We start from the raw sequence: 72,089 nt of genomic DNA, 5'->3' as shown, positions 1-72,089 counted from the left end.
AAATAATGAATACAGATTTATATGAATATTCAAGGTAAAAGGTAATATTCGAGGTAATATAAAAGGTAATATTCAAAAATAATCAAGGTAAAAAGAAAACTGTCTATTGCAGAATAATGAAAAATATGATACTTTTCCATTAGGTGGCAGCAAAACCCTGTCATACTGTTAAAGTTACAGTCTGTCTTTAGTACTTTCATGACAGGTTTGACAGGTTATAATACACACAGAGAAATAAAACTGTTCAATTGTTACCTCTCAGAGAAAGGGGATCCATAAACATCAAGATACATGGTATATCAAATTTAAATCCCTACTGGTTAGAATAAATTATCTTCAAATTTTAAAAAAAGCAAATAATTATTTTATTTTAGACTTCAAAGAATTAGTGTCAAATATATATGCCAATAATACTCTAGGAGTTGTTGGGTTTTTGGTTTTTTGCTTTTTTAATTTCTATGAAGTTGGCTCCAATGAATAGAGCTCGACATGGAATAAACACAAGCAACATCAAAAATATCCGGTTGTGACCTTCACCTCCTCCCTCACTGGTCTCCTGCCACCTGGGCAAAACTCCCCCGTTTGAAAAAGTTCCTTCTTGGGGTGCCTTTGCAACCGTCACAGATTAAGGTTGTGGTAACTTGTTTTTCTTTCCTCTATTTTCTAGAATTTATGTAATCACATAAATATTATTCATCCAACAAATATTAACACTTAGAATGCACCAGGTGCTTTCTGAGCCTTGGTTGCTCAGTCAGTATCCAACTCTTTTTTTTATATATATATATTTTACTTATTTATTTGACAGAGAGAGAGAGAGAGACCATAAGGAGGGGAGAGTGAGAGAGAAAGAAGCAGATTGCCCACGGAGCAAGAACAGCCCGATGCAGGGCTTGATCCCAGGACCCTGGGCTCATGACCTGAGCCGAAGACAGTCATTTAACTGACTGAGCCACCCAGGCACCCCGAAGCATCCAACTCTTGATTTCAGCTCAGGTCATGATCTCAGGGTGGTTAGACTGAGCCCCACCTTGGGCTCCATACTCAGCTGGGCATAGAGCCTGCCTAAGATTCTCTCTCTCTCTCTTAAGAAAAAAAAAAAAAAAGTTACTTCTTGATTAGAAATTCATACATCATCAAAACTACCCTAGTTGTCTAAAATTTCTTAAACAAAGCAAGAATACTGACTTCCTTAATCCCCAAATTCAGCTGTCCTCTCTAGGATAGGTCTCACGCCTATCCCCAAAGTTCAACTTGCCCCTGCCTTCATCAATATCCTGGACTGTAACAGCAAAAGGTTCAAACTGGGGCAGAATTATACCAAGTACAAGGATTCAAAGTACCTATGGGATGATTGTTGCCTATGCAGTGGGAGAGATCCTCAAGCACAGGCAGGGTGATGGTCTTCCTCCCACAGTGGCTGGACTCAATGTATAAAGCAGATAAGAACTGTTGACCAGAGAAGGAGGCTGCCCCATTCTGCACTGACTGAGGTAGGTCATGAACAAAGACAGCTCCTGCCGCTTAAATGGTGTCCTTCCCCAGAACTCTTCCATTTCAACAGCAAGAGCCTTGGATGACACTCAGGCATCTAAATTCTGTATCCAAGCCCTTCCTCCTCACTACCCCACTCCCACCCTGATTCCCTCTCTTGGCTTTAAAACACCAAAACAAAACAAAACAAACAAACAAACAAAAAAACTCTGATATTTGCACACAGAAATAGAATAACTTAGTATATAAAGTGAAATTCAATTGTTTCCCACCCAACACTGCTTCCCAAATCTCACTCATCAGAGGTAGCATGTTTTCGTATCTCTGGGTTTTATTTTTCCTGGTGTCACCATAATAATGCATTGCGTGCTTATTTTATTTCTTTTAATTTTATCAAAGTTACTGAATTATAATTTTCATCTAATAAAGTGGACCAATTATAAGCATACAGCTTGATGAATTTTTGACAAATGTGTACATCCATGTATCCATTATCTTATTCAAGATATGACATTCTATCGCCTAAAAAGTTTTCTCATGCTATATCCAATCAAACTCCTACCTCCCAGCCAACCACTGGTAGGAATTCTACCACCACAGAGACCACATTTAGTGCAAAGTGATCAGAACAGGTAATGAATTTGTCCTTGGAGAAATAACTTTTGTTATCGTGAAATATCAGGCAAAATGGATTAAATGTTCCTATGGAATTGTCTGATGAAATGTAGTGTCCTGAGCTTGAAGAAAACTGCCTAAAGCCTGTCTCAAGTGTTTCTTTGATTCATTTTTGTTTTCTCAGTAATTTATTATAGTGAAATTCACATAACATAAAATTAACTGTTTGAAGGGACAACTTGGTGGTATTTAGTTCATTCACATTGTTGGGCAACCACCATTTCATCAAGTTCCAAACATTTCCATCACTTTAAAATAAAACCGCATACCCATTAAGCAATTTCTCCCTGTTTCCCTCTCTTACCAGCCTCTGGAAATCTGCATTCTGTCTCTATAGATTTATCTATTCTGGATATTTCATATAAATGGAATCACATAATATGTGACTTTTGGTATCTAGTTTCTTTCACTCAGCATAATGTTATCAAGTTTAATCGAGGTTGTAGCGTGTATCAGTATTTCCTTCCTTTTTATGGTTGAACAACATTCCAGTGTGTGTGTGTATGTGAGAGAGAGAGAGAGAGAGATTTATTTATCCATTTAGCTGCTGATGATGGACATTTGTACTGTTTCCACCTTTTGGTTACTTATAGATAATACTGCTGTGAACATGACTGTGCAAGAGTATATTTGGCTACCTGTTTCCTGCTTTGAGGGCCTCTTCTTGGGCCCTTAATTAACCAGGGTTTTTTTGCAAGAGAGCGTAGAAAAATCTGCAACTCTAAGAGAGAAATATTAGTCAAAAGGATTAATTTGGATTTTTTAAAAATAAAGTCCCATTTATTTTCTACTTTGATGGTGAGGATCTTTTTGTTCCAGTTATGAAAAGTGAAAAGCACCCCAACTCCCTTACCGCCCCTTAGGAGAGGCAGTGGAGTGACAGAGGTTCATCCATTATATCAGAGCAGCAAGCTAGAATCATTACTACCACATAAAACATTCAAAGACCAAATAAGGCATCCCTCAATTTTGTCTCCATCTTTTATTGGAGCATAAATAAGTTATTCGGGGGGCACCTGGGTGACTCAGTGGTTAAGCCTCTGCCTTCGGCGTAAGTCATGATCTCAGGTTCCTGGGATCAAGTCCCACATCGGGCTCTCTGCTTGGCAGGGAGCCTGCTTCCTCCTCTCTCTCTGCCTGCCTCTCTGCCTACTTGTGAGCTCTCTCTGTCAAATAGATAAATAAAATCTTTTTTTAAAAAATAAATAAATTATTTTTGGTGGCTCAAATTGTCCAAGTACTGCAGATCTATATTTAGGAAAACTATCAATATTGGGATTTTTTTTTTCCTTCTGGGAGTACCTGAACCCCCTGGAATGTGTGTAGGTCTGAGTCATTTTGTCTTACATCTTCTTTTGAACTCTATGTATTCTTTCTATCTTAAATCTTGTGTCTCTCCTAATTTGAAATGTTTTCTTCTATTATGTCTGATAGTTTTCTTCCTGATATAATTTTTTGGCTATTTTAGGACTTATATCCTGCTGGATTTACCCTTCCTATCTCGGTTTTTTTCTCTGATTTTTTACATAAATGTCTATCTATAGAGTTCACCCATATCTCTTCAATAGTTAGTGGCACTGTTTCCCCTGCACACTTCTCTAAGGCCCTGGAAAGTCTCACTGCCAGCTGTCCCGTGGACACTCACCCGTGGACACTCTTGGACTAGTGCCGTCTGGGTTCCTGAAGTCTTTGTCCCAGTAGGCTAACACTATTTCTACCTTGGATCCTCAGAGAGCATTCCCTTTGTCTTCCAGAAGAATACACACCACTCCAGCTAAACATCAATGTTTTTCTTTGTCTCACAGCAGTCTCACAAACAAATTAGGTTTAAATTATGCAGCTTCCCTTGAATGCCACAAAGGAAGGAATTCAAAGAAATCAGTCCATATAAGGAAGGGACTCCTGTGGGTACCCCACCTCCAACCCCTAACCAAGGTTACCTGCTTTCCTTTTGATATTTGTTGGGGGTGGGGGGGAAATGCATTAGAAAACATGCTCCAAAAAATAGACAGTTCTGTGTTATGATGATAGAAATATAAGGGATTTTGTTTACTTTTTCCTGTTTTCCAGTATTTAAGTAATGTATTCATCAATTTTAAAATAAATAAAAAATTCAAAGTAAATTTTAAAACAAAATTTTAAAGAATATTAGTGTTCATGGCTCAATAGCCAAATATTCAAGACTGTGGATGTCCTTATTTTTTAAAGGATCAACTTCTCTGATCTTTTGTGTCATATTCCCTATTTTAAATGAGAGTCATCATTGCAAAGCACCCCAAACATGTAGGATATTAATGTTTTATGACATTCTTCAGCACCTGTGGCTTTTCAGCTCTTGACCCAGGATCTTATGAGGCCCAACAGCACCTTTTTACTGAGGGGTCCATGATATCCCCTGTAATCTTAACAGTTTCTCATGTTCAGAGCAAAATACCTTCTAGGTTTCAGTTGTTTGGAATAAAAAAGTCCCTGAGAAAGATGTAGAAAAATCTCTAGTGGTAACAAACCATCAAATTGCTAACATAAAGGCTTTAAAAGACATAGCAGAGACTTGCCATGTCCTAAAGAGGTAGCAAAAGGGGCAGTTTTCTGCTACCAAAAGCCACTGCATCTGCCCTTGGTTTGTGTTATAGGAAGAGAAATCACATTGCAGCAATTCTAGTTGTGAAGACAGCTAACTCTAGAAGTCTGTTACCAAGAACTTCACACTCCTTTCCCCCATAAATAGCACTTTCCTTTAAGGGAAAACACATGCCTTCAAGGTCAGAATGGTAAGTGGTACTTTTCAAGTATAGCCATTAGTCAAAAACAGTTCAGACCTCGAATACTTGTATTTTTCAAATAGACATTATTATTTTTATTTTACAGGTGAGGAAACTGGAGCTTAGAGAGTTATCTATTTTGCTTGAGACCTCAAACCTAATAACTGTGCAGTAAGTTACCAATAAAACCCTAAGCTAACAATAAAACCCTGGGCTTTTGATTCTAAGTTTAGTGGTTTTCCCATCTTTCCAAAACCCCCATTTTTAAGATAAGACTACACAGCACATTGCTCTCCGTGGAGACCAGCCTTAGGAACAGAAGCAGCTAAAGAATGTATTGAAAAGCTCTAGGCAAAATCCCCTTTTCCAAAACATTTCCCCCACTACCTAACATATTTCTTCATCCTTGTACTCAGGTGGGAGGGGTTTAACTGAGATGAAAGGAATCACAAATTCTGCCCTCATCAGTTAGCAGGGGATATCATAGTAATATTGGAAGTTTTTCACTGTACTTATGCCTGGATCACTCCATCCCCCTTCTCCCAAATCCAGACTTGGTGTTGAGAGGAAATAGCACATGTACATATTGGAAAAGTTCCCCAGGAGATTCTGGGGTACTTCTCTAATTCAGGAACAACTACCTTGTGAAGATTTAATGATTAATGGCTAAGTGCAAATTGTATTTTTCCCAAAAATACGTTTATTGTCAATTATGTATCAGGCACTCTACCAGCCACTGCCTTCATGGAGCTTACACCTTATTTTACAAAAGGAGAACAATTCTGTTCTATCCATGGGAGACTAAAGAATTAAAAGGTAATAGGTAGATTACAGATAGAACAACCAAAATAAATTGCCACCCATGCCTTCTCACGATCCTGAGATCACTACCTTTACCAACTGAGCCACCCAGGAGTTCCAAATTCCACATATTGTTAAAACATAAACCCTGGAGAGAATAAATCATTGAATCTTGGAATGAAGGGGTAGAGGGAAAAATACTGATATAAAATTCAGTAAAGAAGTATTTAGGTTGTTTGGGGGGATAAAAATCTTGTGAGAGAAAAGGATCAATGTAGTTCTTAAAATAGTTCTCTATCCAGTGGACCTCATGAAATAATAGTTATTAACATGGAAAACTGGATTAGACAGAGCCCTAAGAGTTGTACACCAATGATTAACTTTGATTTGGGGGGAGGTAACTACAATATAAGGTCTCTTTTAATACTACTTCCCTTAATTCCATAATGTCTTCATTCCAATTTCCACTACTTAATTTGGCACACAAGCTCTTCTCATAAACTGGCCTCTTCCTGTCTTTCTAACCTTACTCCTCAAAATTCCCCAGGTCTCTTCCCCACAGCATGACCAGTAATCTGGTCCTACTGAACTACTTACAGCTTCCCAACTAAGCTATGATCTTTCTTTATTAGTTGTTCTGCACATTTTCTTCCCTCTACTTAGAAAGGTCTTAGCTTTATCCTGAAAAAGAAATCAGAATACATGTTTGTTAGGGCTGCTGTAATGACGTAATACAGATTGGGTAGATTAGACAACACCAATTTATGGCCCTACCGTTCTGGAGGCTAGAAATCCGTGATCCAGGTACCAACAGGGTTGATGGCTTGTGGAGTGCTATCTTCTCCCATGTCTTCACATCATCTTCCCTCTGTGTCCATCTGTGTCCAAATTTCCTCTTCTTACAAGGACACCAGACATATTGGATAAGGGCTGACTCAAATGACCACATCTCAATTAGGTTTTTAAAGACCATCTCCAAATACAGTCACATTCTGAAGTACTGGTTGGATTTCAACTTATGCATGTTGGTGGGACACAATTCAGCTCATAACACAGACAAATTCTTCGTGTTTATAATGCATAGCTTGGCAGGAATTTCTTCTATAAATCCTTAATCTTGAATCCTTCCCACTCAGGCTGGGTTAAATCTCCTTCTCAAAACTCCCAAAACAGATTATACATTCCTCTCACATTAAAGGGCCTATTTGGGGGCACCTGGGTGGTTCAGTCTGTTAAGTGTCTGCCTTAGGCTCAGGGACCTGGGAAGGAGCCCCAAGTGGAGACCGGCAGATGGAGCCTTGCACGTGGAACCTTGCACGTGGAGCAGAGCAGTCGGGCTCCCTGCTCTACCGGCAGTCTGCTTCTCCCTCTCCCTCTGCTCCTCCCCCCACTCATGCTCTTTCTCTCTCAAATAAATAAATAAAATCTTAAAAAAAAAATAAAGGATCTATTTACTCACTCTACTCGAAGATGTGTTTTTATTTTCCTTGTGCCAGCACTAGCCCTGTTCCGGGTACATGCTAAGTGTGCAAGACTCTTTGTACCTTTAAACTTTATTGAAGTATATGTCCTTTGGCTTGGCTGTATTGTGACACCACTTCCTAAGAAGTACCGGATTAACAGATTTTGAAAATAATTCTTTCCACATGTTGAGTTTAAGAGCCATCTCAATAGAAATGGCTAGCAGGGAGTTAGAAATATGAGCATGGACTCCATAGAAAAAAAACATGTCAAATGTGTGATTTGATGAATGGATGGGGTCATTTAAGGAGAACATGTAAGTGAAAAGATAGCATGGAAAATCCTTTAAGGAATGACAATGTTTTTAAAGACCGGGAAAAAGAAAAATTAAGTAGAAAGGTCAGAGAAATAAAAGGGACTCAGAGAGGATGGCTTTCATTTCTTTTTGGTTGTTGTTGCTAAGTTATCACTCCAGTTAGTTTACATACAGTGCTGTATTAGTTTCAGGTATATGACATCATGATTCAGCACAAGTGCCCTCCTTAATCCCTATCACCTGTTTAACTCATTCCCTCCCCTCCCCCCCACCACCTCCTCTCTGGTAACCATCAGTTTGTTCTCTATAATTAAGAGTCTGTTTCTTGATTTCTCTCTCCCCTGCCGCTCTCTCTCTCTCATTTTTTTCCCTTAATTTCATTTCTTAAATTCCACATATGAGTGAAATTATATGGTATTTATCTCTCTCTGACTTATTTAGTTTAGCATCATACTCTCTAGCTCCATCTGCGCTGCTGTAAATGGCAAGATTTCATTCTTTTTTATGGCTGTTTCCATTTACTCTGTTTTACACACTAGGAAGACTGGGAATTTGTGGTGAGCTGTTTTTCATTTATGTTGCCACCAGGGGTCTCCAATATCTTCTGCAAGGTCCATCAGGCAATGCCTTCAACGATTATCTTGCAGCTGCCATTTTAAGAGTTTTTCCAGCAGATAGAGATATCCAAGGAGCAAGAAGACCAGGTGTTCATGACAGCAGTGGTTTATTGGATGCCTGGCACTCTTGACTGTGCTGAAGTTCAGATTGGTCCTTCAAACAATTCCTGGTCTGCGACTTATTGACCTCTGTGTAGTCTCTTGTATTGGCAACACTATCACAAGAAACGTGAATGGCGCATATTCCCTATTTCAAGAACTGGGACTGGGTATCTGCCTAGGACACACTAAACCCCAATATACAGATAGTATAAAGTTCAGTAAGGCCCTCAGGCAGCCTGGAACGAGCTGAATATTCTTTCCATTTTTGAAGATTTTATTTATTTACTAGAGAGAGAGAGAGACCCAGAGCGAGAGTGAGAAGGGGAGAGAGAAAGAATGAATAGAGGGGAGCAGCACAGGGAGAAGGAGAAGCAGGCTCCTGACTGGTTAGGGAGCCGGATATGGGGCTGGAACCCAGGACCCCAGGATCATGATCTAAGCCAAAGGCAGATGCTTAACAGACTGAGCCACCCCTGTTGCCCCAAGAACTATTCTTTTAAAAAAATTCCATCATGTTGTTCTGACTCTAGAAACTATCTTTCTTCTAAAAAAAATAGAGAGAGAGAGAAAATAAGCCTGTTCCCTAGAATGAGAAAAGATGAAACTACATAAAGCTGGGGGGAAAAGGTCTGTTTCTTAAACTTTTGCATTTTTCTAATTATTTCTGCAGATTTTCTTTCTGTAACGACTCCATTATCTCCAACAGATTCTATTGCAATTAAGTTATGTGTATATATATATATATGATTTTATATTAGATTTTTAAACTTTTACTACCATGAAAATGTTCATAATACAGAAAAGTAGAGATAGCACAATATCACCCATAGACACTTCATAATTAATATTTTGCCATATTTGTTTCCTCAGCATGTTTTTCCTGATCCATTATAAAATAAATAATAAACATTATTTGCTTCAACCCAGCTACTTTAGCTTACATTTTCAGAAAATAAGAGCATCTCCCACCTGTTAACAGTACTGTCAACACGTCCAACAACTTTAGAAAACTTCTTAATGTTTTCTATTTCCCAATCTATATTTAAATATTGTTACTTGTCTTCAAAACATATTTTATAGCTGCTTATATATATACATATATAGAAGATTTTATTTATTTATTTGTGAGAGAGATCAACACCAGCAGGAATAGCAGCAGGAGGAGAGGCATGTTCCCCACAGAGCAAGCAGCCCAATACAGGACTTGATCCCAGGACCCTAAGATCATGATCTGAGCAGAAGGCAGACATTTAACTGACTGAGCCACCCTGGCATCCCTGTTTTTACATTTTCAAACCAAAGTCTAGTCAAGGACCATGCACTGTTTTTGGCTGTCATGTCTCCCTTAATCTGAAGCAATTCCCACTCCTTCATCTTTTTTCCTCTATGACGGAGATGTTGTCAAAGACACAACTTCGATGGAATGTAGTTAGAAAATAACAAAAACAGAAAGAAAGTTGGGAAACTTATAAATATGTAGAAATTAAAGAACACCCTCCTAAGTAATCAAAAATATACCTGGCTGGGCAGCTGGAATGAGCAGTGTTGGTCCTGCAGATGATTGTTAGTGAGGCGTCTCAAGGCTAGAGCCAATGTTTGGCAGGACCTAAAAAATGCTACTATGTTCAACTGTCAACTATTTCTTGGAGATGTCTTTGCATACAAACACACATTTGATGGCTTCTAAGATAAACTCCCAATCCCATTATAATCAAACTTTATGAACCTGTTGATCTATTGCTCATTAAGGCCCAATCCCACTCCCCAACTACGCTGATCGCTCAAGGTTGTGTAACACAAAATGTGCCCACTCTGCCTTGGCTATGCTATTTTCCTAATTTTGGATGCCTGCTCTCATCCCTCTCTGCCTATCCAGATTCAATATGACATTATGTATAGACAACATTTTGTAAGCTATAAAATAATACATCAATGTGAACTATATTTACTGGAATCCACACCCTCAAGAATCAGTTTAAGTCTCCCTCCTTCCCAGGAAGGTTTACCGAATTCCTTTAGCTTTCACTGATTTCTTTTTTTTCTTTTTTGCATTTCTGCCTGCTTGCCTCCCTCCCTCCCAACCTTCTACCCTCCCTTCCTTCCTTCTAAAGTTGCATCTACCTTGCTCTATACCTTGATTCCCCACTCCCAATACTGGTAATAACTATTCCGGCTTTTGTATTAATCATTTCCTGGTTTGTTTTACAGTATTTATCATCCATGTATATAACCTAAAATAATAAACTAATATATTTTGTCTCTTTCTAAACTTCACATAAAAGCAACCACACTGTATTTGTTCTTCTGTACTTTGTTCCTTCTTATTTTCATATGTCTGTTAGTTAATTTGAGTAGGTATTATGTACAAGTTCCAAAATCAAAACAATACAACAGTATAATACAATATACTGAAAAATCTTACTTCTTCCCCTGTTATAACTATCGTATGTCCCCCTCTACCTTCTTCCCATGGGAAATCACTCATTATTTTCTTTTGGATCTTTCCCATATAAGCAAACACAACTGTATTATATGTTCTTATTTTTCCCTTCCCACCTTTTCATTTAAAAAAATGCCTAATATCGTATATAGATCTTCCCGTATCTGTACAAGATAGCACATTCTTTTCTTTTTGAAAACTGCATAACATTCCATGGTGTGCATCTACCACAGTTTCTATAACCAGTACTCAATTAATGGACAATGAGTTATTCTCTTATCTTTTACAAATACGATGATGCAGATAATAAGACTCCATTTTTCTGCGTGCATGTATTCCTGCAGTATAAATTCCTGTGAGTGGCACTTCTGGGTTGAAGGGGAAATATGATTGTAATTTTGATGGGCATTACCAAATTGCCCTTCAGAAAGGATGCACTATTTTATATTCATACCAATGACATATAAATTCCTGTTTCCCCATCTCATTAAACTTAGATTCTTGCTAATCTAATTGGTGAAAAGTATACATCATGTAGTTTCATTTGAAACTGTCTCACTGAGTGAAGTTGTATGTTTTTCTTATGTTTAAGCTCTCTGTGACCTAGTTTTTCATGCCACAGCATATTTTTTTATTTAGATTATTGACATTTTAAAAAATCAATTCCTAGCATATTAATACTTACCATTACATGAGTAATAATTTTCCTCTCTTAGTTACATTTATCTTTTTGGCTTTGAGTATGGTAGTTTGGCCACACAGTGTTTTGTTTTAAATATATATATATATATATAATTAGTTTTATCTTTTTAAAAGTAGCTCCAGATTTTTAATCAAAGCTGTAAAAGTACTTTCTTAATCTATTTTTTGAAGATTTTATTTGTTTATTTGATAGAGAGAGATCACAAATAGGCAGAGAGGCAGATAGAGAGATGGGGGGAAGCAGGCTCCCTCTGGGCAGAGAGCCTAATGCGGGGCTTGATCCCAGGACCCTGAGACCATGACCCAAGCCAAAGGCAGAGGCTCAACCCACTGAGCCATCCAGGCACCCCTCCTAATCTAATTTTATAAAGAAATTCTTCTATGTCTTCTTCCAATACTCAAATGATTTCACTTGAATCTTTGAGTTTATAAAAGTATAGAGTATGACTAGACCAAACTGTATCTTTTTTTAAATGCAGCTACCTAATTGTTCCAACCCAACATTATATATAAGATCCATCAGTGTTGATGCATCTAGCTATACTCCATTCCTCTTAAAAATTGCATTCCATTGTATAACTATAAACAATTTACTTATCTTCTTCAATGAAAATGAGCATTTTGGTTATTTCTAGTTTTTTGCTATTATGAAAAGAACTAGTATAAACATGTTTATACACATCTTGCTTTTAAAGTCTATAGCACTTACTGTCTATCATTGGGAGTTCCCATTAATTGAGTAAGTAAATAGTTATTTAACTATTTCTTACTACTTACTCTTTTCACACTAGGACCTGAGAGAAAGAAAATAATTTTACATCTTTTGGGTATATACAATATTGATTAGGACAGACATGAGCTCTCAGTATGAAATAAATTAAATTGAGTTGAGTTAAATTGAATGGAGTTGGTAGTATGCTGTGGGCAGTGAAATGTAACATGAAATACATAGTTTATTTCCTGTTAATTCACCAAAGCAGAAGAAACAGGATAAAATAAAATTAACTGTATACATATTTTGGATATGTTTGGGTCTTTACTTTTTGAGGTTACACAGAAACTACATCTTAAGAAGTATACAAGTCAATTAATTCACTCACCTTTGATATTCTTGGAATTTCTCATATGCATATGAATACTGATCCAACTTCTGTGACCTAGCGGAAACAGATAAAATATGATGGAAATTTTATTGCACAATTTACTTTTCACGTATCCAAAAAAACATGTTGGCCTTATTTGGAGAATCTCTCACATCATTATTGTGACTAATCCATTTGTTTAAATGATAGGTGCCTAGAGTTATTACACCCTCTTATGGTAGAAGCAAATGTCTTTCAGACGAATTCCAGGCTAGGTTTTTATCCACAGATTAAAAGCCTGAGTTTTAAGTGAACAAAATCTACATCTCTTTCAAAACTATAATTGATTTTCCTCTTTACCCAGCTATTATAGTAAGCATGACACTAAAATAGTCACCAAAAGGCTGGTGCCATCCCTTTTTAGGACTGATTCAACTTATGAAAAATAAATTAGTAACTTCTGACCACACTGAGACTTACCAGAGACTCATATTTATATTACCGTTAAGAGGCAATCTTAAAAGTACAACATTTCCTTTAGCAGTAACATATTGGACTCTCAGGAAATGGTATACCCAAGAAAAATCAGTTTAAAAAAATGAGGCCTTGTTTAAATTGTTAAAGTAAGAAAGTTTATTAAATGACAATATGATGGATAGAGGAATGTTGTACTATAAAGTAAAATTACAGTTTCACTATTAAGTCGTAATTAAAGCAAGGTGTTCTGTTATAATTAATGTGGAATTAAAATATCTATGAGCTTTGAGTTTGTAGGAATTATACATAACACTATCTCACATACAAGTCAACTTCTCTTTTTCTATGCTATAGCACCGTACCAACTCTTTACTGGAAAACCATAATTACATTGTTTAGAAAACAAATTGTTACAATAGCTAAAAGAATATAAGACTGTTATATTTGCTTAAACTTTGCAAGATGCTAATCTTGGTCCTTTCTAGCTGCCATAACAAAAACAGCATAGACTAGGTGACTTAAACAATTTATTTCTCACAGTTCTGGATACTGGGAAGTCTAAGATCAAGGTATTGGCAGATTAGGTGTCTGGTGAGAACCTGCTTTCATGTTTATAGTTGACAGTTTTTTCCTGTGTCCTCCTCACACCAAGGGAACTCTCTGAGATCGCTTTTGTAAGAACACTAATCCCATCCATGAGGGTTCTGCCCTCAGGACCTCACCTCCCAAAGGCCCTACCCCCCAATACTATCACATGGGGTTTAGGTTTCAACATCGGAATTTTAGAGGGACACAAACATTCAGTCCATGACAGTGCCCATGGTTCTTTATCCACAGAATGTTTCCATAGCTGTCTTGATTACTGAGCAAAACCAAAAAAGCCCTAATTGCTTATTCCTAAAAGGTATCGTTCTACCCAGGGAACATGCTGCGTAGACAATAATTCCAGAAATATCATTCAGCACTCCCTTCATTTGCCCACAAGGAAATATTTGTTTTAGAAATGATGTGAAATTCTCCACTCCAAGACACACAGGGATTCCTAGCCAATTACCTCAATAAACTGCAATGCTATAATGTCTCGTACTTTTCTATTACAATCCTATCTTTTACATCACATTTTCCTTGTTTGCCTAGGAAAGTAGTGGGCATATATTTAGCATTATTGTTAACATTTCACAGTGACTTGTGCGGGAAACAGACAGTATCTTTCCTTTCTACTGTTTACATCATTTCTAAATTCATTCGGCAATTCAAAAGGGATTATTCAGTACTCTAGGTTTAGGTTAAAAATAAACCCAACTACATTTTGGTGCAATATTATGGAGTTTTCTCAATCAAAATAACAACAAAAAAAGTTTTGTTCCTAGAATATAAAAATGAGTATTTTGTGCCAGCATTTGCCTTAAGATTATGAGGGACAGATATAAATAAGGTTAGCTTATATCGCCTCATTTTAGTAGAAAGAGAAAATTAGATTGATTATAGATCACTCCCAGGGTTTTTCAATTTGAACTTGAAAAGAAGAACCTTCATTTATTTGGTTATGAAAGATGTGACCTGGAACTGTCTGTAGGCACATCCTCCGTATATGGAGAAACTGAGAGAATGAATCTGAAGTTACCAGAAAGAGAGAGAGAGAGAGAAAGGGGAAAGAAGAGGGGAAGAGAAAGAGAAAAGAGAATTTTAATAGCGTCAATAAACCCAACAGGTTTGAACTAATTCAGACTGTGTTTCTGTCATATGCAACTAGATAATGACAAGACACTGAGAAATTACTATCTTAAAGCATGTATTGCAAAGGAAACACCTTAAAATGTGATTCTGTTCGATGAGGGAGGCTATGAGGAGATAACAATCCTTTAAAAATGACCTCAGGAGACTTGGTGAAATTTCTTTCCAGTTTTCTTTTAGGACACAGGCCATGTACACCAAAATTGTAACATGGGAAAATTCCACAGCAAATGTCAGGGTATTGGAGGTGTTGATGACTTCTTACAGCCTCTAATAAACTATAAGACAGAAGCAAGTTAGGATCCAAGCAGGCTCATCTGAGAGGAAAAGGGCCCATTGGGATCAATCAACAGTTTTGTTAAGAGAAGTCCTTTCCGTTGGTAGCCAGAAATACAAAGCAGTAGAAAGTCTGCTGATTACCAAGACTGAACACTTTGTCTTTTACTAAATGTAATGTTGGCTTGGACTGGTGCTTTCAGAAGGAGTCAGAGAAATGGGGAAGGTATAATCTCCCGTGATTCACCAAATTATCTGTTGCGTACTCCCTGCCTGGCTGCCTCTTCAACCCCTCATTACAGAATACAGTAACCTGGGATCAGCCCAATGGCAGGGTGAAGGCTTTACCATCTCTGGCTATTGTCTGGCCGACAGCAGACAATTAAATTGAGAATGGATGAGGTAAAGACCCAGTTGGTTGCTATGGATTCAAATCTATGCCTATGGGGGTGCCTGGGTGGCTCAGTGGGTTAAAGCCTCTGCCTTCGGCTCGGGTCATGATCCCAGGGTCCTGCGATCGAGCCCCACGTCCGGCTCTCTGCTCAGTGGGGAGTCTGCTTCCTCTTTTCTCTCTGCCTGCCTCTGCCTACTTGTGATCTCTGTCAAATGAATATATAAAATCTTAAAAAAAAAAAGAAATACATGCCTATGGTAGGTTGTATTTTCCAAAGATGACCAAAAAATTATCTTCCATACCACATTCTTACTATGTGATATTGATGTTTTTCCTATTGCATAGTGAGGTCTATGTCCCCTTGGACCTCTGTGACTACCTTAACTGACAGAATTTAGTGATGCCATAAGACTTAGGAGGCTAGTTCAGAAAATGCCTTCACTTCCACCTTGCTTTCTTGGGATACTTATTCTTGAAACCCAGCTACCGAATGTGAAGCTGTTCAACCTAACCCATGCTGAAAGAACACATGGAGAAACCATTTGTAGATGTTCTTGCTGGTAGTCCTGGTTAACAGCCGTCAGCAACGAGACACATGAAGGTAACTTCAGATGATTTTAGCTCCCAAACATTGAGCCACCCCTAGGTTTCTGGTCTTCCAGCAAAAGCTCCAGACATAATGGAGTAGATTTATGAAGCATAATCTTGAGACATTAGGGGCCTTCTGTCTGTAAAAGCTTATACATGAGTCACTCCTCTAGATCTTTCTGAAGTCTTAAAAAAGGCTCCTATATACCACTCTAGATTTGGTCTTTTTCTAGAAGTCCACTTCAAATTTTTTTTATTAACATATACTATAGTATTTGTTTCAGGGATAGAGGTCTGTGATTCATCAGTTTTAACACAATTCACAGCACTCACCATAGCACATACCCTCCCCAATGTCCATCCCCCAGCCATCCCATCCCCCCACCCCAATTCCCCTCCAGCAACTCTCAGTCTGTTTCCCGAGATTAAGAGTCTCTTACGGTTTGTCTCCCTCTCTGGTTTCATCTTGTTTCATTTTTCTCTCCCTTCCCCTATGATCCTCTGTCTTATTTCTCAAATTCCTCATATCAGTGAGATCATATGATAGCTGTCTTTCTCTGATTGACTTACTTTGCTTAGCATAATACCTTCTAGTTCTATCCACGTTGCTGCATTGACAAGATTTCGTTTTTTGATGGTTGCATAGTATTCCATTGTGTATATATACCACATCTTAATTGTTAATTGAAAAGTCATTTGCTTTATGGGAATGCTGAGTATAAGAAACAGTTTTACTTTTCAAACCAGAAAGTACCAGTTCTTTCTAATGTAACAGTGCCAGAATTCTTTAGTTCATCTCTTCTCACATTTTATCATAAGCAGTAAAAAGAAGCCAGGTGGCATTTTTATATTCTGCAGTCATCAAGTTCTAGGGGTTTAGTATTTCTGCCTCACTTTAGACAATAGTCTTGGCAAACTATCTGCTACTGCTTAGCAGTTGCTACTTCTTCTCTCACTTCTAGTAACATGTGCCTATTTTTCTTTGAACCCTTGTTGATAGCCTCCTCAAAGTCCTTCAATTTCAGCTGTCTCCTAAAAGTCCCTTAGATTTTCAGCTAGCATCCTCAAATGCCTTTGAGTTTCTTCTCACCCCTGCCCAAAGCCAATGCCACATTTTAGATTTTTGTTGTTGTTTTTGTTTTGGTAAAACTCAAAATGTGTTGTAGCATTTATTGTTTTATAACAAACCACTGAAGTTAGTTGCATAGAACAGTCATTTTAGTAGGCTTAGAGATTGTGTGGACCAGAAATTTGGACAGATCATAGTGGGAAAGTTTCTGGGTTGAAAAGAACTCAGGAAAGTTTTCTTGAATTACAGTTTTTGGTATTTGTTCCTCTGATTTGATTTTCTTCGTCAAGGATACTCCCTTTCATATGTCCATCATTTTATCTTATTTTCAATATTTGTTACTGTTTCTAGAATATTTTCTCTTTTTCCCTTCATTTCTTTTTGATTTTTTAGAAAAAAACCTTCCTTTTTACCTATTTTTCTGAGGCATCATCAGTTTTGCCTTTGTATTCTTTTTCACTTAGTCTTCATTTTTGTAATTTTTTTCATTTCTAATTTCATTTCTGAATTCTATCACCTCTCTTCTGAGTTTTTCTAATTCTGCTTTGTGTGTTTTTTTTTTCCTGACATGTTAACTTTTTAATGTCTTTTAGCTTGTTTTGAAATAATTGTTTACAGTTTTGTTTTGTGAACACATCTTTCTGATGTTCTTTCATTATCTGTAGGGAAGTTATTCTGCTTTATTTTTTCTTTTTATGACTTTTTTCTTATGATAACTTTGTATTTAGTTTGAGCTTGATAATTTACTGTTGCTCATTTTTGTGATATTAATTTTCCTAAACTTTTATCAACAGGCAGTTTTCAGAAAATTGTGCCCCAATTCAGAGAACTCCATCTTTCCTTGTTTTTATGACATATTAAAAAATACTGCAGTGCCTTTGGGTCCCTGATTCTGTTTCCCTCTCTAGCTGTTGAGCACTTGAAATATGGCTAGTGTGACTGAGAAGCTGAATTTTAAATTTTCATTTATGTTAATTAAATTAATTAACATTAAATAACTGCATGTGGTTCCTGGTTCGCATGTTAAAGAGTGCTTCTGTAGCCTTTCACTTTTCAATATCTGTTCTGCCCCATCTTACTCAATTTTTATTTTCCTCAGGGCAGTTTCTTATTGTGGGTCCTTCTACAAGGGAATCCTTGAAGGCCAGTTTTGAAGTATCACGAGATTGCTTCACCCCCTTTAATCATTCTTACTGTGTCAATTGCTGTTATAAAATGCCCGCCACATTTTAAAATGAACTGGAAAAAATAAGATAAGTGGAGAACATCTTGAGTTCTTTTTTCCATCAGACACCACCCTATTCCTTCCCTCCTTCCTCCCACAAAATTGTTTATACATACATGTCTTGAGGCTCTTAGTGATTTGTCTTCACTGCTTGTATTTTGGGGTTTATGCAGATACCTTATCACCTAGTTTCATTGCAAAGGTTGCCCATGGGCTTTTGGTTTTGCTAACTAGTTGATTTGTTTTTTCATAGGGATTTACAGAGAGATTGAAAATTACGCTGTCACTGTCCCGTCTTCCTAAAATGCTCTGAATAACATTTTAAAGAAGGTTTTTCCATTAAGAAATATGTCATGCTCATCATGCAATATTTTTTAAAGGAAGGAAAAAATCCCCAGGGACCCACCAATCAAAGACAAACCACAACTGATATTTTAGTGTATTTTTCTCATGTTCCTTTTCTGTGCAAGGTATTTCTACATAGTTGTGAGCATAGTCTGTATATAATTCTATATTTTATTTTGTTCCCATAATGTAATTGTTCACTATTACAAAAATTCTTAAGCTACTATAATTTAGAACCTCTAATAAATCTATCATATGAATCATCCATTACTAACTTAGCCTACTGTTTGGTCAACTTAAAAAATTTTTTTATAGGTAATGGTTTGCTCTGAGATATGTTGGTACATCCCTACAGGACAATATGTAATCCTATACAGGCTGCTAAGGAGCAATAATAGCTCTACCAGTAGCACAGGAGTTCCTCTAACATGTGTTAATAAACATTTCTAAAGAGGACTTCTGGGACCACATTAACAATTGAGGAGAGAGGTATAATCATCTCTGTCTTGAAATCTTACCTCACTTGTGTAGAAAACTTTCCTTTTCCTAGTGATTATGGTATGTTTACTATGTGTGCTTCTTTATATGTGTATATGTATATGTGTATACATATATGTGTATGCCTTGTATTTATAATCAGCCATCTGAATCTCTAACCCACATCTTTCTTTGGATCACCAGACTCAATCCAACTGCTCTAAAAAAAAAAAAAAAAACAAAAAACCCATATACAAAATACCAATTATCTTTCTCAATATTCCTTCTCTTCTGTTTCTTACCTTATTGAGTTAGATCTATCAAACCATTCTCCCTAACAGATGCCTAAGAGTCATTCTAGACTCCTTATCTTCCCTCTTTTCAAACCAATCAATTCCAATATTCTCCACCTCCTTAATAACATTGATTACCCTTTCTAACTCTCCATATCCTTTGCAACTGTCCTACTTTGGCCCTCAACCTGTTTTAAGTGAGATATAGCTAACATTTCACAAGTTTGCTAATGATTTTCTTTTTAAAAAATCCAATGGGGATTCAACCCTCTTCTACAATTGACCTTGTTGACTAATTCCTTCTTGAATTTCCTCTCTTGGTTGCTGGAACTCTACTTGAATTTTTTTTCTTATATTCTAATTGGCTCTCATGTCCTTTCTGTGCTTCTCTTGTTCAGCTTTGCTCAATTGTAATACTCTCTTATTTTGCCATCTCCCATGCTGATCTTACTCTGTCCATGACTTTCAATGATTTAACTATGTAGGCTGTTGAGTCCTAAATCACCATTTCAGTCCAGCTCTCATCTCTAAGATTTGTATTTAGATACTTTTTCTCATATCCCAACCTCAAACCCAATATATTCAGAACTGAACATTTTCTCCACCATCCCCCAGAGAAAGCACGATGAAACAAAATTGTGCCCTTCATCATATATTCTATCTTTTCCTGAACCATCTACATAGGTGATCAAACCAGAAACATGTATGCTGTCTTCTATTTATTTTTCTGTCAATTATGTTTAGTCAAGAGTACAAGTTCTCTTTAATATCTCTTTAGCTTAACCCCTGAATTACTAAATGAAGACTCACAATTTAATCCTCCTAACTTAACATTTATCCACCTCCATTTTATTTTCTATAATATTGGCACAGTAGATTCCAGATAGAAATCAACTTCCATCCTTGCTAATGATACCAACACAAAATGAGGCTGGGAGAGCTGGGAAGAAAGAGAGGGAGAAGGCAGAATTTCATGGTTTAAGAAAAAAAAAAAGTCTCCAATTGTTTTCTTAGTGTCATCTCCAAAATCCCACCAAATAAGCCCAAAATTTATGTCATGACATTTTTCTGATGCCTTATTTAGACTGTTTTATTGGGCATTATCCATAAGCTCCCTGAAAGAGACCAAATTCCCTAGTCATAGCTAAGCCTCCTGTTCAGGGAGCTTATACCCAGTAAACATTGTAGGGGCCCAAATATTTCAAGATGGTTTGGGAAAATGGGAAAGGAAAGTTTTACTTCAACTGAGTTAGAATGAAAAATTCACAATCCATTTTGATCATTCCATTCTTAGTTTATTAATAGGATGAGGAAAACATGCACATTATAAATCAATGCTCTGTTGAACGGTGCTAGCAAACAGCCAAGTGAGCAAAACACTGAAAGTGTTGACTAATACGAGTTTTGGCTGCTTTCAGTTACTGAATTTTCAGAGGTAAAGGAAGAGACATCTGTACCCAGATATCTACATTTGTGGGGGGATTTCTTTTTAAAAATAGATGCCAGATTAGGTCACCCCTGGTCTGTGCATTGTAATTATTTGTCATTATCACAAACTGAAAAAGAAATGGGCTCTTCTCTCTCTTCTCTTAGTCAATACAGTGTCTATGTTCCCAAACATGCTGGAGGCACTGCCTCATGAGCTTTAGCTCTGCCCCCAAGTAAGAAACTGGACAGATCCCTACACCTCCGCGGTTCTCAGTTCCCAGAAATATGAGAAAGCTAGACTCAGTAATCCGTAGGATCCCTTCCAGACCCACCAATCTGACGGTATTCGCTGTAATGGCTGTAATGAATGAGGCCATAAATGGATCCTAGCTCTGGTGCACTAGTACTGCTTGTTATGACTATGAAATTTCATCAAGACAAGAGAACATGAGCAGGAGCCTCACACCATTTCATGTAGAAGGGACAAAGGACACGCCCCCTTCTTCCAAAGGAATGACACAACCTATCCGAAGCGATTCACATCATCGCCCTTTTTGAACAACTGAATGCTCAGAAAACATGTATAATCTTGTTTATGGACATTAAGTCTGTGAATGAGGTTCTTTGCCAGTGCTTGGGATTATGGAGAAAAGCATTTGGGAAATGGCCACCTCTACAACTCAGTAGTGAAACTGGGGTGCAATGACCATCATAGAAATCCCAAACAGTCTCCACAATCTCAAAGTCTTTCTCTTTGCTCTGAAAATAAACCAAGAAGCTAAGCAGTGAGATAAGTAGTCCCCAGGACACATATCTAAAGTCCCAGGCAAACACAGGTACGAGCTGCCAGAATGGAAAGGGGTCTTCCTCATCTTCAGGTGGAGGCTGGGTGGAACTCAATTTCTTCCGGAGAGGATCTGCAGACGCTCAGTGCATCGAAAGAGACCAGGTCAGGGCTACCGGAATGCGACTCCGCCCCTCACCTTGCCGGAGACCCGCTCGGGCCGCGAAGGTGCGTGCGGCGCTCGGTGATTGGCGGCTGGCCGGCGCTGCCCCGCTGCCATTGGCTGCCTGGGCCTCTTTGTTCCCGGGCCCCGCCGCAGGCTGGCTGCGGCGGACTGGGCGGCGGAAGTTTGACGGCGCCGGCTAGTGGCTCCGGCAGCGGCGCTGGAGTCCCCGCAGGTCCTCCACCAGTACCGCAGCGAAGCCGGAGGCCAGGCGATCCTGACCGTGAGATCCTGGACGGGAGGAGGAACTCCTTTGACACACAAACATGGACCTGGAGGCCAAAGTGAAAAAGGTAGGAGGGAGGCGGGCGGCGGGCAGCAGCCGCCTCACCTGCGCGGGACGCCGCCCCCTGGCTGCGGGCGGCGGGTGGGGCGCACGGGGACAGCCGGCGCGAGCCGGCCCCGGGTCTCCGGTAGCCCCGGGCCAGGTACCCGCCTCTCCCGGTAGCCGGGATGCCTGGCAGCCCGCCTAACTCCTGAGATCCGGGAGCGACGGAGAGTCGGGCGCGAGAGCGAGAACGGGCGCGGGGCATTGCTCCCCGTCTCCCCACGTCCAACGGTTGGAGGTGTCTGAAACTTTCCTCAGTATGTTTCAGCGGCGCCTGTGCCTCCCCAGAAGGAAAGGATGAGGGCAGGGCGAGTTCGGGCGAGATCGTGACACTTCTTCTTCCTGTCTCAGGAAGTTCAACTTTATTAAGCCTTTGTGGTTTAGGAGCAGTGAGGTGACTTTGACAGCTCCGACCTCCTCCCCTCCCACCCTGGCTGCTCTGCTCTGCCTCTCGAAAGCGAGCGCTGATTTAGTGCACTTCCTTCGCATTCGCGGCTGGTGATAACGTGAAAATGATCCCCCCCCCCATCTTTCTTTCTTTCTTTTTTTTTTTTTTTTTGCCATTCATTATTGACGTCCCACGCACTGTCTTCCTCTTAGTGCTTTATCTCTCAGAGAAAACGTTCTTCCTCTTCGGCAGCTAGCCCCAAAGGGGCAATAGTCACCAGTGGTTTAACGCCAGGGACGTTTCCCGCCTGGCTGTGCCCCCAGCCCCGGTGCTCCCTCTGCCTCCCTTTGGAGCTTCAGGACCCACAGCCCTACCTGAGTTGCTCCCTGACTACGGGAGCCTCAAGTCTCCTGGGAGAAAGGGGTGGGCACCAGACTGTGACTCAGAAGGAATACTGATGTCACATTCCAGTATAACATTCTTTGTGAAAGGTCTCATTCCGGGGAATTGCTCCTGTTTACTTTGCGGTAAATTTAAGCTAGCTGTCCCTTATCAAATAGAGAAGGGAGTTTTACAGAGAGAGAGAAAGGAGAAAAAAAAAAAATAGAACCTAATTTTCTTCTCTTGTCCACTATGGTTGCCAATGTTGCTATTATTTCATCTGCTAAAGACAGAGTTCTTGACTTTAGCATTAATTCTGTTTCATGCCCACAAATGGATTTTTGAAAATGTAGGCAAATGTAAAATATTAGGTTAGGAAGCTGCTGAAATATAAAAACTTGCAGTAGAAGAGTAGCTTATCACTTATGAGTAGAACTGATATTCAAAAGGGAATCTAAGGACAGGAAACATATGTAAATTATAAGAGTAATGTATTCTTTTCTATTCCCTTTTGGTTTCTTATTCTTGACCTTTTAAATGACACATTTGTTAACCTTGCCTGTCACTAGGAAAGCATTTTGTTTGCTGCCTAGTTATCCTTCTGTTGCTGAAAACTGCTAATTTTTTCAAGTGGGTAAGAGCCACTTAATACCTGTCTAAAATTTGGGAGGTCTTGACTGTGCTTATAAATATTGATGCAAAAACTACTTTTTAAGAGTCAGCACCCTTTGGGGGAGTAAAGGATGAATAGGTGAAGCACAGATGATTTTTTAGGGCAGTAAAAATATTCTGGATGCTACCTACAATGGCAGCTACATGTCAGTATATATTTGTAAAAATGCATAGAATGGACAATACCAAGAATGAGCCCTAAAGTAAACTCTGGACTTTGGGGGATAATGATGTGTCAGTGTGGTCTCATCAGTTGTAACAAAGGTACCACTTTGGTGTGGGATATTGATACTGTGGTAGGATAATGTGGGAGATAGGGAGGCAGGGAGTTATATGGGAACTCCATACCTTGTGCTTAATTTTGCTGTGAACATAAAACTGCTCTGAAAAAGGAAATGCACTTAAGCGCAAGGGGTCAACATTTAAAAGTGATTTTGAAATTATTTGAGACAAAAAAGGTAATTCTGAGGGAGAAAGTCCGAAGTTAAGAATTAATGTCCTTACAAGGGAAAAATTGAGACATTATATGTAAACAATTTCCTTAGTTTTCAAATGTGGATTATGATTTTTAAAATGCCCTTGATATATGATATAATTTTTCTCTTTCATCTCCCTTTTAGTTTAAAAGGTTATCTTTTCATCCAAGAATCTTACCCTTTTCTCTAACCCTCCTTCTGTCCTTCCTCTACCCCAGAGAAAAAGGATTCTATAAATTTAAAGCTCTTACAATCCCATGACAGTAACAAATGCTTGTTTCACTACCTTGTCATCATTGCTGATTCTCAGGGCAGAGTCCTCAACCAATAATTTGGAAACTACTAAAGGATCTCAAGAAAATGTCCAATTTGACTGCTAACCATAACCCTTTCTGTGCCTTTGTAGAATCCTCGACAGATTTGATGTTCTATGGGTTTGACAAAAAGTTTCCCTGTACAAAATGTTTGGAGATTCCAGGAATAGATTTTACAGTTTTAGCCGTGATCTGAAAAAGAAACTTGCATTCCTTTTGGAAAATGTTTTCCAACATATTGGAAGAAGGAAACATTATAAGATTTTTATCTCTGATCTATTATCAGAGCCTTCTCACCTTATTTTGGTAGGCTAATTTTCAAGTCTCCCTTCTTTTTGGCTTGGGTATACAAGAAAGTAATAGTTTGAATGTACCTTTAAAAAAGCCAGGTTGGAAGTTGGAACAGAGACACAACCATTTATATAAATCTGTTTTGACGTCAGTTTTAAGATATGTGGCATTTTTTTTTCTTCTGAAACCCTTATACTCTTGATTTCATGATGAGTTTTCCCCAGGCAAATGAAAAATGTTACTTTTTTTTCCCCATTAATATTTTGTGTAAAAAGAATTAAAGGTTGTCCTTATTCCATAACAACTTAAGCAGATGATACTATTATAGGATTCTTGGTTTATAAAAGGAGAACTTGGGTGTCTACATCATTTGCACAGATTTGGAGTAATTACCAGTTAAAACCCACCATCATAAAAACAAGAGATTTTTATAATTAAATTTTGCTATATTTTGTTTTGTTTGAAGCAAGTGAGCTGTTGCTAGGATGTGAAGCTAGTTTGGTTATACAGAGTTTTTGTTTTAATATTTTAGAGTGGAATGTGACTTTTATGTCTGTGCCCTGTCTTCGGAGTTATTTGTCTAGATCTCTTCCTTATGTTTTATGTCTCTTCATTGTAATTGACTTTGTATAATAGAGGCCATGTCTGCTTGGAAAAAACAATGGCCTTTCAAAAGCAGAAACAGAGTCTCATTTTGTGGTGAATGGTAAATCATGGCCCACAGCCAGCTGTTTTCCTCTTTCCCTTCTGTGTTACTCTCCCATGAGAATCACTTTTTTCCCTTTAAAAACATACCAGAGAGAAGGAGAAGTCCCATAATTTCCCTTAGGCTGCCTGGAATTGCTGCAGAGCTTTTAAGTTTACTTCTTATTCATTTCTTGCCTCCTTTCTAACCTTTGTCTTTTGATCCTTCCTAACGCCTTACATATTTTTCCCAGGACTCTCTTCCTTGTTTCTTTAATTTTATTTTAAAAAGATGAGATGCACTTTTACAATTACAGGTCACAAAAAAATCCCCTTTCTCAGCATCCAAACTTGTTTTAAAAGCTTCTGTCATTAGCCAGAGAAACATAGTGAAACCACGTGACTGCAGTTGGCAAGAGTACTGAACCACAAAGATTATTTCCATTAGGAATTACAACGAGACTTTTCTCTTAGGTGGCCCTTGATTGAAGCAGAAAAGGCAAGTAAATGGTGACCTGGATGTTCAAATCTACAGTTGGATTCTCGGCTTGAAGCCGTTCTTGCTGTGAGAATCATTGGCAAAGCTGGGGGTAATGGGAGGGCAAAGTACTGCCAGGTCTCTGCCTAAGAGGCAGTTACTCTGTCTCTCAGAACAAGTACAGAAGAAAGTGAAGTGGTCCTCAGCTGGGCTTTTATCTCTGCTAACCCATGGGGTGATTCATTACATTAATTGGATATGAAAAGTCACTTTCTCTAACTTGCCCTGAATATTGGTTTGAATAGAACTGTAGTAGGTTTTCTATTGATTTTGTTCCTTTATGCTCTCCTATGAAGTAGAATTGGGGTTTTATCTCTCTGCTGGCTATTACCACATACCATCACCTCACTCCTTGACTTCGCTTTCTCATCTACAATACTAAATATTACTCATCCTTCAAGACACTCCCCTCCTCCCCACCACGCCCTGTCCTCCAGGAAATCTTTCTTCTCATTCCTAGCTAGAAGCAATATCTCTTTCTTCTGAATTCGCAAAGTGTGTAATCTGTAACTCTTCGGACATTCATTCCTTTCTCCCTCTAGATTATGATTTCTTCTTACCTAGATTTCAAGCTTCTTGAACAGTGAATTCCTTTTCTATTTATACTTGCATAGTTTTGTTTGCTGTCCAAAGCAATCCTATGAAGTAGATCTTAGCCTCATTTTAAGACAAAAGAAGCAGGCTTAGATAGGTTCTGGCCGTTTCAGATTAAACTAACTTGAGCCATAGTCTTCAGAACCATTCTTCTCCATCCTGTCCTCTAGCCCCTGAGTCCTCTTATATCTTTCCCTTGTTTGCTAAATATATGTTAAATGAATTACCCTAATATAAAAAAAGAAATAAGCAAAAGAGCGCATTTCATATTTTTTGTTTTAAGGAATTATTTGAAAGAAGTGGTTTCTATTCCAATAAAATTACCACCCTACTGGTTTTCTGTATCTTATTTATATTTTATCCATGTTGTATATTTACCCTTTAGTGTAAGTTGCCACAGACGTTCTTTGGACAGTCACAAAGTCTAAATAAAATAAACATATTGTGAAAAAGTCCTTTTCAGAGACTTTTACAGGCAAAGAAATTTTATAAGCTCCAATAATATTCTGGACCATAGCCTTTAGGATTCTTCCAACGTTCCAGCTTTTGTTGGGAGCAACGGTAATGCTGCCTCCTGGCTACTAAATATGGTCCTTGAACAATAGCGACCCAGCATTTGGCTCTGTGCTTGGGGTTATCAGTGACAACTGGAACTGTATCGAGGTACTTATGGGTTGAGCTGTAGAAGAGTCCATCTACCTGCTGAAGCCGAGCTGATAGAAAGCTTTATCCATACATCGCTTGATAGGCTAAACCTTTCTTTCCCCCGGCAGCAAAGTGCTCAGTGTGCCACTGGACCAGCAGACCAGATAGCAAAGAATAGGGGAGTTAAAAAAAAAAAAAAATTAATCAGTGCTGGAAGGAGAACTGTGTTGTTGTTATCATTATTGTTTTAAATTTCCCATTCTTGATACAAGAACATCTATTAAAAAGCAATGGCAAACACCAAAATGATCAACTATTTCACGAGGCTCTCCCTGAGCTCTGGAATTATACCAGCATTGTGAACATGGAATTAACCTTAAGGGCCCTCAGAGAGCAACAAGGGTTACTCTGAAAGGCCTACTTAGTAGGAAGAACATGATAAATTGACAAAAGAGGACTACTTCCAATGTTCTTTGTTCTGAGAACTGTAAGTAGGAATACAGTTTGGCCTTATGCTAATTTGAATATAAGGTTTTTTTACAAACCATATTATCACAGTGTGCTCCAAAACCAGAAAATGTCAGTATATGTAAAGACCTGTCATGGTTGGAGAGATCTGTAGTATATCAGCTTTCTCACTTCCATTTATCAGTATGATGTCAGTGACATCATTTTGAGCTGAGTTAGTGGATCCTCGTCTACTCTAGTGTCTGTGATGTTGGCCACTTTGGTTCTGTTTCCATATCTATAAAAATCAACAGGGGAATCAAGTGATTTCTAAGATTTCTTCAGACCCTGTGACTCTTTTTGACTTTGATAAATTACCAAGTGTAATAATGTTCCACAGTGCTTAGAAATCACATAAGGCAAGAATATAGAAATATGTGTAATTTTAATAAAATAGTATAGTGTATAATGTTATGCAGTTCTGTGAATTTCATGAGGAAACCTATAAATTAAATAATTTTTAATAAATTTTAACTCTTTGCAACTTGTTTTTACTTAACTCACCTTTATAAGATTTGTAAAGTATTTGAAGACATTAAGTTTAATTATTTTATTTTAAATGTGTAGTATGAAGTTTCAAATGCATAATAAACTGCTTCATTGGGTCAGCTAATCCTAGGTGTGATATATCACTTTCCTCGGTATTTAATTACAAGAAAATGAAAAATAATGGATTTTTTATTGTCTTTAAAAGTTCTTTCCCAAATTAAGGTAATTTATTTAAAAATTATGAGTACTTCATGTGCCAAGCACTGTTCTAGACTTTTGCAAGTGTAGTATGAGCAGAAAAGGTGAGGTAGCTTGTGTCATAGAATTTACACTCTTGATAGACCAAAAAAGTAAATATCAAAATAAATTATCAAAAGCACAACTGGGATTATACCCATTAATATAATATAATATAATATAATATAATATAATATAATAAATATAATACTACTTACTGGTCAGCAATACACTAGAATTCTAACACAGAGAAGGGGCATTGTTTGGTAGTAATTCATAGTATTGGTTCCTGGTTTGGAAAACTTTGTAATTATGAATTCTTATTTATCTTATTGGCAAATGTAAAAAGAATGAGAAAGCAGCTTTTACATATTAGGATGTGAAAAAGCTCATAAATTGATAAGGCTGTAATTAGTTACATTATACCTGTAGAGTTACACAAACTAAGTCTTCTTCCTAGTTAGAAATGTCCTACAAGAGTCATTACTGGATTGTGGTTTTGGGTTTTTGGGTTTTTTTTTTAAGATTTTATTTATTTATTTGTCAGAGAGAGAGAAAGAGAGCAGAAGCAGGGGGAGCAGCAGGCAGAGGGAGAAGCAGGCTCCCAGCTGAGCAAGGAGACTGATGTGGAACTCCATCCCAGGACTCTGGGATTATGACCTAAACTGAAGGCCGCTGCTTCACCAATTGAGCCAGCCAGGCATCTCTGGATTATGTTTTCTGTTTACAGTCATTACTAGTCTTTGTTTGGTAACTACTGCCATGAAACTATGATTTTTTAAAATCTGCTCATTAGATCACTAATATATAGTACCTATAGGAAATTATTTTGCTCTTTACAAGGTGGTGAGTTTCAGGGAACATTATATAAACTATGAATTATGAAATCAACTTTTTCGAGGAGAGGAAAACAGACTAACCAAATTGAAAACAGGTATCAAAACTTCATAGATTTTCAGAATTTTTAAGGAAAAATAACTTGGTAACTGGTAAGTTCACACCTGCTCTTTGGGTAAATGTCCATGTATTAAAATTTGTATGCTTTTCAATTATCCAGCCCCAGTCTTTGACTTTCCTATAAAAGGGCTTCAGTCATATTTAGATTGTTTTACCTGTTTTTTTCCCCCAAGTATCCAATTTACTTAACTCCCTACATAAATAATAAGGAATTAGAGAGATAAGAGTATGCATGACTATAATTTTCTGATGTAAACTTGTGCTGTGCCCCTAAAATGACTTCTTAATTGCTTCTCTCTTCTTTCCTTCTCAATCAACTACTATAATCACTACCCACTGCCTATGACAAAAATATTAGGAAAGAACAGAAGGTGAATGAAAAAAGAACCACAAGAAATTCATGAGGTATATTTTGAGAACATGCTGTGGAAGTACTTTGTTTCTGCCACACTGAGAAGTACATAGCTATAAAAATTAGTTGATTCCAGGTATTGCTGCTTTTATTTTGGTTATATTCTAAAAAGCAGAAGATCATAGTTTAAGATTCCCAGTTTGTCTGGTCCTTGGGTAGTCTACTAAAAATGCAGGGCTTCTTGGGTTTGAGCAAGGCATGAAGGGAAGCTGAGGCACTGAGGACTGCTGACATCTCAGCTGCCACATGACAACACGTTTGCTGCTAACAAATATATCTAATCTCTGAAATGCTGGATCATTCTCAAATCACAAATGATTCAGCCTGTGTTTATTATTTGGACATTCTGACCACTGTACAAAACTGTAAAAGAAGTTTCAGGTGGTCTGTTGGATAGCTTCTTACCTAAGCAGCAAGCCTAGCAAAAAAAGAGGCTGAGAGCCCGCACAAATGCCTTGGTGCTGAGTCCATTAATAAGTCTGCAGCCACAGTGAACTTGCCCTTCCTTTGTTTGAAGATAAAGTAATAGCATGTTTTCATTGAAAAACGGTCTTGCATAAGTCAAGTGGATTTTTGTTTCTTTGAGTATAACCTCTGAAAGTCTTCATAGAGCGAGTCACAAAGTAAAGGTAAAGAATAGTTCTTCCTTCATGAGGTATAAGCCTACAATAAAAGTAATTGGGGGTTAAACAAAACAAAGTTACCCTCTGTTCTTCATAGAGAATATTAAAGGGCAGTTTAAAATGTAAGATTACAAAAACTTCATTGCTATCAATGTCACTTGTTAAGTGTGTATCCCCAAAACGCTATGATGTCAGCTTTGGTCGGTAAAAGAAGGCAGACAGACAAACTGAACAGACATGTAAGTTAACTGTAGTGCTGGATAGAATGAAGTAAGTGCTGTAACATAGGATTGCTCAAAATAGCTGTGGGGAGGAACCATTTTTTTTTAAACTTTGAATCTTTCATGGGCCAGTATTTAAAAAAAAAAAAAAAAAACTAAACTAAAAATGAATTGCTAAAAGAAAAAAGAAAGATGAGGCCAATTAAAAAATTATTAACTGCATCGCCATAAAATTACTGTCAAATTGCTAATAATCCCTCATAGCTTACTCTCAGTTTCTCTATATGTCTCACCACAGACTAATAACCAGTAGTTCACAGACTGCCGCATTTTTGAGTAGCACTGCAATCACAAGAATACCGACAACTATTATGAAGTCTCCAAAGCAGCAGTAATTAACTTGGATGGATTGGGGAGTGTTCTATGGAGGAAACAACATTCAAACTAACTCCTATTGGGCACCTGGGTGGCTCAGTGGGTTAAGCCACTGCCTTCGGCTCAGGTCATGATCTCAGGGTCCTGGGATCGAGTGCCACATCCGGCTTCCCTTGCTCTGCTTCTCCCCTTCCTCTGCCTCTCCCCCTGCTTGTGCGCTCGCTCGCCCTCTCTCTCTCTCTTTCCCCCTCTGTCTCAGTGTCAAATAAATAAATTAAATCTTAAAAAACAACAACAACAACTAACTCCTATTGGGTAAAGAGGGTTTCATTAGGCAAAGAAGGCATTGCAAGAAGAAAAAACAGCATGAACCAAGAGAAAAGTCAGTGAAAAGGGAAAAGTCAGTAAACCTTTGTTATTTACTCCATTAACATATTCAGTTTGACTCTTCTGAAATAAAGCAAAGGTAGGTGATCTGCAGTAATTTCTGATTTTCCTCAGTTACAGGCTCAAATTGTGGAAGTGTGTCACTGAGCTTGCTGTTAAGGATCTGTTTCTCCGTCCTAACCCTGATTCTTATTTATTACACTATATCATCTCTTGAAGGAGAGGTGGAAATATCACACTGGGGTCTAGTTTGTGTAGGCTGGTTTGGTTCCAGGTTGTGGGTTGGGACCACTTTGACTCCATATATCTTTAGATCATGGGATCCCTGAAGTAAAGGCTGGAGTGGCAGAGGGCATGCCCAACTGTAGGAACACATTTTAAGCCTTTGCTATTCCCCAATAGCCATGTATCCAAACTCAAGTCAAAGAGAGGAGCAGTCCATTCTAGTGACTATGCGGCTATGGCAAGGGTGTGAATTTTTTTTATAATTTTTTAAATTAACATATAATGTATTATTAGCCCCAGGGGTACGGGTGTGTGAATCGCCAGGTTTACACACTTCATAGCATGTACCTTCCCCAATGTCCATAACCCCACACAACCCTCTCTCTACCCGCCTCCCCGCTGGCAACCCTCAGTTTGTTCTGTGAGATTAAGAGTCTTTTATGGTTTGTCTCCCTCCCGATCCCATATTATTTCATTTATTCTTTTTCTACCCCAAACCCCCCACATTGCCTCTCAACTTCCTCATATCAGGGAGATCAAATAATTGTCTTTCTCTGATTGACTTATTTCACTAAGCATAATATGGGGTGTGAATGTTTAATACTGCTACCTGACAATGAAGAATTGGGATCATTACTTCAATCTAGCACACATGCCAGAGTGGGACTGTTGAATTTTGTGGGCTGAAGTATAATTTCCTGAAGATCTCTCATGTATCAGAGTCTATTCTGAGAAGATATTCTACACAATATCACAGACTACTGATATTTCAAAAGCTCTTGAAAAATTATAAAGGAAAATTAATCTTTCAGTATCCCTTGGTTGATTTTTAGAGGAGCCTTTTCTCATTCTAGGCATTCTTCTGTAAGCCTTTAGACTCAGACCTCTTCAAACTCACTCCACCTAAGTCATGTGATCTCCATGTAAATAAATGTAGGGCTCATTTTTCTGGGGGTTTTCTGGGGAATGGCAAGTTGTCAAAGATTTCTAAGAGGAGTTACAAATTCTGTTACTGCAACAAATTGAAAGTAGGTTTCACAAATATTCAAATGTTGCTATGTGTTAGACTATGCCATTGGTAGCAGAATAGAAAATTAACCCAAGAGAAATTGGGAGAAATTAAAGGTAAAGTCAGGCAAGACAGATTTTGATGGCTTAATATCCATATTGCTTTTAAGATGTCACAAGTGAAAACAATAGAGATGTTGGTACTTTCTCATGGACCAGATGAAGTCAACCCAGAGGACAGGATCCTCCAGTGGTCCACCATTGCCCACTCTGGTGGAGCACAGTTAGGGACTTTAGAGGCTGCAGAACAGACTTTGATGGCTCCAGACAGAGATTTGAATTCCAGTTTGATACACCCCTAGAAATTTGGACACGTTTCTTAGCTTCATTAGCTTCAGGGAGTTTATCTATAAAACATGGAAAATACTTCCTTATTGGGTAATTTTGTCATTAAACAAAGCAATGCATGTAAACAGCACAGTTAGCAAGTGCTTAATCAGTGTTAATTATTAAATGCTGTTAATGTTCCCTGATCAGTTTTGTTTAGGTAACTAGACTTTGACATCAATAAGTAAATGAATTGGAGCAGCTGAATTGCAGCAGTTATCAGCTTTAGAATCCTGAGTTCATTTCTTTGCCCTGACACTTACAAGCTGGGTGAATTTGGCAAAGTTACTTAACACTCTAAACCTTGGGATCTTGATCAGAAAATGGGTTACAGTTATTGATCTCTCAGGGGTATAAGGATAACTGAAATGGACATTTTAAAGCACGAAGTATGGTGCTTGCACATAGACAATAAACAGATGAATTGTGATCACTATCAATAAATTCAGCCTAGAAGGAAGAAAATTCTGCATAGAACTTAAAACCCTTTAACAGGCACCTGAATATATCATCAAGAATTTTGTGACAACATGCAGTTTCCAAGACCCCTGTCTGTGCTATTGGACTTTGGTTTTTTGTTTTTGTTTTTGTTTTTGTTTTTTCTAAATGCCCCTGAATGCCAATTCTGGGCTAAAGTAGAAAATGAGAAGACTGTCTTTTTGTGCTTTTTATCCTCCCCACCCCCTTCTTTTTCTATGCCTTCTCTCCATTGGGCTTGACTCTCCAGGTTCCTTTGGACCCTCTTGTTCCCTCAATGGCTCAGCCAGTGCCTCAAGCCTTTCCCTTCATTCTCTGCTCTGCAAAAGCATGCCTGTTCTGCTCTCTTCCTGTATGTGTTCTGATTAGATAAGCAGTTAAGGGCAATAAGTAAAACAAGTATATAGTTACCTTCCCCACACCCTCATTCATCTGTTATAACAAGTTACTCCTAAAGAAATAATATTATAGCCCTTAGGCCTGGCAAAAATGATGACAACACTCAAGTTTTAGGACATACAGAGTATTAATAAGAGCCTCTGAAGATACAGCCATGTGTGGGATACACTTTTTAGAGTCAGCTGTTGAGGTAGTGACACAAGACCAAATTAGGATTGCTTGTTATGATCTAAATTCTTTTAAGGGACTACTACAGATGCCTTTTGGAATCAGGTTTTAAAAATCCCTTTTATAGCTAATAATTGGGAGGTTTTGAGGGCTGCGTATAAAAGCACATGCCACTACAGTGTCCTTCCATAGAGCCAGAGCTCAGCCGATCCTAATTAAGAAATCATTTCAGTTACCTGTTATTGTGACATTGTTATAGCCTGGATTGTCCTTCTCAAATTAACAGATTGAGGATAATGCCTTCTTTGAATAGAGTCTGCGAGGAGGTATTCTATTGGTGAACATTTCAAGCAACTTCTCTTAAGCAATAGTATAAAAACATTTTGATAGTCAGTTTGAAAAATAAGGAACTAGTATAAACTGAACAAACAATACATTTTTAATCATTTGCTTACCTAAAATAAGTGTAGATTTTTCTAACTTATTTTTTCCCTCATGGTACTGTAAGGTTACATTAGACTTTGAATAGGTAAGCAGTACAGTTAGGAACTCCTGACTATAACTACTGCCTAATTGGAATCAAGTAATTTGCATTCTGACATCACAAAGAAGTGCTATAATTTTTTTCCTTAATTCTATCATCAAATAAATTTATGTAATAGAATAAAGTTTATATAAATCTTTTTTCTATTTTTAATGTACTTATTAAGGAGGACTATGGCATAGTATAAAAATAGTAAAACTTTTCTCTTAAATAGATTTCTGATTATTTCTTGCTATTCAAACTTGACATTTTATATTCCAATTTATGATTGTGTTCTAAAACACAAGCAGTATGTATATGTATATATATACTACCAAAAGTATGTATATGTGCTGAGATCAATGGAAAATAAGACTTAGAGACTAAAAATCATATTCTACCCTATCTTCTGGAAGATTGTTCCCTGCTCCTGACTGAGTGAACAGCTAACAAATCGATAGGAATAGAAGTATTTATAAGGAAGGGGCAAAGTTCTGTTCACTATGCCCATTTGGGTGAAGAGACACTTAAACATTTGAAATGGAAAAAAAATAAAGATGAGTGGTAGATAAGCACACCCTATATCCCCTCCCTTTGTAATATGTCTGTCTCCTCACAAATCACTTGTCTTTGGATTTAAAATCAAAACAGAAAAGAGGTTGTAGAAGACAGCTTTTTATTTTCTTTTTAACATTTGTTTAGCTGAGAGAGAGCAGGAGGAGGGACAGAAGAAGCAGGGGGATGGGGAGAGAGAGAACCTCAAGCAGACTCCACACTGAGCACAGAGCCCATTGTAGGGCTTAATCTCAGGACCCTGAGATCATGACCTGAGCCAAAACCAAGGGTCCGATGCTTAACTGACTCAACTGAGCCATCCAGGTGCCCCAAGGAAGCTTCTAAGATGGCCCCCATTTGATTCACAACCACATGAATTCATACTCTTGTGCATTTCCCTCCCCTGAGTGTCAGCTGAACCTGGTCAATTGCTACCAAAAAGTATAACATGGCAGAAATGATTATATGTCCCTTCCAGGATTAAAGGCCACAGCTTCTGTCTTGGGTGCTCTCATTCTTGGGTGCTTGAAAGTGGGTCTTGGCCCCATTTGGGCCTTGTGATGTGACTGCATCCCTAACTGACCCCTGATTGCAATGTGGCAAGAGGCCCTGAGCCAGTTCACCTCATTAAGCCACTCCCAGATGGCCTGACCCACAGAAACTGTGAGATCATAATGTTTATTTCGGGCCCTGAGTTTTGGGGGTAATTTGTAACCAGTACAGACATTTAACATTATAAATCTAGAAATTTAGTGATTTGAAAAAAATGAAAAGTATTATTTCAATTTTTACCTCATTATATTACCCTTGGCCACTATATGGTATCTTCTATGTAACGTGTATATAGGTTATAAATAAATAAATATATATATATCCTATATAATGTATATATAGATAATATATATATAGGTAATAGATATATAACATAGCAAATAATTTTCAGTATTAATGTTAAGTCTACTAGTTTGAATAAGCATCTTCCAGCTTTGAAATTTAATTTGTTCATCTGTATTTCATTGTTTTATTTATTTTATTTTTTCCAGGGCATGATATAAATATATTTTGGATTCATTGTTTCTCTTAAAACATTTTTCCTCTTGATATAACATTGGAAGAGACCTATTTTGTGTCCAGACCCTGGAGATTTTCCTTGACTTGCACCCCATTCTTCTGCAGGCCTTCCTGCATGTGTGAATAATCACCTCAGGGCCTTCAGTGTTAGTGCAGCTGGTGTGCAGACATTCAGGTTCCTTATGACCAGTCTCACATTTGTCTAGGAAGGAGGAGCTCCTGGCTAGTGAGGAATAGACAGTTTTTCAGATCAAAACCTAATGTTCCAGAGAAGTTACAGATGAGAAATATTACTTATTTAAATTATTATTTATCTTCAAACTCTCATTTTGGAGAAGAAAAAATGATGGCTTTGGAGTAAAGAGCTCAGGACTTGGAGTTATAACTGCTAAGATTCAAGTCTCAGTTCTACCACTTGCTAGTTGGTCAGTCTTGGACAAATTACTCAATATGTCCAAATCCTACTTCCCTTCTTTGTGAAACAGAGAAGAAAACACTTTGCCATAGCTTGTCTGGAGAAGTGAATGGGATGGTATATGTGCTGTGCCTGGCAGTGCTAACACCTTAACAAACGGTGGTGGAGGTACTTTTAGCTCCACCATCACAATCACCACTGCTCATGAAGAAAAAGCATAGTTAGAAATGTTTCAAGGTATCCTATCAGAACTAGAAAAATGTAGCAGGATCTACTTCTGATCTTTGTCAAAAAGTTATCATATTTATTGAAATTGTATAGATGTCTTAGGAGATCTGCTGTCACCTGATTACATCTCAGACTGAAGTAGACAAGTTGCCTTGGTGACAGTCCGTATGTCGCTTACCTGATTCTGGTACTGCCTTTAAAAATGTAGGGACAGATTGAGTGGGAGTTATCTACTTAATTTGTTAAAGTTCCAGGAAGAGTGACACAGTACCTCCAGAATATAATTTAGTATAAACTAGGTTGAAAGATCACTTGTTTCCTTTTCTTTCCTAACACAATAATCTATGTGATGGTATACTACTGTGTGTGAATAAAAATGTCGGTCCACTTGGCTCACAGTGAATTTTATGATACAGATTCATGTAGGGCTCTGGCTTTGCACTTATGGCACTGAAAAACTGAAGGAATATGGAAATAAATCCTAGAATCTACAGTGAAGAGTTTTATTCCCATTTGCTGCTGTATAAGAAGTATCTTATAACTAAAGACCCTTAATTGATTATTCTATTCTTGAGCTATAATCCGTGGTATCAAGTTAAATATTCTATTCTTTCTATCTTTAAAAAGTTAACTTACTAAGTAGTTAAAAAACTAACTTACTAAGTAGTACTAAGTTACTAAGTAGTTATCTCCAGGATCTTTCCATGTTCATGACCTACACTTAGGCACTAATGGTTAAGAATAGGCATTCTGCAATACAATTTAAAAATTAAGTTAATTAACCTGGGGCAAATTAAAAATTCTCTGCTTTGGTTTCTTCATCTGGATGAAAATGCAGATAATTAATAGTATCTCAGAGACTTTCATGGGGTAGTTGCGAGGATAAAATGAGATGATCCATCTTAGAACCATGCTGGGCAATAACTAGCCCTACCAGAGCTGCTTTTCTTTTTTTCTCTTTTTTGAAATCCAATGGGATTCCCTGGGGTAAAAGTACTATGTGAACTTGTGAGATAAAAGTACTATGTTAAAGGTCATTAGATAATTAAGGCAAATATTAAATAAAACTTTCTGGCATTTCTGTCAAGTTTGGGCCCTGTGGCAAGCATAAGGATTCAAATATGAACAAGAAACTTGTAATCTAATGGGGTAAACTGAGGTTAAACAGTCATAGCACAGTAAAAAAGGACTAAGTAATAGACTGATGGGGATATAGTACTTGGCTGAGAATAGTCCAAGAAGCGCGTCGCATAGTAACTGATGTTTGAATTGGGTATGTACAAAGAAGGATTTTGCCAGAGGGAGGAGAAGGAATGAGATCCAACAAAGGGGAGAAGCTCCTTTGGGAAGCCGAGCTTTGTGAGGAAGAGAGTAGAAGGAACAAGAGAGAGGTGTGGATTGAAAACAACCTTCTCTGCCATGTTAAGACTTGTGGAATTCATTGAACTAAGTAAAAGCATCTAACAAGGGGAATGTTGTGATCATCTTTAGATTTTATTAAAATAATTTTGAGAGTCGCAATAAGACACCATCAAAGGGAGCGATCATTGAGGAGAGTAGTCCCAGGTTGACATGATAGAAGTGTGAAACTGAGCAGTGGAGTGGAGGTGAGGGGAATAAACCATGGAGTCTTTAGAGGAGAGACCAGCAAGACTTGGAGCATAGTAAGCATGGCTTGACAGGGACAAGGAAGACTCTGGGCCCCAGCTTGTACAACCAAGTGAGTGGTGACAACTTTTTCTTCCTTCTTCCTTTTAAGTATGTCGAACTTAAATGAGAGATGGAAAGTTTTTGTTCTTGCAAGCAAAAAAAAAAAAAATATATAGCAATTTTGCTAGAAATTATTAATAGTAGCTCTTAATCATAAATTATTTCTTTGTATTCTCATCTAAGAAATTTACCAAACTATCCAAAAGTTGAAGGATGCCTCTGTTTTTATATTTAAGTCTGGTTTTCTAGGGGTTGGGGGTGGGTACTGCAAATCTTGGTAGAGACTGGGAAACAGCCAATGAACAAAAATTCTAAAACAATTTAAATTTTTGTGTCACCGATGAATCAAATAGATTCAGGTTGGGGGAACTTCCCAGATCATACCAAGTTTTTAAAAGAGCCATGTGCTGAGAGAAATTATTTTTTGGAAATGTTGTTCCTTTGTTCAGAATATTCATTTGTTTGAACGAGATCTAAAATGCTTCTTTAAGACTGTAATATGAATATATGTATGTCTGCATATGTGATAAGTAGGTAAATAACATGCACATGAACAGAAAGAGAAGATATGCATATTTCCTATAATCTACCTAGGTCTGCTTCATTCCAAAATGATTAAAGAAGTCTTAGTAACACTTGCTTGTTTAGTAACCACATATGATTCTTTGCTCCAGAGGGAAATTTGGTTATGAAAACAGCATGAATCAGATGATCTCACCCTGAATACTGCATAATATCTTCCAGACTGAAATTATCGCCAAATCAATTCAGACCATGTTTGAAATACCAGATGTTCTCTAACCTTTTTTCTTTTTTCTTTAAAGTATCTGACATACAATACTCTTTCCTGGGTCAGCAGGGTCACTTGAAATGTTGCCAACCTATCTGGTTACCTGAAATTATGAATATGGAGAAATTGATTCCATTCCCATTTTTTACCCTAGAATAAGCAGGGGACAAGGGATGTTTTGAGGCATAGATCATGGTAATATAAGTTCAGGATCTGGAACCTTTAGTTAAGGATATTTTAAAAATCTTATTTGTCTAAGACTAGTATTTCAGGGTAAATACTATAGAGTCATTTTTATTTTCTGAAAGAACTTTGATAGGTATTCCCAAAGCCTGACTGTAGTTTTTCCAAATATAGTCAACCCAAAGGATTTGCTCTTTTGGATGCTGAAGAGAAATTAATCTGTTATATCCTTGTATTGATATTGGCCAGAAAGTGTTACTAAAATTATATGAAGTACGTAGAGAGCTTTGGGACCTGTGTGCTTATGAAAAACATGTTTTTTTTAACGCATTAAGTGTTGACTCTGCAGGGAATACCATATCACATTTGCTGCTAAAATAATTACGTGCAACAGAACTGTGTCTTATACCTCAGAATTTAAACTTTTTGTTTCCTTTATAAACTACTCTTCCAAACTGAATTCGAAATGATTCTGACCTATAGGAGCCAATAATCTATTAGCTTTCTCAAATGACTATTGTCTATTTAGTGTTTAAATGTTGAGCAGAAAACCATGCTGAATAACAAATCCAGATCAGGTTACTCTGAAACCTGATTTGCAGTCATAATTTTAGAATTAAAAGATTGTTAGAATTGCTCTCAGTTCCTTCATTGTCTACACGAAGAAGCTCAGAGAAGAAAAATGACTTCTGAAATCATTGGACTTGTCAGGGACTCCCTGGAACCAGATCACAGTTTTCCTGACTCTTTCAGGAGCTCTTTTTGCATTTTCAGTTCTCTGGTTAGCCATGTAGATCTTGATCATTTCCTTAATACCAGGCATAGCTAATTCTCACAACATGTTATTACATGTGAGCACACATATCTTGGTGTTTGTATTAGTCCAAGGATCTGGATTTCATTTAGCTTCACTTGCCTTAGCTGAGGAGCCAGTACTTTCTGGGTGCCCCCTCCCCTTCACCACTCCTTCCCACATTCCCCTGCACCCATCCTGGGTATCATTAAATAATGCCTTCCCTGTCTTACCCCTCCCCAAGAATTCTCAAGCCCAGATGCCTGGGCAGAATCTAACCTACATGATCTGGATATCTAAGAGTCGCAGCCAGGGCCCTTGAAGACACAAGGATGCTAACCAGAAGGTGCAGCCTGTGTTGGGGATAAAGGAGATGGAAGAGATAGAGGGAGAAGAATCTGGGATCCTGCGCTTCCAGGAATCCTGAACACAAAAGTGAAGGAGGGAGAGAAACTGGCTGAGGATAATGGAGTTCCAGACCGTTGGACTAAGATTAGGAAGAGTTGGGGGAATCCGGCTCCTATGACCTCTGCCCAAAGAAGTCTGGGAACAGGACCCAAGAAACTGTGCCTGGGGCAGCTCTGGCTCGGAAACTCATTTTGTTATTGAGCAGAATGAGCACACTTTCCTTCATCTGAAATATGTTTGACTTGTGAAGGGAAGGATAGCAGATGCCTAAATGCCAAAGTTGTGGTAGAAACAGAAACAGAAGTTTGCCTCACACCAGTAGAGATATGTCCACTCTGGTGCAGTTTTCTCATATAAATTGGAATTAACAGGATTAGAGAACACATTGCATTCTAGGTGTGGACCTGGGCAAACACTAGGGAAAACACTAGAGTAGAACCGTGTATCTTTGTTATTAGTGGCATTGTGCCTCTTTATCCTAACAGAGGTTGATAGAGTCAGAATATGGAAGAAGGTCTCACCCAAGAAGTGGCATAGGTTAGAGATCTTTATTGCTGGGTTTTAAGGAAGTTAAAGTTTTATAGTTAAATACTTAACAGCTATAAAATAATTTAATGAAATTCCTCTAGGAAAACAACTTTCCAGTCTAAAACTCTCTCTAATCCCTTTAGCTATGAACAATGGTTTTGAAAGCTAGGTGTCTTTTTCATTTGTATGTTATTTTTAATTAGAAATTATCATATGTATCATATTGCCATGATCTCATTCCACTCTCTTTCATTTACTCGTTCCTTCTCTGTGATATTTTCAGATTCGCCTCCCTCCTTGTGTGTGAGCATTTGGGGAAAATGAAACTGTATGTGTTTGGAAAGGTGGGAGGGCCACTCTCTTCAGGTACTCATAACCTGTACTGGACCAAGGAACCTAGACAGAGATTTCATTGGCCTTTCAGGCTCAACCCGGGGTGTGTGTAGGGGGTGGCCTGCGGGACCCTGGAGCAGTGTTCCTGAGCTCTCTGGGGCAGGCTGCAGAGCCCTCTCCTCAAATGGCTGCTATGTTCAGAGCCAGGTTCCTGCTCTCCACAGAGGGGGCTCTGTGGCACAGCTAGCCAAGCTTGAGGGGTGCTCTTGCTCCCCCAGTCCCCACCCATCCCCTCCACTGCTTGCATGGCTTTCCTCCACTGCTTTTTCCTTACCAGTCTCATCCTCAGAAGATTATTTCTTCCTTGGGAGAAGGAAAAGAAAAGGAGAAAGGAAAAAAAAAAAAAAAAAAGCCCCCTCCAGCCTGCTGCAAGTCTGATTCTATCACCTTTCGAGTGCCTTAAGGTGTCCCAGCTCTAACAATGCCCTCTTCTGCCACAGACCTTGACATCAGGTGTCCCCTCTGCCCTAAATGTGCTTTTTCCTCTCTCTGCTGAGTCAGATGCTGCTCATCCTTTCAGCTCAGTTCAAGCATCATTTGTTCCAAAGAGCCTCCCCAGCCTTCCTGACACATTTGTACATTCCCATTCTAAAGCTCTCAGTTATCTGCATTTAGAGGCTTGTAGTCCTTTTCCTTGAAGCAGAAATGGGCCAGGGAATCTTTGGAGAACTGACGGGCTTGCACCCGATGCTCTGCGCAGGTCCATCTGCAGCGCAGTGGAGTACCTGCCTGACCAGGAGTGTTAGGTTAGCAAGCTGCTGACTGGCTGTGTCATCAACCGCCTTCCTCTTGATTTGAGTTTCCTGGCCTCTTACATCAGGGGGATGCCTAGACCTGTCCAGCAATAAGAATTTGTGGGCCACTTTAGAAGATGTATTCATGAAACATCACCAGTTTTAATAATTCTATAGGTAAACCGATCACTATTGTAAAAAGATAAAAAGCAGGTAGGAAAGAAACAATTTGCCCCTTTCCAATGCTGACTTTCTAAGTTGACAATTAATAGCACTGGGCCTTAGTGTAAAACCTCTGCTGACCAATTGGGGTTCTAGTTATATTAGCTAAGCTTCCAAGTTCCATTCAGAATTAGAGAATCAGGTGCTATTTTTCGAGTATGCTTGCAGGATTTTATCAAGGCTGGCGTTGCTCAGTCCAGGTGATTCAGATTTGAAAGCAGGTAGGAATTTGTGGACGTTTAATTTAATGTGTGTGTGCATATCTCAGTTATGAGATAAAATATATTTCTTACTGTGAATTATATACAGGAGAGTTTAGAAGCAGCTGATTTAAGCTAAACTATGTGATTAAGCCTTAATAATGTCATCTTAATTTTTATTTGGGATCAGAGTTTGGTAGGAATACATGAAACACCTTATGAAGGAAATCCATACACCTGGTGAATTCAGGATTGTTAACTTTCCTGTAATGGAAAATTAGAGCTTAAAAAAGAGTACCCTTTTTTAGATTTTCCATTCATTTTAGTCTGGATATCGTAATGGAGAAAACTCTTTAATCACATTCCTTACAAAGACCAGAAAACTCAGGGGTACCTGGGTGGCTCAGTCAGTTAAGTGTCTGCCTTCAGCTCAGGTCATGATGCCCAAGTGTGGGGATCAAGTCCGGCATCTGGCTACCACCACCTTCATGTTCTCTCTCTCTCTCAAATAAATAAATAGAATCTTAAAAAAGAAAAGAAAATTCAAATAATGGGTTTCTCTCTCTATTGCTTAAACCACTTTATTTCTGCACTGTGAGCTGTGATCATCAGTGACAAGGAAACAATTTGATTCCCTAAGAAAAGGCAAGAAAACAAGCAAGCAAGCAAGAGAAAGTGTCACCTAGTATTAAAGTATACAGCTTCAAAATCTTTTTAGATTTTGGTAATGGGGACATGGCAAAAGTGATGAAGTTTAGTTAGTACTGGACAGAGTTGTATCACCTTTAGAGAGTATGCTTGAGACGACCTGGCTTAAAAGTTAATGTTGTTTTCCCTGAGCAGCTGGGTTGACCTTAGTTATGGTAAGAGGATATGGTCATTTTCTTCAGAAAAAAAGGAAAGGCTTCATCTAAACTTGAGGGCATGGTGAGACTGATCTTTCAAGGAACAAGTAACAGTGTGGTTTGGATTGCATAGCAAAGACACAACTTGAACTCTTACTCCAGGCACTAGGTGGTAATGAATCTGTCAGCAGTCACTGATGTGATATTTAAAATACAGAGTGACCTGGTCACTGCTGATTTGCCGATGTGCTGATGTAAAGTGGGCTGGTCTTTTTTACTCTAATATCAATAGCTGAGTAAAAGAGCTTTCATGACCTTCTTGTGTCCTTCCCTCATCTGCACCTTCTTCTTTTCTGTGTATTAAGTCATGTCTCAGCAAGCTCCCAAGAATTATTGTTTAATATGATTAAAAAAATAGTTTGCCCTATTAAAAAAAAATATTGCCCTATATTAAGGGCAATAGTACATCCCTTCTATTTCCACCCTAGGCATAAAAGCACAGGCTTCAGAGTCAGAAAGACCTGGACCCAGATCACTTCTCTACCATTTATTTACACTTTGAGCTTAAACAAGTTCTGTAACCTCTCCGAATTTCAGTTGTCATCTCTAAAATAGAGAATAATATTGCCTACTTTGTAAGTGTCTTATGAGATTTTTTAAGATTTAGGTAAATGCTTACTTCTATTTCTGGCATTCAATATATGCTTGTTGCTATTATTATTATACTTATAATAAATAATATTTTGAATATAATAAATGTGATATAATAAATAAAATTGATCACATATTAATAAATTAATAGTAAATAATAAAATGAAATAATATTATTTTAATCATAATTCCTAAAATCTTTTTCATATTCCTTGTTTGCTGCAAAATATGTTAATTGGGGGCAGACTTGCTTTCCGAGCTCTGGCTCTTTGCTCCCTGTTCCTGTTGTATACAGGGAGCATGTAGTAGCCAGAGAGATAAATTTATGACTTTTTTGCAACTTTTTTGCAACTTGTAGTATTTATAGTCTTCTACACAGTTGTATTCTGGTGCTTTTCATGAAAAGGCCAATAAGAATTAAAGGTATGTTGTGTAGGTATTTCTAGTCCCCATATCCATATCTAGGTGTCATCATTAACCAAATAATGTGATACTCATAAAAGATTTGTTTGAAATTACAGCAATAGGAGTGGTAAGTGGAATTTATTGAATTCATAAGATTTTTAAAAACTATTATAATATACAGTGTTTTCTCCTTAACAGATGGGCTTAGGTCATGAGCAAGGATTTGGAGCCCCCTGTTTAAAATGCAAAGAAAAATGTGAAGGATTCGAACTACACTTCTGGAGGTAATGTTCTAAAAACTGTAAGCACATGAATAATTTCTGCTCTTTGACACTGCTTCCTCAGGCAGTGGAGATCTCTTGCAAATTCTCTAGCATGGCTGCTCAGAGGTAGATCTGTCATAGTCTAAGAAATAAACAAATAAATCTATTTTGTCTTCCTATCATTAAGTGTGACTGGGCTAATTAGATCATAGTAACTATATCTGGAATTGTTTATTTGCTGTCCTTCAGATTTCCTATGAGTTTAGATTACTGAATATGTCTCTTTTCTGAGTGGCAAATAAGTTTATGGTAATCTGTCACTGTTTATTTTAATTCTTTTCTTAAAAACTGATAACTTTGCACATCTTACCTGTATATTTGCAATAAACAATAAATATGGTTAATTAAGCATTCATGTGTTAGTTGCCAGGACGTAGACTTGAACCTAAGGGCTCTTCGAAATTTTCAGCCATAAATTTACTACTGAGAAACTTTGAAACACTTAAATTAAAAAAATAATTCATTTCCATGGTCTTGGTTTGAATCAAGTGCACATACATGGCAGACAAATGTTAGTGGATCAAAAATGTGAATTTTTGGAAACAAAAATGTGAATTTTGTGTAGACCTTATTTACATATTTTAAAGTGATAGTAGGTCATATAAATCTAAAAATTACTATTTTAAACCTGTTCTTATAAAGAATATAAGTGTTGTTCATCAGTGGCTGTCAAGGACTGTAATAGTAGTTTATAAATCTGTTCAAAGTTAGAATCAGCATGTTATTATTAGAAGAAAAAAGTCATCAACTATACATCATTAGGACGAGGATAAAAAGTTAGTCATCAACTATACATTATTAGGATGGCAGATGCCTTATTAGAATAAATGTCACTTGAGAACCACTTCTGTACTGCATTTCCATAGAAAACTCTAGAATAAAAAATTTAATCTGCTATTGGGACTGTATACAGTGTAAAAAAAGGAGAATGTAAACAAAATTTGAGATATTAGGCTCTTTTTAAAGTTAGTTCATTTAGCAAGTATTAGGAAACAAAGACAGTTTTAAGTAGTGAAGGCAGGGATGCCTGAGTGGCTTGGTGGGTTGAAGCCTCTGCCTTTGGCTCAGGTCATGATCGCAGGGTTCTGGGATCGAGTCCCACATCGGGCTCTCTGCTCAGCAGGGAGCCTGCCCCTCCCTCCCTCTCTCTCTCCCTCCCTCTCTCTGCCTACTGTGATCTCTGTCTGTCAAATAAATAAATAAATAAATAGATAGATAGATAAATAGTGAAGGCAACAGAAACCTCAGCTTGCCGAGAATTGATGGTATAGGTCTTTATTTGTAGGGAGCTAAAATTTTCCAGGGAGGTTTTTAATTACAAGGTTTTTAAAAGACTTTCATGGCTCTTCCCTGTGCCCCCTTCTCAAGGGACATAGCTGTTAGGCAGCATGTCCGTTATGGTTTTGAAAGGTAAAGTCACTAGACACAAAATAGATTGCTTGGATTAGAATATTTTAGCTCATAAGGTGCACACCATTTACTTGTGGGCTGTGTAGAGAGTCGCACTGCCCTCTGCTGGGCATGATTCTTACTGTACAATCAAAATAATCTTTTTATGTTGACTACAGTTGCCAAAAACTGCTAATGACATTTTTAAAGCCATTCCCAAGTGGTAGCATTCCTAAGTGATAGCATCATTTCTCTAAAGCAGAAGGTTAGTTTAGAGTAATTCTTGTTTGTGCTATATGATTTTTCTATTGCAGACTGTATTCTCTTCTCTTCTCTTCTAGTCTATCCAGACTATAATCTGTGACTTTCAGATAAAAATGTCAGAGAAGAGCGGACTTCTATAGCATGAAAATCACTTTTTAATTTTAATTTTTGCATTTACTTACCTTGGTATACTCTGAGAATCTGTTAGGAGCCCTAATAGACTAAGGTTCTGCCACAGTCTCCAACTTCACTTGAGTTTTATACGGTTTGTCCAGAAGATACTACTTAGTAGTTCTGTCTTATTCCTGGCATGAATCCAGACACATTTCTCTCTCAAAATTCTTGATAATTCCCTGACTTTTTCTCCATAACTGGAAGGCTAGAGGGCAGGTGCCTTTGACCTCCAGATGAGCCATTTTTAGTACAGTTATTGAAGTAAAATAGGCTAGGCCAGTTGTCCTCAGTGTAATGAACATTCCAGGTCTGGTCCAGGGCCATAGAACTGCTGTGATTACAGTGGACATAGAGCCCTAGGATCCTGTCCACTGAGCTTCCTCTTCCATCTTCATGGTAACTGTTGACTTCTAGGACCCTTAGGTCTTCATGGGACACATTATAAAAATCAGAGCTAAATTATTCTGTACTTTTTAGCAATCTGACTTCCACGCAGCCACAGAATGGTCTTGAAAATGGATACAACTGTGTACTTCCCAATAGCTTAAGAACCTTCATTGCTTTCCCACTGGGCTTGATCCTTTAGGCAAAATCTTTGACCTCAAACCTCAACTCCTGCTTGCTTGTGTATTCTCTCCCACTTCCCTTCTAAGCACTCTGTGCATCAGCTGCTGAGCTACATGCTGTTCCCTGAAATTCTGATAAGTTTGTGTGTGTGTGTGTGTGTGTGTGTGTGTGTGTGTGTGTGTGTATGTTTCTTTTAGCTGGAAAGACCCTACATCTTACCATCATGAAACAAAAAGTCCTTCCTATTCTTCAAGTCTCAGTTCAAGCATTACCTCTGAGAACTCTTCCTTATTCCCTGTCTAGGTCAGCTCAGGCTCCCATAGCAAAATCCCATAGACTGGATGGCTGAAATAACAGAGAAGTAGTGTCCTAGTTCTGGAGGCTGAAAGTGCAAGAAGTTCAGTATCAAAGCATGGCTGGGTTCTGTGAGAAACCTTTTCTTGCTGCAGATAGCCACCTTCTCTCTGTGTCCTCACGTGTCTCTGTGCATGCACATGGAGAGATTTCTCTCTTCATCTTCTTACAAGGCCACCAATCCTATCAGATTAGGGCCCTACTCTTATGACCTCATTTAAATTTTTTTTTTTTTTTAATTTATCTAACAGACAGAGACCACAAGCAGGCAGAGAGGCAGGCAGAGAGGGGGAGGGGAAGCAGGCTCCCCGCTCAGCAGAATGCCTGACGTGGGGCTCAATCCCAGGACCCGGGACCATGACCTGAGCCGCATTTAAATTTACCTCCCAAAAGCTGTATCTACAAATACATCACACTAGGGATTAGGGCCTCAATATACAAATCAGGGGATTGGGGTGGCACATTTCAGTTTTGGCACCTTCTTCCCTGCTTCTACATATCCCCAAGTAAAGTAAGGGGTCATTTTTGGCCTGAGCACCTTGTACACTTGTAGGAAGCCAGGAAATAAATCCTTAGACCTTACTGTTCTTCATCACTCAGATTTCCTGCTGGTATCTTCCAATGCTCGCCGCCTAGAGCATGTCTCAGGGTACTGTGCAGAAGGGTGCAGAATGGATCTGGAGAGTGAAAGAAAGAGATCCAGCAGGCATGATTGCCTGTTCAAGGTGTGTTGCAACAGTTGTGGAAAATGAATTAATGAGAATTCATCTAAAAATGAATTCTTAGACTTATGGAAGTTTAGAGTGGGAACTTGGAACTTAGCTAGTCAGACCTTATTTTTTTAGATCAAAGACCTAAAACCCAAGGAAGTTAAAATGACTTGTCTGAGCCTATTAGATATTAATAAGAAATATAGTTTATGAAATTTCCTATGTGTCACACACTAATAAGCACTTGTAATGATTTTCTATTGCTGCATAACAAAATTAATACAAATTTAGCAGGTTAAAACAACACTTATTAATGGATTCCATTTATGCCTTAGGCAAGAAATCAAGGCAGTTGTAGCTGGATTCTCTGCTTAGGATTTCAAAAGGTTGAAAGCAGGTTTTGGCCAGGTTGGGCTCTAATCTTGAAAGTGGGGTTAGAATTTGCTTCTAAACTCATTTGTGATGTTGGTAGAATTCATTTCCTTCATTTCCTGTGGTTGTAGGTTATCTCTGTTTCTTTGCTGACTGCCAGTCAGAGGTTGTTCCCAGCTTCTAGGAGCGACCCACATTCCTTGGCACAAGGCCACCTCTGTCTTCAAAGTCACTAACACCACTTAGAATCCTTTCTGTGCCTTAAATCTCTTGAGCTTCCTTTTCTGTGCCCAGCCAGAGAAAATTTATGTTTTCAAAGGGCTCATGTGATTAGATTTGGTACACCTGGGTAATCTCCCTTTGTCATACATAGTAACATAATCATGGGGGTAACACCAGAGGGTACAGGTCAGAGGGGCCATCTTAGAACTCTGCTTACTTCAGCATCTTATGTCCCTCATTGTAACTAATCTTCATAATATCCTTTGAGGTAAGTGATAGTATTCCATTTTATATGAGAAATCAAAGATTTAGGGAAATTAAATGACTTACCAGAGCCATGGCTAATAGACAGCAGAACTGGAATTTGGACCCAAATTTTTTGCCAAAACCTTCCTCATCACACCACCTTCTACAAGGCAGAACACAAGCTAAAACCCATGTTCCTATGTTTGTGATCAGTGACCTTTAGGGGCTGCATCAGGCTGTCTTCTCTACAGTGTGGTGCTTTTGTGACATATACATCTTTGTGGACAATGATGCTTTAAATGTGAGCTCTCTCTTTCTTCACTGCATCAGTAATGACAAGACTAGAGAAAAAAAAAAGGTTGAGGATGCCTGATATTTACTCAATAAGAACTGCTGTCTTCTGGACACACTTCCAAATAATATCTAGAGCTAAAAATATTTATGAGATGTTAGAACACAAACCCAAGATTTTGAATTTATAGTCATTCGTTTCATTTTGAAAGTGTAGTAATATCATTAGAATAATAGTTATTCATCATGTAAGTAATAGAATGAGTCTTTTATCTTCGATAAATCCTTCTATTGAGATAGTAGCATTTTGTAAGAAAAGTGTTACTTCAATATAGCACACATCTGTCCAGAGGATTTGATTGGTTTAGGGCTGGCTGAAAACTAAAAATTTCCCACCATAAATGGATTAATCCTTGTGTGGAATCCTGTAACAGAGGCCCATGCTTAAGTCCTTATAAGTATATCCTTGTTATAAAACGGCAGCTTCCAGCCCTTTTAAAATATGGTTTGTAGCTGTGCCGTGACCATACCTTTAAATCTCTGTGAATGCTGGCAGCATGTCAAAGCACTCCAGTTGTTGCTACTTGCCTTGTAAAAATAATATTTTTTACAAAGAGTCATACAAAATAATTTCTCTTTGGGGGGGTGTGGGGGATGAAAAATAGTATCTTGACTGCTTTCAGCTTGAAACTGTAAACCTCTATTTTTCTGAGACAATACTTTTGCTAAATTTTGGTGTAACTCTCCTGGATTTAACTCAAGAAATCCAAAGTTGAAATATAAAAATGTGAGTATACAGTTCCAATTTGTCATGCATATTAACCTTTACATGTGTATGTGTTAACACCCTAAACTTTTTGTACAAAGAACTTTTTAGTACAAATAACCCTACTCCCCCATACCTTAGAGCTTCCTGGCCTATCAGATTACATTTGCAACTTTTTTAAAAAGGTTGTTAAAAAGACTCTTTTAAATAAACTTAATTCTGAATTCACTTCCCTTCTTTCTTCCCCAATCTAACTTTTATTAACATCCTATGGAGAATTTGAGTAGTGCTCTATAAGAAGGATAGGTTAGAAGATTTAGAGATTTGGCAACTGTGCTAAGTGTGGTAACTGACTTATAATTCCTTCAAAAATTGTTATCAAATTGGTATAGCTCATATAAATGTAGTAAACAAACTGTTTGTCTGCATAAATCATCAGAAGTTACTGGTGAAGCATCTGAAGAAAGATACTAAACAAACCTTACAAACATTGCCCCAGCATGTGGGTACTACTGTGCTCACCCATGGCATTTTTGTTTTGTTTTAGGTTGGTATAAAATCAATTTTTTTTTTTAATTCTTCATTTTCTTACGAAGAATAAGATCTGGATGATTTTAGGCTGAAGTTAATTCTGTAATAAATGTCCTACTCATTCTCATACCTTTTCTTGGGTACCAAGATAATGATATCCTTTTCTCCCCTGATTTCTCAACAAAATTTTCGTTTAGATAAACTTACTGGATATCTTCCTAATGACTTTAAAAGTTCTTAAAAGAGGGTGCTTGGGTGACTTAGTCGGTTAAGTGTCAGACTCTTGATTTTGCCTCAGGTCATGATGTTGGGGTTGTGAGATCAAGCCCCACATTGGGCTCCACGCTCGGCGCAGTCTGCTGGAGATTCTCTCCCTCTGTCCCTCTCCTGCTGATGTGCGTTCTCTCTCTCTCAAATGAATAAATACATTAAAAACAAAATCAAATAAATAAATAAATAAATCATAATCAAATAAATAAACAAATCTCTCTTAAGAGAGATTTGTAGAACTAAATTTTTCCAATTTAAATAGTTGATTCAAATGTAAAACACTGTAGCCTGACACTTCCCCCCCCCCGTATTATTTAAAATAATATTTTGAACTAGTAAATAGCATTGATTTCTATAATGGATAGCTCTTGGCACCTGGCCCAGATTTTATAGGTCTCTTTCTTGAACTGTGGTTTGTAGCTATCCCCTTGTATTTTAGAAATGGAGCTCTAGAGTAAGGGGTCCCAAAGGGATGTGGTCACTCCAGCTGCTTAGTGATGACAACTCAAACTGAAAGAACCATTCCACCCCTCAGCCCTGTTCCTGCCAAGTGCTCTATTACTGCAGACACCGTGCTGCCACGAGGATGCAGATGAGGTTTATAATGTGTGTGGGACTTTGAAAGCTATCATGAATCAATCATGGGTTTTCCCCACTGAGAACTGAAAACCTCTTTTTCCCCTCATCACTGCTGCTATTGGCATACTGTTTTAACCTGATTTTACCTACTTAATAAGGGTATGTGGATGGGTGAAGGGATGGATGGGGAAGATAGATATTCTCAGAATGTAAACCTTCCAAGAATAGCCAGAACAAATAATAAAAAAAAGTATAGAGATGGCTCTTATATCATTGGCTAATACGCCTTTTTATATATAATGTTTCATAGCAAATAGAACTTATTTATTCTATAGCTTGTTATAGTTCATGCTTTAGAAACCACCAGACTTTATTTCACATATTTTTTTTGTCTTTCAAATTCTAAAATCTAACTCCCCTTATTTTAGGGTGCACATGTTGTTCTGGAGTAGAACTGGATAATAAACATTTCCAGAGGAAGTCCATATCCTTCATCACATATCCTTGTGACTTTGTTACTCCCTTCTTTAGTCAATCACTTTGCTAATTATTAGGATGCATGCCATAGTTCACAGACATATAAGGATCTATTTATCTATATTAAGGACTAAATTCCCACCCCTAAAGAACTAAAGACTGCTCAGGAAGGTATGATTTTAAACTTGGACCAAAAGCAATGTGATAGTTTTATGGATGATTATATTGTTTTTGCTAACTAAAGAACAAGAATAAAGAACATACTGTAGTAGAATAAGATGCTCCTTTCCACTGGGTGGGAGGATGAGATAACCAGATTTAAGAGTCTTTTATAGCTGAACTAGAATATGCAAACTCTTCAGCACATTCTTACCAAATAAAGATTTCTAACCAATGTGTGCACAAGGAAGTTAGTTTGCCTCCCCACCCCCTATATCTCTGACTCTCTCTCTCTCTCTCTCTGGACTGCACAAGTCAAATCTAATATTTTTAGTTTGATACCTCACCTTAAGAAAACAAAACACAAAAATCTATAATCATTTAATAATTTATTATTAGGCAAAGAGATTCATTTAAGAATTTTTAGTTGTTTTTCCTAACTTAAGTAGTATAGAGAAATCCAATTTTATTTTAAATCTAGAAAATTTATTAAACTCTTACTGATGTTAATGCATTTCTGTATGATCAGTCATAATGTTTGTGATTAATAGCGGTTTAGTTTCCTCCTTTCTGATGAATCCTTATAACTTCACTTTCTTTGATTTTTCTTACTGCTCTGATTAGCACCCACAGGACTGTTTGAGTGAAGTGATGGCAAGGTTGCTTTCTTGATGAAACAAATGCACTAAATATGATGTATGTTTACTGTGGGCTTTTCCCCAGAAACCCTTCCTAAAATTCTGTGTTTTTCTTCTGGAGCTAAAACTACTAAGCAAAATGTAGTCAGAAGAGATGTTAAAATGTATGGAAGGCTTTTCTTTTTTTTCCCCTGTATCTTATAAGAAGCAAATACTTGTTTTATTAGTTTCTGCTATTTTTATTACCTTCCATGTTCTTTAGACTTATTCTTTGTTTTTCCTAACTTCTTGAGTTAAACTTACTAATTTTATTCTTTTGTCCTTCCAGCTTGAGCATATTAGCTGTCTTTTCTCCTAAGCAACCCCTCAGTTGTGTTCTGCATTTCAAGAAGTAATAGTTTTGTTTTCATTTTTCCTAAAAATGTTAGTTTTAATTCCTATTGTGATTGTTTCAATATTGAATTTTTTAGGAGTCTTTCAAAAGTACTTTCTAGTTACTTTTCTTTCAAATTATGTTCAGTTAGCCAACTTATGGCACATCATTGGTTTTTAATGTAGTATTCAGTGATTCATTAGTTGCATATAACACCCCATGCTCATCATGTACCCTCCTTAATACCCATCACCCGGCTACCCCGTCCCCCCACCCTCCTCCCTTCTGTAACCCCCAGTTTGTTTCCTGGAGTCCAGAGTCTCTCGTGGTTTGTCTCCCTCTCTGATTTCTTTTTTTGCTGTTGATTTCTAACATACTTATATTCTGATCAGATAATGTGGTTGATGGTGATTCCTTGGGCATTTCTTGAGACTTGGTCGATCAGTATGTGTTCTTTTTTCCTGAAGTGTATCAACTGTTCACAAAAGAAGTGCTCTCCAGTCACTGGATAGGATATTTTTTATGGATCAGCTTGATCAGGATTATTGCATTATTCAAATCTTTATTTCTAATTTTTAGTGTTATTATAATGAGTTTATTTCTTAAAGTTCTGTTATTTTTGCTTATATATTTTGAATAGGTTATTAAACTATATTAATTTTATACTTGTTACATTATAGAGGTGATTTTAAATTTCTGTCACTACGTAGTGATTCTCTTTAATACTCATTAAAGAGCATTAAAGCCTAAAGTGTGTGATATTAATATAACTATCTAATTTACTTTTTGTTGGAATTTGCCTGATGTATCTCTTTGCATCCTTATGCTTTCATCCTTTCTTTGTCCTTAAATTTTAAGTGTCTCTTCCAAGTAGCATAGAGTCTGATTTTGTTGTATTACTCAGTCTGAAATCCTTTGTCTTTTAACTGGAGCTTTGAGTCCATTTACTGTGACTATTGGTATATTTGGATTATGTTAACCATCTTAATTTGTGCTTTCTACATGTCCTAATCTTCTAAGTTTCTTTTTTCTCCTCTTACTGCCTCCTGTTTAATTACTTGCATTTTATATCACCCTTCCATTTTCTAAGTTTAGAAATTATATGTAATATGTCCTTTCTCAAGGACATATTAACTTTTTTAAAGTTATCTAGTTAACTTACTATGCATGCTTAACAACATCAAATGTTAATCTGTATCTTCGATATCTTCCTGAACAATGTAAGGATATTACAAATTTTTTTAAATTCTCAGACTCCTCCCTCTGATTTATATACTACCATTGCCCTATATTTACTTTCAGCTTATGTTTTTAACACCACAAAGTCTCTCAACTTCTCTGTTTTCCTCAGTCACCTTTTCCAGCTTTTGCTTACTCTGCCAGGCTCCTTCCTGAGTCCCCACCTTTTCCCTGTACTCTTGCCTAGGAAGTGAAAGTGGTCTGTTTACTTTACATGCAAATGTGTCACTCCCTGACTCCCAAATTTATATTTTCTAACAGGCTACAGTTTTAACACCAGATCTACATATCCTACAATCTACTTGATATCCTTACCCTGTTTTGTAGACATTTTGAACTTTTCAGTAGTTGAATTTTGGAGAGCTTTGATCAGCTTCCCCCCTCCCAACTATCTCAGATCTGTTCTTTCATAGTTATATTCCTTCTACCAGCTTACTCATCCTGGAAACTTGGGTTCATTTTCTGACAGATTGGGCCTTCCCTTTAGCATCACTACATCCAAATCAACCACAAAGTTTCATCAGTTTTACCTTTGAGGAGATCTGTTCTTTTTTTTTTCCCCATCTCCACTGTTAAATACTATAGTCTAAGCTATAATACATTGTACCTAGACCACAACAATAACCATCCAAAATATAAATTCCACTTGTAAAGCAGTAGTAGCATGCAAACTGGATACACTATTGACATATTAATTGAACTGGTCTCACTCCTTCCAATTATGTCTACCCCTAATCCATTCTCATATAATAGGTGGTAGAGTTTTTGAGAATGATAGATCTAATCATGTTAGTCCATTACCTAAAAGCCTTCAGTGCCTCCTGCTTATTCTTACAGTAAAAGCCAAATCTTTTAATGTGTCCTACAAGTCCCTACATGATGTTATGCCTGCCTACCTCTCCAACCTTGTCACTCCCGCTTTATTTACCTCACTGCAGCCATGCCAGCCTTCTCTGATTATGGGACCTAAGGGCACAAACTCTTTCCTAATTCAGGACCATCACAAATACACTTTCTACCCAATGTTTGGAGGCTTTTCTTCTCTTTTCTTTATCCCATCTCAAGTAAACACACACACACACACACACACCATACTTGTTTCATTATCCTTCAGATTCTCAACCTAAATGTTAGTTTCTTATGGAGTAATATTTCTATGGAGCCCTTTTCTCACCAGTTCTAAGTAAAAATTAGACCTCTCAAAATATCCTGTACTTATCTATCACAAATGCAGTTATAGGGTGTATCAATCTAAGTTCATTGCTATAAGCTTAGCTAAGTGCTATATATAAGCTAAGCACATGGATGCTCATGTAAGTTGCATGAAAGAATGATTACCTGCTAGACCAGATTGGAGAAAGAGAGCAGTAGCTTTCATCTAGTGGTATCTTTCATTTCATTTCTCTGAAACTCCAGAGACTTTCATCTATCTGGTTTTTTATACATATGAGAGCACATAGTAAGTGGTCAGTGAACGTTTGAAGGAATAAAGGGAAAGGAAAGAAAGAGAAAGAGAACGGGACATGGGAAAGGAAGGGAAATTAGCAAGGGGACAGGAAAGTAGATGAGGAAAGCTAATGCTGCATATAGCTTTATAGTCCTTGATCAGAAAAGTTATATCAGCCTCCCTCTCACTTAGAAAAAAATCCCAAAACAAAAAACTTAGGTAATGGCTATGAAATTTTACCATGCAATAAAATATGAAACTTGCTGTAATAGTGTTTGGGTGATTCTATTTACTTATTGATTTAAGAAAATGAGGAATACCAGATGAGGCTTTGGTCAGATATGCCCCCTTAAGTGTACACTTTTTAATTAAAAACTAACTTTTTGGGCATCTGGGTAGTTCAGTGGGTTAAGCTTCTGCCTTTGGCTCAGGTCATGACCCCAGTGTCCTGGGATCGAGATCTGCATCAGGCTCTCTGCTCAGTGGGGAGCCTGCCTCCCCCTCTCTCTCTGCCTGCCTCTCTGCCTACTTGTGATCTCTCTCTCTCTCTCTTTCAAATAAATAAATAAAATCTTAAAAAAGAAAAGAACAACTAACTTTTTAAAGTCTTATAATGTGAAGGTACATTTTTATGTTTCCTTGGTTAAATTTATGGATAGCTTCTTGGAATCCCCCCTGCCCAGTAGCTTGCCTTTCCATACCATTTTGTGGAACATGTATAAAAGTATTTTATAAACTATAAATGTATGAGTATGCTTACTTATTTACTAGGTATAATTAGTTATTGCCAACTTATTTCCAAAATTATAGAAAAATATGTCGTAACTGCAAGTGTGGCCAAGAAGAGCATGATGTCCTCTTGAGCAATGAAGAGGATCGAAAAGTGGGAAAACTTTTTGAAGACACCAAATATACCACCCTGATTGCAAAGCTAAAATCAGATGGAATTCCCATGTATAAACGTAATGTTATGATATTGACCAATCCAGTTGCTGCCAAGAAGAATGTCTCCATCAATACAGTTACCTATGAATGGGCTCCTCCTGTCCAGAATCAGGCATTGGTAAATAATTAGGGGAAGGGCAGTCTGTTTGTTAAATTTCAGGGGCTACTTTTTTAGGGCAGTCCCTTTGGTGACCAAATCAACCTCAAGTCTGTTATTTTTCTGGGGTTCCCATTACTTTGACTTCAAACTTTTATTGGTTTTTGAAAGTAAAATTAGATACCTCATAGAATTTTCCTGACTACTCAGGTATGTTAACCTTTTTGAGGGAATGGTCTGACATTTTTTAATAATTAGATGAAAAACATATTTTGTATATATCTAGTAACTTCTAGCTTATACTTGAGAGGTATCTCTTAAGATAGCAAGGACTATCTGAAAGAATAGAATTTGTCTTTTTTTTTTAACTCAAAAAGTGTTTAACAGTATATTTTACTATATAAAGAAAAAAAAGGTAATTTTGTGTCAAACTCCTTTTACTGTTATAACAACCAAATACAACATTTGGAAGTCTTTTAAGAAGACTAGTTAAATCATTCAAGTGAATTTCACGATATCTTTTTGTATATATAATGATAAAATGTTCTTGATCCATAGGCAGTTCTAAACATTTAACCATGCCTGCTAAAAATTTGTGCTCTCTTGCAATTATACATTTGTATATATAGCACAAGTAAACATTAATAACCAAAATCTTCTTATACACTGACAACAAAGGTTTAATTTCATGGAGAAAAATGTATTTATTTTTACTGAACTTAATCTATTTACAATACCTTTTTTGATTATGTTAATATCTTAAGATATTTATATTATAAAGACGGTTATGAATGGATAAAACCCCCTTCTTTCTTAATTTGCTTCTGGTGTGTGTTATAAAATATTGCTTGTCTGATGACCAAGGCACCTCTCAGTTAACACGGGTCTCCTTGTGGTTCAGGCCAGGCAGTACATGCAGATGCTGCCCAAGGAGAAGCAGCCAGTGGCAGGCTCAGAGGGGGCACAGTACCGAAAGAAACAGCTGGCAAAGCAGCTCCCTGCACATGACCAGGACCCTTCAAAGTGTCATGAGTTGTCTCCCAAAGAGGTAAAGGAGATGGAACAGTTTGTGAAGAAATATAAGAGCGAAGCTCTGGGAGTAGGAGATGTCAAACTTCCCCGTGAGATGGATGCTCAAGGCCCCAACAGAATGTACATCCCTAGCGGGGATAGAAGCACCCCAGCAGCCGTGGGGGCCATGGAAGACAAATCAGCCGAACACAGAAAAACTCAGTATGTAAGTACAGAGCTCCTGGTGTTGGCCCAACTGGTCTGTTTCTACAGGTTCTTTCCCATTCTTTGAATATTTTTTACGGGGGGGGTGGGGGGGGGCGGGGGGGGTGGCATTCCTCAGTTTCCAAAAGGAGTAAGTGAAGGAAATAAATTAAAATTCATTTTAGGTTTATTTTAGCAATCATCACATTTGAAACCTCTATCTAACGCCAATTTTCTCATTCTCTGTGGCCAAGGGTAATTGTGAGTTTTATGTATACATAGTAGTTAGCATTGGTGTCATGCTGGAAGACAACATGCTCCTCTAGAATCTGTTTCCAAACACAATTTTGGTGTTAATTGTTTATCTCTTCCCATAAACAAGGATAATGTATGATTAGGTTAATTCAGTTTTGCTTGTGAGAACATGCCTAAAATTCATAATTCAAATTTATATGGATATACAGTTGACGCTGAAAAACACAGGTTTGAACTGTGTAGATCCACTTATACACAGATTTTTTTTTATCGATACAGTATAGTCCTATAAATGTATTTTCTCTTCCATTTTATTTTCTTAATAATAATTTCTTTTTTCTAGCTTACTCTATTGCAAGAATTCAGAATATAATTCATAAAACAGACAAAATATGTGTTAATCAACTATGTTATTGGTAAGGCTTCAAATCAGTAGTAGACTATTAGTAGTTGAGTTTTGAGGAAGTCAAATTTATACATAGATTTCTGATTACGTGTGGGGTCAGCACCCCTAACCCCTGTGTTTTTCGAGGGTCAACTATATAACCAATATTACTTTTTAAAAATCTCTCATAGGAAGGAAATTGAAGTCTTTTTCTTATGCCTTGAAATTAAAAGAGAATTGTGATACACATGAGCAAAATATAAGAGCTAAATTTAGTGTAATGTATTTCTCATAGATACAAATAACGCATTAACCAATAAGACTTAGTCCTGTTTAAAAAGAGAGAGAGAGAGAGAGAAAGATACCAATACCAGTAAGCTCTAAGTTAATGATTTTGGGAGAACCACTTAAAAGTTGGGGTGGAAATTATTGTTGCCCTTTTTCTGTAAGTGATAATTCAGGAAACAGTGCTCCTTTACAGCCGGGCACAAGAATTAGGTTTGAAGAGCCTGGAGAAAGCCAAGAAATTCCATTTCCCGGAAATGCTGACATCTTACTGTCTCTGTGGACAAATTACTAATTTTAGTAGGAATTCTTTTTCTTGGAAGTTGTTTCTCTGAATTCCTGTGACACTGATGATGAGAAATGCCAGTCTTACAATGACATATTGTTTTGAACGGGTTTCCTTTCAGTCCTGCTACTGCTGCAAACAGAGTATGAAAGAGGGTGACCCAGCCATCTATGCTGAAAGGGCCGGCTATGATAAACTGTGGCATCCAGCTTGTTTCGTCTGCAGTACCTGCCACGAGCTCCTGGTCGACATGATTTATTTCTGGAAGAATGGGAAGCTGTACTGTGGCAGACATTACTGTGACAGTGAGAAACCACGGTGTGCTGGCTGCGATGAGGTGTGTTCCCTGCAGCTCCTATAGATGGGCTCCCTCTGGTGCCCCCATAGAGTCCCCTAACCATCTTCACCGGGCCATCCTTGGCAGAAAGTCCACATGAATTAGCCAATCATCAGTCTCTTTATTTACACGCAGAGGAGTTGAGTGGGAAAACAACTTTTAACTCAGTTATTTGGGGTGTCTATGTTAACTGTGTTGACTAATGAAAGACTATCCAGGAACACAGAAAACTGATTTGGACTGAAGGAAATAATAACCTGAATTTAAGGATTAAGTTATTTTCAGACTTTGAGATCAGGAAAGTGGGTTGATTTTTTACTTGTGGATCTAAATCCCTTATTGGTCTACGGAACCTAGCTTTGTCATTTGTAGCAAAAAGGAAAATACGTGATTCCTCTTATTTTTGCCCTCTTCCCAGTTGATATTCAGCAATGAGTACACCCAAGCAGAAAACCAAAATTGGCATTTGAAACATTTCTGCTGCTTTGACTGTGACAACATCCTAGCTGGGGAAATATATGTGATGGTCAATGACAAGCCCGTGTGCAAGCCCTGCTATGTGAAGAATCATGCTGTGGTAAGAAGCGCTCTGGGGTATGGGTGTTTTGACCTGCTTGAGGACTTAACACTATGCCTTTATTTAAGCCAATGAGAAACAGAAAGGACTGCGGTTAAGTAAGAAACCTGTGATTCCTGCTATAGGGTCTTAAAATTCATGTAATTAAAAAACAATAACATGCATTGACTGTGAGCCACCTCAAGATTTCTATCTGTACAGTTTACACTATAGATTTTAAGTGCTACTTAGTTATCAAATCCCCACTAAAAAAAGTTCTTTAATGGAAATGAGACTGATTGGTTCTCATCATACAGATCAGAGTCCATTTACATTAAGATTTTAGGAGCTGTTTGTGTTCTTTAGCTGTGTTTGAGTGTTTTTGCTTTCTGTTCCATGTTCCTAGGGCCCCCAACTGTGGCTTCATTATCTCTTTTTAACCTGGATGTTGTACAATGCCTGTTTCTTAAACCCTCATTGAATTGATTGACTATAACAAAATTTGACCTACATATTTAGATTTATTTGTATCAGCCAAACGTTCAAATAGTTAATGTGAGAGTATATTTTTTTCTTGGCTCTACCCTGCTTACACAGAGCTGCTATTGCACGAAGGCCAAGAGATAAGCAATTTAGATAAAGGATAGATAAAGAAAGTTGACCATATATAGTAAACCTCTTAATCCAAGGGATATTAAAATGATAGACATCTACTTCTTTATAAGCAGGAAAATATGTACTAAAGTTCCTCAGAGCTATCATGTAAAGCAGGCTTCTGGCTAAGGAATACAGTGTTGTGTTTATATCATTCTAGGAGTGTGGTACTGTGGGAATAACGTAGTAAGTTCTGATGCCAGCGCCAGTTTTCAACCTTTATCTACTCTCTGAGTATAATTCGTCATTTTCTATCAACTCTGCCTCGTCCGTAAATCTCAGATCCTCACAGTTACAGCTATACTCTACTTCAGACCTTTATTTTTTGTCATTTGGATTATTATAGTGACCTCAAGTTTGGTCTCCCCATGTCCATTCTTCATCTTGTCCAAAATCACCTTCCATAATGATGGAAGGTAATCTTTCTGAAACGCAAACCTAATCAGTAAGCCTTTACTTACCAGATCCAGCCCCTCCTTGCCTGTTCAGCCTCTTCTACTAGTTACCCAATCCAAATCATATTCACCAAGTTACGCATTTTCTAGCTTTTGGACTATTCTGGGTCTTCTGCTCACCTTCACTCCTCCATCTGTTGCACTCTCCCCGTTCCCCGTTTCACCTGCTCAGACTCAGTGGAGGCTTTTTTTAGGATACCTTTCTTAATCTTTTGGTCCTAAGCTCCAGCCATTTTTCTCTGGGTAAGATGCCTCTCTGTGCTCCAGCAGAGCACATCTGTGTGTAATTAATACCACCCTTCTGTCTCCTCCCCTAGACTATAAGCAGCTGGTGGACAGAGCTTGCCTTTTTATTTCCATGCCCTCAGTGTCTGCCCTTAGGAAATGTTCAAGTGACTTCTTTGTCCTCTAATATTTCTCATTTGTTTCGGATCAACATGGGCCTCCTTATGCCTGGGGAAAGGATTATGAATCACCATGTGACCTGGTACATAATTTAGCTAAAAACTGCTTCCCTGAATACTATTGCTACAGTTTCTTTGAAGGTAAATTGTTATCATAATGTATATTTTACTATAGGGCTGTGTGACCTCAGTCTCAAGGACTAGGATGCAAATTCCATGTAGGCAGGGAACTTTGTCTGCGGTGTTTTCTAATTCCAACACAAGAACAGCACAGTAGATACTCAGTAAATACTGAATAAATCCTTAAACAGATGAAGCTGCTTTATGTAACTGTTACAAGCTTCTCTTTCTTAGGTTGTAACTAACCAACACAGAGGAATAACCAGAGATATTATGAAAACACAGAGAGAAAATTTATAAATCATTTAGCTTTATAATGTGGTAAGATTTCTTTTAGGAAGTTTACTTTCTCAGTAAGATGTACTATTGCCCTTTGCCTAAAATTAAAATGAACAGCTCTTTCCATTGCCTGCACAAATCAGCTAATGATAAAACAAGCTATCCCTCCACATACTAAATGATGTAAAATTTTGAAGATTGTCTGGTTCAGGGCATCAGTCTGCTTAGATCTTTTAATCTTCAAACAAACAAATTGTCTGTGGACCTGAAGGCAAGAACTCAATTTAAAACAGGATATTTCTGTGGGAAAAAAATTAACTTAGAAAGAGGATAGTGGGAAATACACTTAGTTTGTCTCTGAATGGTCTCTGGACTTCTGGTCTCAAATGGCCATTTCCTGAATTCACATCTCTGAGACTTCACAGGAACCTCTTGCCAGAGAGGTCATTACAATAAGTGTTGTTAGTGTTTTGTTTTGTTTTGTTTTTCACATTGTGTATACAAATAAACTAAAAGAAGTAGGAGAAATTGAAGGAAATCAGAACAAATTGAAATACTTTAAGTTTAAGAACCCCAAAAAATCAAATGCCAGGCAGAAAGTGGTAAAGCACATCATCTCCCAGACACTCAATGAGGCCTAGGCAACTTTCAGATTTATAAAGAATTAGGGGCAGTAGGTTTTAGCTGGGACTCTCTGTCAGAATTTGGGATGAATGACAAATTATTAGAAAAACTAAATTATATGAAACCACAAAGCCTAAATTCCTATACCATTTAGTGTGTTCATTAGTTTTTTTTTTTTTTAGCCTAAGCAATTTCCTTAATTTTATATATAATTGAATAGTAGTGATCTCTTTTTTATTTATTTATTTTTTTAAAGATTTATTTATTTATTAGATAGAGAGTGAGAGAGAGAGAATGACAGGGGAGAAGGTCAGAGGGAGAAGTAGACTCCTCACGGAGCTGGGAGCCCGATGCGGGACTCGATCCCGGGATTCCAGGATCATGACCTGTGCGAAAGGCAGTCGCTTAACCAACTGAGCCCCCCAGGTGCCCCAGTTATATCTTTTTTAAAATCACAAATAAAAATATGAATTTCAAAAGATATGAAAAGATCCACAAGTATTGTTAGAGGGTTGAATAAAGAAGATAAGTCATGGTCTAAAAGCATGTTCTAAAAACAATTTTTTCTAAAAAAATTTGTGAGATGCTTCTATGTTACACAAACAAGTTTAAAATATTGAAAAATTAATATGAAAGATATAAAAATGCAAAGGGCAATGTTCTAAATATAAATCTACAAAATATGAATATATGCAAAAGCAATTGCTTGCATGATACAGCTACAAATTAAGAGCTCACTTGTAATTAAAACGCCCATTTTTGTCGTATTCAGGAATAGCCACATATTGATCATGGAAAGAGAATATCTCTCTTGCTTCTCAGGAAACACTAGGTTGACATAACATGGGAATTAAATAGCTATAATCTCTGTAATTAGAAGTCATGTAGCACTAAAAAGAATGGAAAGTCAGGGCACCTGGGTGGCTTAGTCGGTTGAGTGTCCGACTCTTGATTTCTCCTCAGGTCATGATCTCAGGTTGTGGGATCAAGCCCATGTCAGCCTCCAGGCCAAGCTCAAAATCTCTACCCCCATCTCCTTCTGCCTCTCTCTTTCTCTCAAAATAAACAAAACCTTAAAAAAAAAAAAGGCATAGAAAGTATATTGCATGTTTGAAGTGGGTATTTGTAATAAGGCCTCACTTCACAACCTAAACCAGTTTTCCCCACTGAATAGCACCCATGTTTTAAGGTCTTTTCAAGTAAGGAGGCTCAGGCTGAATGACATGCCCTCCTCTCTGAAGGATTCACATTAAGAAACCAAAGGTGCTGAAGATTAGACACTTCTATGTAATGCAGGACAGTCTGTCGCTTTCTTTACTTGTTATAAAATACTTAAAAACTTTAGATAGTTCCATTCATTCAGACTATGCACAAACAAGAAAGCCTATAAACTATCTAGTGTTTTGGAAGTCTCGATAGGGTAGTTTTGTTTTCTCTTAAAATATTGAGGGTTATTCATTTATTTTCTTCATATGAATGTTCAGCTAAAGAAGAAAATTATGTGTGTTGTGGATGTGGATACATGTGCATGCCATGTATTTATTTGTACATAACATACACTGAATTCCACAGAGAATATAAGTATTAATATTTTATAATATTTGATTATACATAAATTATGACTTAGAACAGAAGCCAATTAACTACAATTTTTAGTGCAAACTAATTATTCTCACACACGGGCAGTATTTTAAGTTGCGTCCTTAATTATTTTGAACATGATTTTCATTTCATACTCTCTAGAAACCAGTGATGTTAATAATCTCATGTGTCAGAGGTAAGACTAGTAAAATTATGCTTCAAAGCTTTAATGACTGAGGAAAATCTTTTTTCTTAAAGACTATTTTTTAAGAGCAGTGTTAGGTTTACAACAAAAGAGGAAGACACAGCAATTTCCTACATAACCCCTACACTTACACATATATTATCTCACTCACTGTAACATCACTCACCTGAATGCTACATTTTTTACCAAGGATTAATCCACATTCACATTTCATAATCACCCAGAGTCCATAGTTCACCTCAGGGTTCATCCTCGGTGTTTCACATTCTGTGGGTTTGGACAAAAGTATAGCCTGGGCAAATGACATATACCCATCATAATAAAACTGTAGAGAATATTTTCACTGCCCTAAATGTCCTCTGTGCTCTCTACCTGGTCTTCTCTCCAATCCCCCATCCCACCCCTGACAACCACTAATCTTTTTATTTTCTCCATAGTTTTGCCTTTGCCAGAATGTGATAAGGTTGGAATCATACAGTTTGTTGCTTTTTTAAAAGATTGGCTTCTTTCTCTTAGCAATGTGCATTTAAAATTCCTCCACGTCTTTTCATGGTTTGATAGCTCTATCTTTTTTAGCCCTGGTTAATATCCCATTGTCTCAATTACCACAGTGTATTTATCTCTTTACTTACTGAAGGACATCTTGGTTGCTTCCAGATTTTGGCAATTATAAATAAAGATTCTATAAATATCAATGTGCAAGTTTTTGTGGGCATAAGTTTTCAGCTCCTTTAGGTAAATGCCAAGGAGCATCATTTTGGACTGTATGATGAAAGTATGTTCAGTTTTCTAAGAAACTGCTAAACTGTCTCCCAAAGTGGCTGTACATTTTGCATTCCCACCGATAATGAATGAGAGTTCCTGTTGTTCCACATCTTCACCAGCATTTGGATTTATAGAGAAAATCATAAAACTTTTCTATAATTAGTAAAGTAGCATACACTAGAATGAAACTTCTCTGAAACTCACCATTAAGACTTTCTGCCTCAAACACCATGGGAATATCTTACAAGCACCAAATCATCTGTTTGGTCTTTACCTGTTATTTCTCAGAGACACCCATTCTCTATAGACATCCATTAACAGTGGTTGGCTGAAAAGTTAACTAGAAGGTCAATCTTAGTTATATATTTTTGAGGTGGTCATTCTCAGTTTAATTTACCATCTGAAAGAAAGACATTGTTCTAACATGAAAATGTTACTATCAGTTTGATCTCTCATCCTCTTCTGTTATCTATGTAATCAACTTAACAGGTATGTCAAGGGTGCCACAATGCCATCGACCCTGAAGTGCAGCGGGTGACCTATAACAATTTCAGCTGGCATGCGTCCACAGAGTGCTTTTTGTGTTCCTGCTGCAGCAAGTGTCTCATTGGGCAGAAGTTCATGCCAGTAGAAGGGATGGTTTTCTGTTCAGTGGAGTGTAAGAAGATGATGTCTTAAGAGGAAAGTACCAAGCAGTATTGAGCCATAGCTATCCTAAATGGTCTGCATTTCTACTGTAAAATGCAATTTGGAAAAATAAATGGAAAAAAAGAAACTGTAAAGGAAACCAGGAGATTTTGTTCAATACCTTTCTTTGCTGTTTTTCCTTATCGATTTTTTTTTTCATCTCAATTTTTAAAACCTGCCTTTTAAGCACTTGATTTTTAAAACAGTAAGGAATTTTTATCTTTCCTTAGCTTTCCTCATGTAAAATCTTGGAGGTGGAAGCCTGGGTTTAATTAATCTTCATACACCTATCCCCCTGTGCCAAACAAACTATTTATGAACACTTAAAAATTAGTGTGCTGAATGGAAAAATGCACATTACTAGTTCTATATTCTTTTCCCCCCTCTCATGTAAAATGAAAGGAAATTAAACTTGCCCTAATGCCAAGGCTCTGCGTTTATTGCCTTATCTTATTCACTGAACTTTGTAGTGATACTCAGTGAATTCTTTTGACAAAGAAAAGAGAAACGCAGCAGAGTACAGAGGGCTATTATCATTCTAATGCTTTTGCATTTGCTCTTTTCTCATTTAGGCAGAGGTGGCTTTATTGCATTTCTCTACTTTTTTTTTTTTTTTTTAACTTGCCCTACCTCGCAGTATTCTCTCTGTAAGCTCATGACCTCCATCTGTGGCCTTAAATACTTTATTGTCACACGTGGCATCCACTTTTTCCTTCTATAGGTGATTTCTGGCTTGGACATAAAAGCCAAGCCATTCACTTACGTTTCCAATCCAAAGAACATGTATACCTTTTGTACCCAAGAAACTATAACTTGTACTGATTGCACTTGCCTACCATGGTTTGGATAGATTTTTTTTTTTTTTGCATGAATTTACTCTTTTCTAATGGATACTGTTGTATGGTGCTTCTAAACCTGTTCAAGGGTATATATCGAATGTCTTCTTTGCCTGTATACTTCCATCTTTAGATATTTCTATGTTTATTTTTCCATATATACTTCCATATATACTATGCACTATAAAGATGAAACTGAATGAATGATATGTATATTCAAAATAAAGTCTCTTTCACCTCAACAATTGTACCTTTATTCTTCATATCCTTTCCCTTAGAGTAAAAAAAAAATCAGTCTGCAGTTTAGCTTTGTCACAGCAGGGGGCGTCATCTCCACAGATAAAGCCTCAAACAAAAATAAAGGCTGTTTCTCACAAGACAGGAAATTAAGCTTTTCTTTATGATGAAGGGATACATTTTATGAAAAAAAAATTTTTTGAGAGAGAGAGCATATGATCATGGAGGGGTAGAAGAAGAATCTCAAGAAGGCTCCACACTCAATGCAGAGCCCCCAACACAGCTAGATCTTAAGACCCCAAGATCATGATCTGGGTTGAAATCAAGAGTCAGAAGTTTAACCAGCTGAGCCATCCAGGTGCCCCTTTTATAACACTTAAATAAATCAAGCAAACAACAAATTTAAGTTTTCAATTCATGCACAAGTTTCATCTTTCAGAAAAGAAATGTGTCGGTTTTTTAAAGATTTTATTTATTTATTTGACAGAGAGAGATCACAAGTAGGCAGAGAGGCAGGCGGCGGGACAGGGTTGGGGGGGGGGGGAGCAGGATCCGAAAGCCTGATGCAGGACTCCATCCCAGGACCCTGAGGTCACGACCTGAGCTGAAGGCAGAGGCTTAACCCACTAAGGCACCTAGGCGCCCAGAAATGTGTTATTTTAACTGAAGTTTGGGAAAGCTCTATCCTTTTGAGGTGAATCTAACAATTATTACTCTTACACTTGAATTGTTTTTTGGTTTTCTAACAATTTTTTCTGGCTACTTAGTGTGAAAAAGATGTGGTATAGTAGTAGATTAATTCTTCCTAGTTTAGCAGATCAAGAGATTTCTTTTTCTTTCTTTCTTTCTTCCTTTCTTTTTTTTCTTTTTTTCAGTCTGAAGTATTTCTGTCATAGTGGGAGTAGTGGTTTTCTATGACACATACTCAGATTAATTTGCTTTGGATTTTTTTTCCCCCAGTTCATGATTGTTTGGCTGATAGTGCTTTTCCTAAATTCCATATCCCATCTCACCACTCACATCCTATCACTAACATAAAGGTAGACACATTTATTCCTTCTGCATTATGCCTTCCTCAGCCATGAAAAAGTATCTTGAACACAAGTCACTTTATCTGAAGAAGTAATCTAATCCTTCATAGAGTATTAAATGCTTATATCACAAGTATCCATCATTATCTAAAAATATCACTTTATGCTTGCTCTACTTCAGATGGCAACAAGTATACTTTCTGTAGCATTTTTTCCACAAAGTTGAACAAGTTAACTTTCCCAGGCATGGCTATGTGTGGATAAACTGAAACAATTCCCCTACATATGAACGTGGCCACTCTACATGTCTGCCTGCGCAACCTACATTCCGGGGGCTGACGTAGAATCAAGCTATCTGGGGATTGTTAGAGGCCCAAGAAAACTGACCAAATCCATCATTCACTACCCAAGATAACTGAGGGCATGTATGTTAGGCATTTCCTAAAAGAATAAAGTACTTTGGCCTGGGAAATACAGAGCCACTGGGTTCAACTCTTTACTGTGACTTATTATTAAATGAACTGTAATGAAATTTATGTAATGCAAGAGAATGAGTGCTATTTTTTAATTTATCTTAATATTTTTTAATTAGGTTCTTTTTTAAACAAAAAGTCTTTTAAATACTTTGTCCTATAACAAGAGAATAAGATGGTTACTAGATTCTCTACGATTTATTTTCCCTCTAGCATTTGGATATGCTCACCCCTCACTCTCCACTATCATTTTATATTCTGCATTGTCGTCAATTCTAAATAATGGTTTACTTGGTACAGGGACCAAAGTTAAATCCTCTCCATGCTATAAGAAAAGATAGGGAAGTAATAAATGTTTTTATCTGAATTCATGCATTCTTTTTCTTTAAAAGTAGATAATGAAGAATAGGTTTTTGTTTCCTAACTTCTCAAGGGTAAATGGAAATCTCTATCACCCAAATTCCATTTCAGTTCTTATTTTCAGAGATACAGCTTATTCTTTCTGTAGTCAATATAGAAGGCATTAACAACCATGTCTATGCAGTTAGCAGTAGAGATACTCTGGAAACTAGAATGGGAGGAAGAGAATACCAGAATATGAACCATGATAAAGGACCACAGAGAATAAGAGATGTCTTTTTCCCTTCTGCAGAAGCCACCATTTTGGATATTAAAAGGTGCTGTGGGGACTTCTGATTCTCTTATTCCCTACTCTGCTGTAGGTTCTTGAGAATAGAGAGGTTTCTTTCCTGACCCAGGAAGTTCAAAAGATTTTGACACATCAGTTGTTGAAGAATACTGAGGTGAGGTAATACATTTATCATCCTTATTGGAAGAATCTGACATGTTAGAATGATTAATCATGAACTCATTCACAGAAACTGGACACATCCTGTTCATCTCTAAGTAGAATTTTGCTTGTAACCCTTGGATACAGTAATAATTTTGAGAAATCAATGGATTTCAGTTATTTGATTCCATTAAGAAATGTGAGTTGCTTAAGAGACACACCAGCATTTCTATTTGTTGTAAAAATATCTTTTTTTTCCTCAAATGAGGGCCTTTGAGGGGTTTTCTTCTTTAATCAACCCAAGCTGAGACTTCTTAACTCTGAAATCTTCAAGCATAGATTCCCAAATCTGACTTTGAAGTATTTCAGACCGATTTTACCGGCAAGAGATTCATTATTGACTCATTCGTAAGGAATTTCCAACATGCAGTGTTTAAGCTCATCCAGCTTCACCATGGTTACCAAAGAGACACCATAACCCAAGATCAGTATTAAGCCTTTGTCTCAGGATACCCTGGCATATCTGAACTTGTCTTCTGGGCATTCACTTAATTCCTCAGAAAACTTAGGACTCCATCAAAGTCTTCATAAAATAGCATTTTACCACAGAGTCTTACTAGATATTCTCTGTCCTTACCTGACCTCTCCTGATTTAAATGCTCAATGACAACTTTGATGATTGCACTGAATACTCACAAATATGAAAAGGACCCACTGTGCTGGGGTATACAGGTGTGTTTTGAGCACATAATCTGAAGCACATGCTTGCTTAATTGAAATTTTTTTCATATATTAATAGATATTTAAATAGCTTTAGCTAATTATTTTATCTCTTCATGGGGAACAACATGTCATTGTAACTTCTATTTAATCTGATAATATATTTTGAAACACTCAAAACAAGGTATCATGAGGCTTTTATACTTGTTTTGAACAGCATTTTATGCTGACATTTATGAAGGCTATTATTGATTTTTCCTCAATGATACTTCACCCCAGAATATCTTGACCTTCAGACAGTAACAAAACAACTTGCACCCAGTTACCTTTACTAGAATCTGCTATTATTGAATAGCAGAGACATTAGAGTTGATGCTCTCATAAATACTGACTGTGAAGGTATCATGGTATAGTTTAAAGGAGGGCTGGGTTTAGGAGTCTAGAGACCTTCTGGCCAACCCCATTGATTGTTTCTCTTCTCCTCATAGCTATAGCTGAGTAGGATGGAGGAAAAGATCATTGGAGGTGAGGAGTCTAGGAAATAATGGGCCCAAGGGTGGGATAGACATCTATAAATATATTGAAGTCACCAAGAATAACAATAGGGAAAATGGTTGAGAGAAGAATGAGCCAGAGGCCAAAAGTCATCAAAAAATGAAATGAGGTATCCTGGAATTTGACTCAAGATGACAACTAAGGGTAGAAATAGGTGGTAAACTCTGAGGCCATCTACTATACACATTTCAAAGAGCTGTGATTTTGTTAGGGGAAAAAAAAGGAATTAGTGAAAATGCCAACAGAGAACAGGGAAGACACTGACACCACAGGAACTCTGGAATGCCTGTACGAGAGCAAAAATTACTGGTTTCTACTGGAGAATACTATAGAGGAAATAGAGAACTTGAGGGATAACTGGTTCTCAGTTGGAACAAGGAGATGCAGCAGCTGAGAATACAGGGAGTTTGCAGTTCACAGAAGTTGGAATTCATAGGACATAGACGTCAAGTAGGAAGTGTGGGAAGGGATAGGGCCAGATTAAGGGATTTACAAAGCAGAATGATATCAGATTTCCAAATGAGGCCAAAAAATCTAGATGCCTGGAGTAAACAGAGCTGAGAAACATACCAAGGTTAGTTCTGGTAGTTTGCTAGAGAAGAATGAGTAATCAATTAGGAATGTTTTTGGCTGTAAGTACTTAAAGACAAGACATAGGCTAGTCCAAAGGGGGCTCAGAACAAGCTTTCTAATCTCTCTATTCTTTCTAATCTCTCTATTCTGCCATCCCATATGCATTGCCTTCCGTTCTCAAGTTTGTCCTCTCATTCAAAAGCCAGTTCTTCACACCCAAAGTGTAAAGCAGAGGTGGGACAAAAGGGTATTTTACTCCGTCAAGGAGAAACATCTTTCCCAGGAACCCCCAACAGACTTTCCTACCCTTCCATTTCTTAGCTAGAACTTGGTCACCTGCTCAGAGAAAATGGGAAGCTATAGGTATGGTTGACTTATCCATCATAATTCATACACTGAGGGTTGGGCACATGGTCACTCAGAACAAAGTTGCTGATATAGGAAGAGGGATTACAACTGAATTGTTTGAATTGGCAAACAACTCAACACTATGGTGAATAATTATTTGGAGTTCAGAATTTATGGACCACTATGATGAATGATTATTTAGAGTTCAGATTCTTTAGCTGTAGGGTATAAGCTTGCTGGACAGCTGTCTAGTTCTGAAGCTTGGGGTTTATGTTGGCTTGTTAGAGGAGACAGGGGCATCATTTGGGGTGTGTTTCTCGGGCAGAATGCCAGAGAATGGCCAGGGATGATGTGAAGTCACAGCAAGAGATACTATGAAGTTCTTGCAATGACTGGTT

General features: G+C 37.6%; 1 protein-coding gene and 1 long non-coding RNA gene across 2 annotated transcripts; one reads left to right on the top strand and one right to left on the bottom strand.

Annotated features, from left to right (window-relative positions):
* Positions 1-21,839: 21,839 nt before the first annotated feature.
* Positions 21,840-67,223, top strand: TES (testin LIM domain protein). The gene is made up of 7 exons (XM_032304342.1): positions 21,840-22,058; positions 44,801-44,886; positions 56,804-57,056; positions 57,937-58,272; positions 59,583-59,798; positions 60,217-60,375; positions 65,931-67,223. The coding sequence occupies exons 1-7, from the start codon at positions 22,032-22,034 to the stop codon at positions 66,117-66,119; spliced, it is 1,266 nt and encodes a 421-aa protein (XP_032160233.1). The 5' UTR covers positions 21,840-22,031; the 3' UTR covers positions 66,120-67,223.
* LOC116568716 lies at positions 29,687-49,519 on the bottom strand. The gene is made up of 3 exons (XR_004276742.1): positions 49,308-49,519; positions 48,212-48,350; positions 29,687-30,341 (listed from the first exon to the last, which is right to left on the bottom strand). It is a non-coding gene; the product is annotated as an uncharacterized LOC116568716 (long non-coding RNA).
* Positions 67,224-72,089: the final 4,866 nt, after the last annotated feature.

This window comes from Mustela erminea, chromosome 11, assembly GCF_009829155.1.
Source record: "Mustela erminea isolate mMusErm1 chromosome 11, mMusErm1.Pri, whole genome shotgun sequence".
NCBI lineage: Eukaryota > Metazoa > Chordata > Mammalia > Carnivora > Mustelidae > Mustela > Mustela erminea.
The sequence above is the reverse complement of the archived record's forward strand: the minus strand, read 5'-3'. Positions and strand labels throughout refer to the sequence as shown.

What these genes read in the sequence shown, in the direction of transcription:
- TES (XM_032304342.1), top strand. Translation starts at nt 22,032, where the DNA reads ATGGACCTGGAGGCCAAAGTGAAAAAG. An exon ending in CTGTCCAGAATCAGGCATTG is followed by an intron (nt 57,057 to 57,936) that starts GTAAATAATTAG and finishes CTTGTGGTTCAG; the next exon opens with GCCAGGCAGTACATGCAGAT. An exon ending in ATGTGAAGAATCATGCTGTG is followed by an intron (nt 60,376 to 65,930) that starts GTAAGAAGCGCT and finishes TCAACTTAACAG; the next exon opens with GTATGTCAAGGGTGCCACAA.